The sequence below is a fragment of the Humulus lupulus genome, chromosome 8 (assembly GCF_963169125.1).
Source record: "Humulus lupulus chromosome 8, drHumLupu1.1, whole genome shotgun sequence".
Classification (NCBI taxonomy): domain Eukaryota; kingdom Viridiplantae; phylum Streptophyta; class Magnoliopsida; order Rosales; family Cannabaceae; genus Humulus; species Humulus lupulus.
The window spans coordinates 161,712,821-161,784,909 of NC_084800.1; the positions used below are offsets into that span (position 1 = coordinate 161,712,821).

Below are 72,089 nucleotides of genomic sequence, written 5' to 3' on the forward strand. Positions count from 1 at the left end.
GTGTCAGACCTGCTAATCAGGTCATTTGGCTTAAAGCATGCAACTAAGGTTAATGAAAAGGGTTAGGGTTAACAATTTTGGTCAAAGAACCATTGAATTTTATTCCAAAAATGTTATATAACACGGGATCCAAAAATATTACAACTCAACTGTTAAAAAGGATAGACACATATCAAAAGTTACATCAGCCGGCCTAAGCGGCAAAACAAGGCTAAAACCTGTTGGGGTTTTATGCCCTAATTAAAACTCAAATTCTTTGTAATCTCATTTTATTATCAATAAAAGAATAGAAATCATTTTTTGACTTGGTCAATCACTTTGCTCGCATGTTTTATTTTCATGATTATTTGTTTAATATAAACTTCAATTAAATCCCGAGCATATAGTTAATCTTATTTATAGTGACGTAATCACAGTGGAATATAAATATGATTATATGTTCAAAATAAGTTAGTCCTAAGATTAGTCAGTGCACCGGATTTACACTGACTTGCCAATCTACGATATGATCTACTTACACATTACAGTGTTATGTTCTTTCCAGAACATTAGCAAAGTAGATAAGATCGGACGTATTTGTTACATCGAACAGGACCGATATTGACAGTTGATAAGATAAGTAAATAAACCGTTATAATCTATTCTAGTCATATCATATAGTTGACCATAGGTCAATTCAATCTCAATTCTGAGTGGTTAGTATTCTAACTGATTGTATTATTTGAGTTCTTTGACTTGTTCGTTACCAGCTTACCCTACGGACTAGCCCATACTTACATCTTGGGAACTCGGTAGTATAATTGAGTGGGAGTGTTAATCATAGATATGAACATCTATAGCTTCTGATGAAGAAGTGAAACGATGGTTTCCTTTTAGTTTGGTTCAAGGTGTTAAATGATAGAGATCTCATTTCAGTAATTAAATTAGTTTATTGAAATATCATTTACAAGGACCTAAGTGTTTTAAGGATAAAATACAATGAGGGGTAAAACGGTATTTTAGTCCTATCTCATTGTAGACCGTCTATAGAGGATTGAGTGACAATTATGGTTGTAACAATGGATAATTAATAGCGTATCTATATATGTTATAGAGCGTTCTATGAATTCAAGAGTGCAATTCCAAGTCTATAGTGGAGTCACGAGGAATTAATAAGTTAGTAAATTTATTTGTTAGATTTATGATAACTTATTGGAGCTTGATTTCATAGGCCCATGGTCCCCATTGTACCTTGGATAAAATCATCTAGATAGTCTCAATTAATTGATTTAATTATCAATTAGAATTATCAAAGTTGACTAGGTCAATTTTGGATAGTTTCACAGAGTTGTGTAATTTTGAGAAGAAAAGAGAAATTATGACAGATTTATTAATTAAGATAAATTGGTATCTAAATTAATAAATAAATTTAAATCAAGGTTCAAATTATAAATAATTAATTTGATAAAGGATTTAAATAATTATTTAATTAATTAAATCAATAGAAAATAATACATGCCTTGATTTTAAGTCCAATGGACTTATAATCAAATGGGAAATTTCACGGGCCTATAGCCCATGATAATTTCGATCTAGGGCTTCAAAATAGCTGTTATTTTATTGATTTTTTAATTAAATTAAATGGCATAATTGAGTCTATAAAAGGAGTGCTTAGAGAGAAGTCATAAGTAAAGATTTCTTATAAGTTTGATAAGTCACAAGTCAGATTTTCTGATAGTTTTAGATTCTCTCTAAACACAAGTCCTTTTCTAAGCCTCTTTGTTATTTTCTCTTCTTCTCTCTATATCTATCTCATGTGTTGAGAATTGCCCACACTAGTCTAGGTGGTTCTAAGGATACATTGGAAGATCGTGAAGAAAATAGAAGATCGGTTCAGTTTCTTGATAATACTCTGCGACAGAGAGGATACAAGAGTTAGAGAAACTGAAGGAAGGACTCTTTAATTCCGCTGCGTATACTGTAAGTATTATATTTTTTGTTTCTCTTTGAATTCAATTTTAGAAACATGTTTTAGGCTATCTCGTACTAATTTGTTTAATATTAGATATACATGAAAATAAATAAAGATCCTGTATAAGCTTTTTCCAAAAAAACCCTAGTTCCTCTGAGATACCCCCGGCTGTGATGGTCGAGCAGCCGCATATGTACACGCCACCACCAAAGCTCTCCAACTCATGGCTGGTCAAGCTTTCCCTTCCTCTTACCTACACCACAAAGCACTCGTGAGCCGAGCTCAGCAAGAAAACAGAACTTGCAACAACAGAAAGTATAACTTTAAAATAACCATTCAATAAAACTCCGAAACATTAATTCATAGCCAATATCAGTTAAGTTCAATCACATGATCATTTGATCAACCTGGGGCTGCTGCCCTATTCAGTTGCCTTTTAAGCCAACTCCCCGGGCTTATGCCCTAGCTACGTGACCATAGAGTCATCTGGGGCCTTGCCCTTAGCTCTGTCTCACTAGCCATAGAGCTAGCCCAACCCCCGTAGTTCACCGTCGACCTTAGAGTCGATCAACGTAATAATACTTTGCTGGTTCAGGCTAATTCCTCTCGACCAGCGCACATCGCGCTTTTGCCATCCTTGACTCATAAGTCAAGCCCTGATCCAGGATTACATATCTTACTTATAAGAAACAGATGTGGATAGGCACATCCCGACAAATTAAGCACATATTCATGCTAATCATATAATCCCACAGAATAACCATTTTCATAATACTAACATATTCATATAACAGGGCCACATGCCCTAATCATAGAATTCATGTAACGAATATAAGCACTTAAGCATTTATCGACAAGCATTTAGAACAATAGCCTAACATAACCAATCCTGGGGCCCAAGCCCTAATCATATTAATATACAACAAACAGGCCAAGCCCTAATCACATGCAACATGTTCTGGGTGTAGTTTTCTTACATTAGGTCCAAGCAAGCGCAAATAAGAACGACCCTCGAGCATGATCCCGGTTCTGAGCCCCTAGCGATACCCTAAGTCACTACCATAAAATAGGATTCTATTAATATCGAGCGATCAAAGGCTTCCGGACCAAGTCCTAGCCTTCGGGGCATCGGGTTCCACCAAACTGGGTAGTGGAAACAATCCCGAGCCCCTAAGGTTGAGTTCCCGTGCTCAAAATCTTCTTGGGGTCCAAAAACCCCCTAAGAGTTGCGGCCCCATGCCCTTATGCCGCGAACCGCCTCCAACTAGAGGCTCAGCCTCCCCAACCAGCAGACACACGTCGCAGCCTAGCCATGGTTGCGTCGTGGCCCACCCTTGCAGCAGAGACCACCTTGGCTCCCAATAGTTCTAGAGGGCCGCGACACACCAAGAACAGAGCCGTGGCCCGACCCCTTCGAACCCAGAAAAACCTCCATTTTTCAGCAGCCAAATCCCATCCAATTTAACCCAAAATCATCCCAATAACATAATTAAATCAATACAACAACTCTAATATGTTCCCAGTAGGAAAACCCAACAAAAAACTAGTCCCAAAGCTCATTAAATCCTTACTTCAATCTTTGAACTTCAAAGGCTCAAAACACTTAAAAACCAGCTAGCAAATTCCAGAATCAAATGGCCAAAATTCACAATTCAAAGCTTACCTCACTAAAGATTGAATTCCCCAAATGCTACTGAATTAATCTTCAAGACTTTAGCTTCAATCCTTGTGTTTCTAGCCCAATTCCTCCTTAGCTTCAATGGCTAACTAGGAAAGTGTTCTTGAGAGAAAAGAGAGAGTGAATAGAGAGAGAGAGTCGTTCTAGCTCCAAATCTTCTAAGTGTTTCTATTTTTTTGTCTTTTATTTTCTAAGTTAAGTCACTTAAGTTTATCCCAAGGCTCGGGTACCAAAAACGTCCCCGAGGGAAAAATGGTAAATTTCTCCAATATTCCCTCCTAAACACTCTAACTCCAAATATATCTCCAAATATTTATTTCCATAACCCGATAACTTAATTAAATGACTATTACCCAAAATACTCCTTGACTCGCCCTGAGTCAGGTATTGGGTCCCGTTGTGACTTTCCCGCTTGCTTGCTCCCTAGGATCGCCTTGTGCCGAGTAGCCTAAATAAACCCACATAATAATGTGGTCTCTCACATATATCACATATATGCACATAAATATACAATTATGCCCGCAACGGGCCAAATTACCAAAGTCGCCCTTCTAATAAGAAGCGGGCCCACGTGCATATTTAATACCCCTAAATATGCGCATCTAGTCATATTATCACGCAATTCACATAGTTACAGTTAACATAGCAATTAAACACATATTTTCACATATTTCCATCCCGGTCCCCTAATCAAGGCTCTAAGCCTTATTAGGTAATTTTGGGACGTTACAACTATCCCCTCCTTACAAAAATTTCGTCCTCAAAATTTTACATGAACAGCTCGGGAAACTGAGCTTGCATATCTACCTCCAGCTCCCAGGTCGCTTCCTCGATCCTGCTCTTCCTCCATAATACCATAACCAAAGGTATAGTCTTGTTCCTCAGGACCTTGTCCTTCCTGTCAAGAATCTAAACTGGTTGTTCTTCATAAGACAAGTCTGCCTCCAATTCCAAATCCTCATAACTTAGCACACGAGTTCCATCTGACACGTACTTCCTCAACATGGAAATATGGAATACATTAGGCACACTAGAGAGTGCAGGGGGTACGACCAACCTATAGGCCCCTGCCCGATCCTCTCCAGGATCTCAAATGCTCCCACAACCCTAGGGCTCAACTTGCCCTTCTCCCCGAACCTCTTCACCCCTCTCAGAGGTGAAACCCTAAGGAATACATGGTCTCCCACCTAGAACTCTACGTTCCTCCATCTCAGGTCAGCATAGCTCTTCTGCCTACTCTGAGAAGCGAGCATCCGGGCTCTAATCTTCTCGATAGCCTCATTAGTCCTCTGGACTGCATTCAGACCTAGATATTTCCTCTCACCCATCTCATCCCAATGAATGGACGACCTGTACTTCCTACCATACAACATCTCATAAGGTGGCACCCTGATGGTAGACTGATAGATGTTGTTATAAGAAAATTCTATCAGAGGCAAATATTTACTCCAGGACCTTTCAAAGTCCCACACACATGCTCTCAGCATGTCCTCAAATATCTGGATAGTGCTCTCAGACTGACAATCGGTCTGAGGATGATAAGCTCTGCTAAACTTCAGCTGTGTACCCATTGCTCTCTACAAACTCCCCCAAAACTTGGAAGTAAAGATATGGTCCCTATCAGACACGATAGACCTCAGTGTCCCATGAAGACGAACTATCTCTCTCACATAGAGATCTGCATACTGGTCAACTGTGTGATTTGTCCTCACTGGTAGAAAATGAGTTGATTTCGTCTACCGATCCACAATGACCTAAATAGAATCATACTGGCCCACTGTCCTGGGCAAGCCTACCACGAAATCCATTGTGATATCTTCCCACGCCCACTCTGGGATATCCAGAGGCTGTAACAGTCTTGCCGGCCTTTGATGCTCAGCCTTGACCTGTTAACAGGTCAGGCACCTCGCTACATACTCTGTCACATCCCTCTTCATCCCAGGCTACCAATATAAAACTCTCAGGTCCTGGTACATCTTTGTGGTGCTTGGATGTAGAGAATACAGGGTGGTGTGAGACTCTTCCAAAATCTCTCGTCTGATCTCGGTGTCCATCGGAACAAAAATCCGACCCTTATACCTCAATAAACCCATAGTCGACACCAAATAGTCATTAGCTGCTCCAGCTAGGACGTCATCTCTGACTTGCCCTAACTGTGGATCATCTAACTATCTCTGCTTGATTCTTACCAAGAGAGTAGACTGCAAAGTGATATTGGCCAACTGGCCCACCACTAACTCTATCCCCGCTCGAGTCATCTCATCAGCCAACTTCCTCGATATCTGTCTGGCAATATATAACTGTCCCGACCCCTTCCGGCTCAAGGCATCTGCTACCACGTTGGCCTTCCCAGGGTGATAGAGGATCTCACAATCATAATCCTTTACCAGCTCCAACCAACGTCTCTACCTCATGTTCAGATCCTTCTAAGTGAAAAAAGTACTTTAGGCTCTTGTGATCAGTGTATATCTCACACTTCCCACCATACAAGTAATGCCGCAACACCTTCAGCGCAAAAACAACCGTTGCCAGCTCTAAATCATGTGTGGGATATCTCTGCTCATAATCCTTCAACTGATGTGATGCAAAGGTAATCATCTTCACAGTCTGCATAAGTACACAACCCAGAGCCTGCCTCGAAGTATCACAGTAAACAACAAACTTACCTTGGTCTGTAGGAAGGCTCAAAACTGGTGCGGTGATAAACCGCCCTACTTCCTTAGAGCCGTTACTAATTGAGTTTAAAATGTGCTTTTAACTCGCTAATCGAGGTTTTAAGACAGAAGTGTAAAAAAACCATAAACAGAGTCATAAACTTTGATAAAATAATTCCATTTACTGAAAGTCATAAAGCGTTAAACATTTGGGATCCCAAAATACTGTTTATTAATGTTTACAACTCCAAAGTATAACTAAACGAAAAAATCTGAGTTTAGTACAATCATCTCCCAAAACACCCCTGGCCGTGGCAGCCAGGAAGGCGAAACATGTACGCGTCGCTTCATGCTCTTCGTACTCATGGTTGGTCAACTTTCCCCTTGCCCTTACATGGACCACAGAGCACCCGTGAGCTGAAGCCCAGCAAGAAAACCCTCACAAGAAGATAACATATGCATATCAAACACTTAACATATATATAAGCCATCATCAGGCTAACCACATACGGGCATGCCGTCCCAGGCGCTTTACCAGGCCCTGGGTTCGCAGTCCACACCGTGAGGATATCCCAGGTATCGTATAGGGTCTCGCCCTGACAACTCGCACTCCGCGTGCTAAACGTTGCTCCCGGCTCCTTGCCGTTCTCGGCCTTGTCGATCTCGGTCATCGCCCTACCAGGCCTTCGCCGTTCCCAGCTCTTGCTGTTCATTCACATATATGCACACATAGCATAATTAAGCATATACTTAAACATGAATAAACTCAATTAAAGGGCTACGCCCTGCAACACAATCATATAGGGCAGTGCCCTGCAACACAATCATATAGGGTCGCGCCCTGCAACACAAGCTCTACGGGTACAGCAGTTTTCATACATGTGTTCTGAGCTTTCCAAGAACCGATGTCCCAAGCACAGTACCCTATTCCGAGCCTCGCGGAAACCCTAATCACAACGCACCAAAAATATCCATCCATCAAGTTCTAATCCATTAAATAACTTTGGGTCATAACTCTAGTCTCCGGGACCATGAATTCCATCAGTCCGGGTGATAAAATCCATCTCGATCCTTAACCTTTGAATTCCCATGCCTAAAACCCCTTGAAAGCCCAAAAATGCACTAAGAGTCGCGACCCCATGAGGCCATTCCGCAGCCCGCCCCCAACCAGAGAGCAACCCCAAAACAGGGCAGGCATGCCGCGACTCAAGCAAGGGCATGTCGCGGCCCGCCCTCCTTCCTGGCCATCAAAATGCTTCAGAGGACCGCGGCTCAGCAAGAACAATGCCGCGGCCCGACCCTTCGAACCCAGAAAAATTCTCCATTTTTGCCATGAAAACCCATCCAATTAACCCCAAAGTGAACCCAACAGCTCAAGCTAATCATCACAGAAGTTATACCATGAACTCAGTAACAAAACCTATCAATAATTCTAGCTCAAAACCTCATCAAACTGAAAGATGATTCCTCACCCAACACACATGCAATACTCTAAAATTTCAACATAAAACCAGCTGCAATTCAACACAACTTACCACATTTAAAAGCTTACCTTGAGCATAAATGAGTCCCTGAATGAGGTCCTTAAGCTCCGAGCTTCTAGCTCCCAAAATCCAAGCTCTAAATCCTTAATCTTTGGTTATTTCCACCAAAGCTCACTAAGCTTCCAATAGAGAAAAGAGAAACCGAGTAATGGAGAGAGAAATGGTCGGTTAAGAGAATTCTGAGTGTTTCCTTTGTTTTGTTTTATTTAACTTAGTCTTTAAGGTTACCTCAAGGGCTCGAGGTACAAAAAACGTCCCTGAGGGCAAAATGATAAATTTCCCCCATATTCCCTACTAAACATTATAACCTCAAATATATCTCTAAATATTTATTTCCATAACCCGATAACCCCATAAACATCTAATACCTAAAATACCCCCCGACTCTCCCCAAGTCGGATTTTCGACCCCGTTGTGACTTTCTGGCTAACAACTCCCTAGGACTGTCTCGGATCGTGCAACACAGATATATCACAAGTATATCACAATTATTATAATTATCACATTTATGCCCTCAACGGGCTAAAATTACAAACATGCCCCCTAATAACCAAACGGGGCCCACATGCATATTTAATTCACCTAAACATGCATTTCTAATCACATACTCACACAAATTCACACATTATAACAATAAATCACTTATTGCCCTCCAGGCACGCTAACAATTCCCTAAGCCTTATTAGCAAATTTGGGTCGTTACAACTATCCCCTCACAGAAATTTCATCCTCGAAATTACCTGAACAACTCGGGATACTGGTCCCGCGTCTCTGATTCAAGTTCCCATGTCGCCTCCTCAACCTTGCTGTTCCTCCACAGCACTTTCACCAAGGCGATGGTCTTGCTCCATAGGACTTTATCCTTCCGGTCAAAATTATAGTCTAGCTCAAAATTCTCATAACTCAGAACGCGTGTCGAATCTGATACATATTTTCGGAGAATGGATACGTGGAAAACATTATGAACCCCTGATAAGGCTAGAGGCATCGCCAACTTGTAAGCTACCTCCCCAACCCGCTCCAGAATCTCGAAGGGGCCAACAAACCTAGGGCTCAGCTTGCCTCGAACACCAAACCGTTTCACTCCCCTCAAAGGTGAAACCCTAAGAAACACATGGTCACCGACCTGAAGCTCTACACTTCTGTGCCTCAAGTCCGAGTAACTCTTCTGGTGACTTTGAGAGGCGAGCATTCACGCTCTAATCTTCTCAATCGCTTCATTGGTCCTCTGAACCGTCTCAGGAACCAAATAACTCCTCTCACCCGCCTTATCCCAATGGATAGGTGATCTGCACTTCCTCCCATAAAGCATCTCATACAGAGCCATTTCGATAGTCGCCTGAAAACTGTTATTGTACGAGAACTCAATCAGAGGGAGATACTTGCTCCAAGATCCCCCAAAATCTAGCACACAAGCTTGTAACATGTCCTCCATTATTTGAGTCGTCCTCTCAGACTATCCATCTGTCTGAGGATGATAAGTGGTACTAAAATGTAACTGTGTGCCCATAGCCTTCTGCAGACTCTCCCAAAACTTTGAGGTGAAGGTGGGATCCCTGTCGGATACTATCGACTTCAGAGCCCCATAAAGTCGAAAAATTTCCTTCACATATAACTCAACATACTGCTCCATAGTATAAGTCATCTTGACAGGTAAAAAGTGGGCAAACTTGGTATACCTATCCATAATCACCCACACCGAGTCATGCTATCCCACGGTCCTCGGCAAACCAACCACGAAGCCCATGGTGATATCTTCCCACTTCCATTCTGGAATCCCTAGAGGCTGCAGCAACCCTGCTGGCCTCTGATGTTTAGCCTTGACCTGCTGACAAATTAAGCACTTGGCCACATAATCCACCACATCCCTCTTCATGCCCGACCACCAATACAAAGCTCTCAATTCAAGGTACATCTTTGTCGTATTTGGATGTAAGGAATAGGGAGTGGTATGTGATTAATCTAAGATCTCCCACCGGATATCATAATCCATCGGAACACAGATCCAACCCCATCTCCGAGATAGAAAAGTCCTTAGCCGCTTCGACTAAGACGTTCTCTCTGTGACCTCTCAACTGGGAATCCTTCCCTTGCGCCTCCTTGATCCTCTCAAGGAGTGTAGACTGAAGAGTGATGTTGGCTAACCGGCCAACCACCAACTCGATACCCGCTCTAGTCATCTCCTCAGCTAGCTTATCGGATATCTATCTCGAACTGAACAACTGTCCTGGGCCTTTCCTGCTCAATGCATCAGCCACTACATTAGCCTTCCCAAGATGGTATAGAATATCACAATCATAATCCTTAACCAACTCCAGCCACCGTCTCTGGCGCATATTCAGATCCTTCTGAGTGAAGAAGTACTCCAAACTCTTATGGTCGGTGTATATCTCGCACTTCTCTCCATATAGATAATGTCTCCAAATCTTAAGTGCGAATACCACTGTTGGCAACTCCAAATCATGCATGGGAGATCTCTGCTCATACTCCTTTAACTGTCTCGATGCATAGGCTATCACCTTACCAGCTTGCATCAGCACACACCCTAAACCCTGCCTGGAAGCATCGCAATAAACCACAAACTTCTCATTATCTGTTAGCAAACTCAATACTGGCGCGTTGATCAGTTGCCGCTTCAACTCCTTGAAACTACTCTCATATCTATTTTTCCAAACATACTTTTTCTTATTCTTTGTCAATTCTGTCAATGGCGTAGCTATCATGGGAAACCCCTCAACACACTGCCGACAATACCCTGCCAATCCTAAAAAACTCCTCACTTCAGGTACATTGCTCGGTCTAGGCCAATCCTCACTGCCTCTATCTTACTTGGGTCAACCAGGATCCCCTCCTTACTAACGATATGACCCAGAAATGTTACTTGCGGTAACCAGAACTCGCACTTGCTGAACTTAGCATATAACTTGTGCTCCCTTAATCGTTGTAATACCAAACGTAGATGCTGCTCGTGCTCTGTCTCTGACTGTGAATACACCAGAATGTCGTCGATAAATACAATGACAAACCTATCCAGATAATCCTTGAAAACCCTATTCATTATATCCATAAAAGCTACTAGGGCATTGGTTAATCCAAAGGACATAACCATGAATTCATAGTGTCCATACCTCGTTCGGAAAGCACTCTTTGGTATGTCCTCCTCTTTAATCCTTAACTGGTGGTAACCTGATCGGAGATCAATCTTGGAAAACACTGTTCTTCCCTGTAGCTGGTTAAATAAATCATCGATCCTAGGCAGTGGATACTTGTTCTTAATGGTCAACTTATTCAGCTCTCTGTAGTCAATACACATCCTAAGAGATCCATCCTTCTTCTTGACAAACAACACCGGTGCACCCCATGGCAAGAAACTTTGTCTGATGAACCCCAAATCTAGTAACTCCTGCAACTGAATCTTCAACTCCTTCAACTTCGCCAGAGCCATTCTGTAGGGTGTCCTAGATACTGGCTCCACCCCCGGTGCCAACTCTATAACAAAATCAATTTCCCGCTGCGGCAGCAACCCTGGCAGATCCGCTGGGAACAAATCTGGAAACTCACATACCAATCTGGTCTCACCCGGTCCAACCGACATAACCCTAGAGGTATTGACAACATTCGCTAGGAATCCTATGCAACCTTCCTACATCAGGTCCCTAGCCTTCAGTGCTGAAATCATAGGTATTTGTAGTCCACCAACTGTCCCCACAAATACAAAGGGTACCTCCCCTTCTGGTTCAAAAGTCACCTTCCTGCGCTTGCAGTCAATCGTCGCCCCATACTTCGATAGCCAATCCATCCCTAGGATCATATCAAAGTCATCCATCGTGACCTCAATCAGATCAACAGACAACTCCCTACCATCTACCTTTAATGGTAAAGCTCTAATCCATCTCCTAGAGACTACTAGTTCCCTAGTTGGCAACAAAGTCTAAAAACCCCTAGCATACAAAACGCTAGGTCTACACAGCTGATTTATCACTCTAACAGACACAAACGAATGAGTAGCTCCCGAATCAAACAATGCAGTATAAGAAGAACCAGCACTAGAAATCTGACCTGTCACAACCGAGGGGCTAGCCTCCGCCTCAGTTTGAGTCAAAGTAAACACTTTGGTAGGAGCGAGACTGTCACCCTGCTTCAGCTCCTCTTTCCTGGCTTGTTGGCAGTCCTTCTTCAGATGATTGGCACTCCCACAGATAAAGCAGGACCTAATCCTGCACTCATCCTGGTGTCGTCATCTGCACCATGGACACACTGGAAAGCTCCTCCAGTTGTCACCTCCACCCTGACGACCACAAAAAGCACTCCGTGCCCTCCTATCCGAGCTAGGAGGAACAAAATAATCTGGGGCCTTCCTCTTTTGCTCACTGGAGCCACTACCCCTACTGGATCCAATAAAAGGAGGCACCGTCCTCCTGGCATTGCGCCTAACAACGCTCTCTCTCCAAATCTGGTCCTTGGCCCCCTCAGCTGTAAGGGACCTTGTTTACAACCTGAGCATAGGTAGTAGTCTCTGGATCCATGGTGATCTTCACATCATGGGCGATCATAACATTTAGTCCCCGTAAAAATCTTTCCCTTCTTGCTGCATCCGTCGCCACTAAATCTGGCACAAACTTCGCCAATCGGTCAAATCTCAAAGAGTACTCAGTAACTAACAACCAATTATGAGTCAGGTTGATGAACTCGACAACCTTTACAGCTCGGACTGGAACACTGTAGTATTTCTCATTGAAGATGTTTTTGAACTCTTCCGAGGTCATAACTGCCACATTCCTCCTCTAAACTACAACATCCCACCAGATGCAGGCATCCTCTCTGAACATGTAGCTAGCATAAGCTACCCTCTCGTTCCCCTTAACCCTCATAAAATCCAAAATAGAGGAAATCATATTCATCCACTACTCTGCCCGCAGTGGGTCTGATCCACCCTCGAAGGTGGGAGGATGCTGCTTCTTGAACCTCTCATATAAAGTTTCGCACCTGTTCTCCACAACAGGTTGAACCAGCACTGGCGCCACAACCTACTGAACCGGCAACTTAGTGACCTGTGGAGGGTCCTGCTGCCTCAACTGTTGAAGTTCTTCCTCTGTTCATTGCAGTCTTGCTTCCATTTCAGCAAACATCTGTTGCCAATTCTGTGGGGTAGGTGGAGGGTCCTAACCATGGTTGTCATCCTCGGCCCTACTGCCGCGGAGTCTAGATGATTGTCGAGGCATCTCAACAAATATGCCTGCAATCAACGACACCGCTCATCAAGCATGATAACAACATCCAAAACCACCTCCCAAATCAAACCAGTTAATCATAAACAACTGTCCACACAACATACAAATAACATATAACACTCAACAGGCCATGCCCTGGCATCATGCTTATGTTAACTCATTCATCATGCTCTATACAAAATAAGTAGGCAAGCAGGGCATTCAAGCATAATAGTTAATCATTACCAACCAACTCTGAGTCGAGCTTGTAACTGACAACGAGCGTACATGTTCGGTCAATCTCCAAAAACCATAAACCTTGGCTCGCTCTGATACCATTTGTAACGCCCCACGTCACTATGGCTACTTCCTGGAATGACGACTAGCCCTACAAACCAACACGAGTCTTTCCAGCGTGCTTTGTCCTCACTCGCACACTTCCTGGGAAAACTTCCCAAGAGGTCACCCAGTTATCCACTCTATTAAGAGGATCCCATCGAGAAATTTATTAATGAAATTTAAGAAGAACTTCCCCCTGGGTCTTTCTAAACCTAGAGGTTGAGATTACTCCAGGTCAAGCACGCTTAACTTTGGAGTTCTCAAGTGATGGACTACCGAAAAGAAGATGCATCTAGTTGATATAGGTAGTACCCATCAATCCATTTAAGCTCTTTTCAATTGTGTAGTCCCATACCTACACAGTCTTAGCATCATCACACTTGACCTTCCCCAGGCGGTGTGGGATTGCCCAACTTTTTACCCGGTCTTTCCCCCCATAGATCACGGGATTCTAACTGTCACAATCACCCCCCCTTACGGGCCCAACGTCCCCGTTGGCCACACTTCTGGCTGAGTCAAGGCTTTGATACCAAGTTGTAATGCCCTACTTCCTTAGAGCCGTTACTAAGTGAGTTTAAAATGTGCTTTTAACTCGCTAATTGAGGTTTTAAGACAGAAGTGTAAATAAACCATAAACAGAGTCATAAACTTTGATAAAATAATTCCATTTACTGAAAGTCATAAAGCGTTAAACATTTGGGATCCCAAAATACTGTTTATTAATGTTTACAACTCCAAAGTATAACTAAAGTTGGCTAAACAAAAAAATCTGAGTTTAGTACAATCATTTCTTCAAAACACCCCTGGCCGTGGCAGCCAGGAAGGCCAAACATGTACGCGTCGCTTCATGCTCTCCGTACTCATGGTTGGTCAACTTTCCCCTTGCCCGTACATGGACCACAGAGGACACGTGAGCTGAAGCCCAGCAAGAAAACCCTCACAAGCAGATAACATATGCATATCAAACACTTAACATATATATAAGCCATCATCAGACTAACCACATACGAGCATGCCGTCCCAGGCGCTTTACCAGGCCCTGGGTTCGCGGTCCACACCGTGAGGATATCCCAGGTATCGTATAGGGTCTCGCCCTGACAACTCGCACTCCGCGTGCTAAATGTTGCTCCCGGCCCCTTGCCGTTCTCGGCCTTGCCGCTCTCGGTCATCGCCGTTCCCGGCCTTCGCCGTTCCCGGCCTTCACCGTTCCCGGCCTTCGCCATTCCCGGCTCTTGTTGTTCATTCACATATATGCACACATAGCATAATTAAGCATATACTTAAACATGAATAAACTAAATTAAAGGGCTACACCCTGCAACACAATCATATAGGGCAGTGCCCTGCAACACAAGCTCTACGGGTACAGCAGTTTTCTTACATGTGTCCTGAGCTTTCCAAGAACCGATGTCCCAAGCACAGTACCCTATTCCGAGCCTCGCGGAAACCCTAATCACAACGCACCAAAAATATCCATCCATCAAGTTCTAATCCATTAAATAACTTTGGGTCATAACTCTAGTCTCCGGGACCATGAATTCCATCAGTCCGGGTGATAAAATCCATCTCGATCCTTAACCTTTGAATTCCCATGCCTAAAACCCCTTGAAAGCCCAAAAATGCACTAAGAGTCGCGACCCCATGAGGCCATTCCGCAGCCCGCCCCCAACCAGAGAGCAACCCCAAAACAGGGCAGGCATGCCGCGACTCAAGCAAGGGCATGTCGCGGCCCGCCCTCCTTCCTGGCCATCAAAATGCTTCAGAGGACCGCGGCTCAGCAAGAACAATGCCGCGGCCCGACCCTTCGAACCCAGAAAAATTCTCCATTTTTGCCATGAAAACCCATCCAATTAACCCCAAAGTGAACCCAACAGCTCAAGCTAATCATCACAGAAGTTATACCATGAACTCAGTAACAAAACCTATCAATAATTCTAGCTCAAAACCTCATCAAACTGAAAGATGATTCCTCACCCAACACACATGCAATACTCTAAAATTTCAACATAAAACCAGCTGCAATTCAACACAACTTACCACATTTAAAAGCTTACCTTGAGCATAAATGAGTCCCTGAATGAGGTCCTTAAGCTCCGAGCTTCTAGCTCCCAAAATCCAAGCTCTAAATCCTTAATCTTTGGTTATTTCCACCAAAGCTCACTAAGCTTCCAATAGAGAAAAGAGAAACCGAGTAATGGAGAGAGAAATGGTCGGTTAAGAGAATTCTGAGTGTTTCCTTTGTTTTGTTTTATTTAACTTAGTCTTTAAGGTTACCTCAAGGGCTCGAGGTACAAAAAACGTCCCTGAGGGCAAAATGATAAATTTCCCCCATATTCCCTACTAAACATTATAACCTCAAATATATCTCTAAATATTTATTTCCATAACCCGATAACCCCATAAACATCTAATACCTAAAATACCCCCCGACTCGCCCCAAGTCGGATTTTCGACCCCGTTGTGACTTTCTGGCTAACAACTCCCTAGGACTGTCTCGGATCGTGGAACACAGATATATCACAAGTATATCACAATTATTACAATTATCACATTTATGCCCTCAACAGGCTAAAATTACAAATATGCCCCCTAATAACCGAACATGGCCCACGTGCATATTTAATTCATCTAAACATACATTTCTAATCACATACTCACACAAATTCACACATTATAACAATAAATCATTTATTGCCCTCCAGGCACGCTAATCAAGGCCCTAAGCCTTATTAGCAAATTTGGGTCATTACAGGTGATCAAACTCTCCTTGAGCTTCTGGAAACTATCTTCACACTTGTCCGAGCAAACAAATTTCTGATTCTTGCATGTCAACTCTGTCAATGATGACGCAACCTTGGTGAACCCTTCCACAAAGCTCCTGTAGTAACCCGCCAAACCCAAGAAACTTTTGATCTCTGAAGTGTTCTTCGATCTTGGGCAATCTCTGATCACTTCAATCTTTGCTGGATCCACCTTAATACCATCTTTACTGACTATGTAACCCAAGAAAGTCACTTGTGGCAACCAAAACACACATTTGTTGAACTTCACATACAACCTGTGTTCTCTCAACCTTTGTAATATCAACCTGAGGTGATGCTCGTGCTTTTTCTTCGTCCGAGAGTATATCAATACATCGTCGATGAAGACAATCACAAACTGATCCAGGCAGTCCTTGGACACTCTGTTCATCAGATCCATAAATGCTGCCGAGGCATTAGTCAATCCAAATGACATCACCAAAAACTCATAATGCCCGTACCTGGTGCGAAAAGCTGTCTTCGGTACATCTTCCTCCTTGATCCTCATCTGGTGATAACCAGATCGAAGATCTATGTTACAGAATATTGTTCTTCCTAGTAACTGGTTAAACAGATCATCAATCCTCAGCAGAGGATATTTGTTCTTGATAGTCAACTTATTCAGTTCTCCATAATCGATGCACACCCTCAGAGAAACGTCCTTCTTCTTTACAAAGAGAACCAGTGCGCCCCATGGCGAGAAACTGGGCCTGGTAAAACCCAAGTCTAGTAACTCCTGTAATTTAGCCTTCAGTTCTGCTGGAGTCATTCTGTAAGGTGCCCTAGACATTGGTTCTATCCCTAGCGCCAATTCAATCACAAACTCAATCTCCCTATGCAAAGGTAACCCTGGCAAGTCCTCTGGAAACACATCCAGAAACTCACAGACTAACTGAGACTGTTCTGGTCCCACTAGCACAACCTGAGTGGTATCAACCACACTAGCTAGGAAACCTATGCATCCTCCCTGCAACATGTCTCTAGATCTAAGTACTGATATCATAGGTATACATGGTCCATGCATAGTGCCAACAAAAACAAAGGGGTCCTCACCCTCTGGCTCAAAAGTTACCATCTTATTCTTACAGTCTATCGATGCCCCATACTTCTCTAGCCAATCCATACCAAGAATTATGTCGAAATCAGTTATCTCTAACTCCACCAAGTAACCTGACAACTCCCTGCCATCCACTGTAACTAGAAGTGACCTAATCCATCTCCTGGATACCACCACTACAAGAAAAAATACTTTCAATAAGACCGAAAAAGTATTATCAAATGTATACCATAACACTTTTTGATGTATTAAGGAAAACAGTATTATAGTAGGTCGGAGCACTTTGCATAACACTTTTCCATAGTTATAGACATGTGTTATGGTATAGCCTACGATAACAATTTTGTTGTGTTATTTTAATAATTAGATAAATATTTCATTATGCTATTTATAAGTAGATTATATAACACTTTTTGTACTTATAAAGTAGTGTTATGATACACTTTATAATAACACACTTTCTGCATTATAGAAAATAGTTTGCATAACATAATTTTATGTTTATAAACCAGTGTTATTGTAAAAGATACAATAACACATTGTTTGTATTATTCTAATATTTGGATAAGCTTGAATTATTATTATATAAACCTGTACATTATAATTATTTTTTATTTCTTTAATTCAATCCCGCTTCATTTAATATACTTAAGACACCCTTAACATTGTACAAATATATTTTTGAGTACCAATTATACTGTTCATAACACATATAACTACATAATTGTGTCAAAATACATTCAAGATTATCTAAAAAACAATCCAAAAGTCTTAAGATATTCAAAACTGCCTAATTAACATAAACAAAACATTCTCATAATAGTCAACAAAATAGTCTTAAGCAGTTACATATTCAAAAGTAAAGGTAGGAATTCATGATTTTCCAAATGTCAGCACATCAAAGCCTTCCAAATAAGATTTTCTTTTGCACTTCACTGGTTGAATCTGGTAAATAAAACATGAAAGAAAAACTAATGAGGTCATGAAATATCATATCATTCATCTAAAACAGTCAATAATATCATGACACATAACCAAAATTACAATAATTGAGTTTGAATAATAAACAAGTTGTTATATTACACACATTACTACAACTATCTATACTCAAGTGACCTTAGAACTTTAATTAAATGGTGCATAATATTAATTCAAATTGGCCCCGTTATCATTTTGTCTTTCTCATCTTCCCTATCAAATCAATCAAATAATACTATCATAATCTTGGATTGCATATCGGTTAGTGTTGAACAAGCATTTATATAATCAAATAACCAAATAAATACCTCTTGGAATAACCTTTCGAGAAGGCCATGCAATTGGTGAACCAATAGCTTATCATATAGTAAGCATCGCATAGTTAGGACGAATTATCTATCACACCCCAGGCGAGATATCTATCGATATAATAAAACCAATTCAAGCAAACATAATTTATTTGTAAGAAGATAATACATAATTCTAGATAAAATCTGACATCATTTCCCATATAAAGGTTACTTAACCATCTATCAATACTAAGTAAAAAAATTCAAACAACACACAATAAGTTTTCTTCTTTATATCACCGCAACACTCAAACAAATTTTCCAGAACTTACTTCTCTAAGACACACAAATTTTCAACCTTCTGTTATCACCGCAGCACACAATTTTAATCTTAGAACCTACTGCTCTATGAATGAATGTTTAAGACATTCAAACTCCTCTAACATTTGTATGATATTAATAAAAGAGTTAAGAGAACATACTTCCGTACCTCTTGCAATTAATAATCAAGTTAATTAACTTTGCAATGCTCCTTGCCAATTCGATCCACAACCTAAAGAATATAATCAATACCTAAAAAATTAATACAAAATTAAAATTAAATGATACAATAAGTAAAAAAATTCTTTTATATATTAAATTTTGGGTATATATGGTTATCATATTATTAATTTTTCTCTCAATATATATTTTGTAAGAATATAGTCCATGGTCATATTCTGCATTGTTCATATATGGCTTATAAATATAAAAGCTGCTTAGTGGCCAGAGTTTAGAAACTTTTCCAAGCCAAACATTTATCAAAGTTAGAATTATATAACAAAAGACTTAACAAAGTTAACCTTGCTTGTCATAACAGAAATATCTAACGTAACTACTTTCTCTTACAATATAGCTTTATAAACATTTCTCGCTCTCTCTCTCTCGCTCTTCTTGTTTATAAGATCAATGGCTCAATGTTGCATATTAAAGATTGGAAAAGACAAAAAAAATATATGAGTAGTCTCGATCAGGGAGTACATTACAGCAGTAAAAGTAATAACATGGACTCAAATGTTGAAGAAATAATTCTTTAATAATTGATATGATCATGAGTAACCTCTGTCAAATTTTGAAGTTCTTGTTTCTGGAAGATAAATGCAAAATAAAATCGAAACTTAACAAAATAGAACAGAGTTTTTGTTTAATTTTTACTGCTCATTTGGATAAAACCATTGTGTAACTTAATATTTCCCATGGCTTTTTTTTTAAAAAAAAAAAAACTTTTTGTAAAAAACTATTGAAAATAATCTTCTTCTCAAAGAGATTTATGTACTAAAAATGATTTTGTAAACAGGTTTCAGCCCATAGATGCCAAATGAATTTTGATATTCTGGCATATAACAAACATATTGTTCAATAGAAGAAGATTAACAAGCAAAATGGACAAGTCAAAAAGGACATAATCACAGTTGACTTTCAAACCGGATAGTAATGCATCCATAATGTTAACTGAGGTAAGCCTATAAAAAATTATGAAACTTCCTTTTCTTACACTTTTGTAGAGATTGTGTGGTTGTATAAAATGATTAAATCTAGTATGTATGCATTTTATAGTGAAAGGGACAAAATAGTTAAAATTGTGGACCTACATCATTTATATATCCCATTGGAAGGGTTGTATTACATTTTCTCCACCGTGATACGGTACTAGTTTAACACAACATATGGGCATCAACCTAATTGACTTCAAATGGCTTAGCCTTAAACTTTAGTACCTTTTTTCTGATATAGGACAATGTCACTTTGATTTTAACTAACTATGGATATAGCTTGCATTGGTTATCAACAGCTAAAGTTAGCTTGAACAACTTTTCATAATCCTCCACTTGTAAACCATAATTTTGAGGCTCATCAACATATGGCTACAAAAGTTAAAATGAAATCTTCAATGATGTTATTTGACAGGATGAGATAATTAAAAAGGAAATGCATTATATGAAGAAGCAGTTTGGACTTGGGAGTAAGACTGCCTGAGCTCACAAAAATATTGGAGAGAAAAGTGAAAAGAAAAGAGAAAAATGAGTTGTTTGGTAGGAAGGAAAAGTGGAGGGAAAAGAAAAGTGAGGTGAAAAATATTGAGTAGGACCCACAGATTTTTTCCATTCCAAATTGGAAAGAAAAATGAAGAGATAAGTTTTACATAAACGAATAAAAGATATACTTTCATTTCTATCAGTCTACTTTTCTATCTCTGCTATATTTTCTCTCTCCCCTATTTTCTTTCCTCTGTACCAAACGTAATATACATGTCTACATGTACAGCGTGCACAAATCTTGTTTTCTCGCCAGTGGGCTCTACAAGATAGAACTGGCGCTCTAGCCCCAAACTGCAAGAGTGATGATAACTAAAGGACATAATAGACCATATATGTTGAAATATATTTTTTAAGGTTAATGAATGGCGAACTATAATTGTTTTTACATCATGAAACAAGGCACTATTAGAACCTAAAGATCCATCAACAAAAGATTTGACACCACCCAAGTATATCCATTTGCTTATGGACTTGCCAACTCTGTTAACAACATCTTGAGAGTGAAAATGACAACCTCATGTTTTTTACTGTCAAAACCATTACAGTCATTGAGGTTTATACATGACAGGAAAAAACATTAATTTACATGAGAATTTTTAATACATGCATGAAGTTAAATGTTACCTCGAGTCACAGTTCTCATAATTGTTCCGCCATCTGAATCTTTTGATGAATTATCAATCCCAACCAACTTTAGTGCCACTGAATTTGCCAAGCCCATATGACCATCAGTTCTTGGTAACCAAACCTGCACATTCAGTTCTTGAAACCATTTAAAGAAGCTCAGAACCAGATTTTCCAAGAATTCAAATATTTGCTGTGCAACAGATTACAATGTTGGAGACTCAGCTGGGTGGAACACTGGTGTTGATTACACTACTTGGGCTAAGGGCAAGACTTTCAAAGTTGGTGACACACTTGTGTTCAAGTATGTGGTTGGAGCTCACAATGTGATTGAAGTGAATAAGGGTGAGTTCAAAGGCTGCAAAGCGACTCAAGGCGTGCCTTTGACGAGTGGAAACGACAGTGTCGTTGAGGAGCTCTGGACCTAAATACTTTATTTGTGGTGTTGCTGGTCATTGTGATTTGGGTCAAAAACTCACTATTACTGTTTCTTAATTTACACAATATGTAACTGTAATTTTTTTGACATTAAGCATAATAATAATATGTGATTTTCTGTTTAAAAAAATGGCCGGGCTACCAATTATTTGATGTCATTGTCGAATCCAATGGTGCTTGTTCAACAATGACAATGGTTATGGAGGGACCTGTAGTGAGGGACTTCCTAAACTAAAGTGATAACTTAACACTGACTTAACTTAACTTACAAGGTCAAATCAGAGAACACAAACAAACAAAAAAAATCAATACATACTTACAGTAAAAAAAAAAAAAAAATAGAAACATAAGTAAGATAGTTGAGAACCACATTTTACAGTTATGTCATGTCTCATGTATTATTTATAGATACCTGACTAGATGAGCCAATTATAGTGATAGCTGAAGGTGTACTGTTGAGCTCATTTTCCAACCTCAATCTAATAATCAGTGGAACAATTTTTTCCACATACCAACATTTGTTATAGCAACATAATTTAAAACAAAATAAAATTAATAATTTGAGTAAATTAGTAAAAATATAAACAATGAAGCAGATCTTTCTTTTCTTTTTCCATTTTCTTTCTCTCCGCCAATTCTTTTGCATCCCTCTAATTTTTATCATGAAGCAATTTTACTAGAATTGCATTAATTGCAGAATATAAAAAGCAAAATACAAAAGACATATGACATTATATGACTAATACAATTTAAAGAAGTATACATATATACTAAAATGATCAGCTCCCATCATTTTTTATGACTTTGCAGTAAAAAATAAGCAGCTGAATTCAACTGGGGGTCAGAAACTCTGAACTTGGTAGATTAATTAGAGACCAAAATAAAACAAAACTATAGCTAGTGTGTTTTGCAAGTTAAGATTACTACAAATATGATGTTAGACAATGAAGCATAGTATAATAATAATCTTGGTTAATTATAAAATATCGTTGAAGATATGTTTATAAACTCAAATTTGTTACTAAAAGGGAAGCATCAATTCAGATATTTCAGGGACGAGCATCGAAAGAAAAAAGAAAAGGTTAAAAATACTATACTCCCCAAAATTTAGTTTGTAATCCAAAGTAAAATTATATATATATGCGCCTTTATTCATTAGTTATCAGCAACGGGCGAGCTGGTGAAGGAACCTTTGTTTGGGGATCAATTTGAATACTAAAAAGCTTGATGAAGTGCTATTTAATTAAAAGTGTTTTCTACCAGGAACAAATCACAAGTATATTCCCAAAATATATGATATTCAAATATATATATAAATAATGAAAATAGAATAAAAAAATATTTGGTTACCTCACTGGACCGAGAAGCAGAGATGGACTGAGCTGAGCGATGACGATGGAGGAAGAGAGTCATCAGATCTTCCCTGTTGAGAAACTCGATGGTGGACCAATCAACAGTCGTGCAGAAGCTGAGCTGGGTTTTTAACGAGCTTGCATTCCCAAGGACAATGGCAGAAAGAATTTGAAACCCAAAACAGCGACCCGGAAAGATTTATGGATCGGTAGGGGATCGAAAGAAATTGAAGAAACGATGAGCAGTTCTTTGTAGCAGATTCAAGAGATGCCCAGTTGAGTTAACGGGATGAGGTGAGAGAGATGGAAAGGGTTGATCTCTTGTAAAGTTAGACCTGCGAAAATAAAAGTTAGAAATAATCTCATTCCCAGAAATTAATTAGCGGGCTTTTAGTGTGTGTTTGCCGCCCATATTTTTAACTCAATTATAATAATTTTCATTAATATTGTATTCATGTATTATATAATATCATTTCCTCTCAACAATGGCCTAGATAGATTGCTGTAAATACGGGCCGGGCTTTTGAGCACGGCACGAAACCGGCACGAGCCTGGGAGGCACGAGCACGACACGGCACGAAAAAATATGGGCTTGGGCTAGGCATGGCACGAAAAAATATGGGCTTAGGCCAGGCACGGCACGGCACGACAAGCCCGAAAGCACGAACAAACTAGCCCGAAAGCACGACACGATAAAAAACCCGATATTTTGACATTAATAATCATAATAAATTTTTATTTGTCAATAATTAATAAATTAAAATTATAACATATGTCTTATTTTTTTCAATGTTTATATTTTTATAATTATATTAATTTATTTTAAGATTTGTTAGTTAAATTTTTAGCATTTATTAGTAGGTATTAAAATTCTAATAATTATCTTTGATATAATTTTGTGTAAAATATTGTTAAAAAGTATATAAAAATATCTAAAATTATAATTTAAACAAATAAATGTATTTGGTTTGGTGGAAAGTCCATTGTTGGTTAAAGAGGAGGTGGAGGGTTCAATTCTCCATCCTCACATTTTTTAGCACAAAAAAAGTGGGCCCAAATTTGGGCCCGAATATAGAAAGTGGGCCGGGCCGAATAAGGAAAGTGGGCTAGCCCGACAGGGCACGAGCACGGCACGACATGGGCGGGGGCCATGGGCCGTGCTGGGCCTACTCTTTCAAAAATGGGCCGACATGAGCACGGCACGAATTGAATATGGGCCGGGCCCGGCCCGGCCCGAATTTACCGGAGGCACGAAAAATGTGGACCGGGCCGGGCCGGGCGGCCCACATTTACAGCTCTAGATAGATACCATGCATGAATAAGCAACAAGTTTTGTTATTCTATTGATATGAATCATGATTTTTTAAATACCTTTTAGTAGAGGTTTATTATTGTATTAATATAATATATATACATACATATAGATATATGGTATGTCATTAAAAGAATTTTTTTAAATACCTTGGTGATGGTAGGCCGCCATTTTGTGAGTGACCTTATGCAAAGTGATGCAGCAAAGGCAAGTCTTTTCAGCTGAGTAGCATCATAGGCCACTCCCAGCTTTGGATCAATCAGTTTTCAATTTCTCCTTGTTTCAATATTAGTTTGGCCTGTTCAATTTATAATTAACAATTATTAAATTCAGTTCAATTACATATTCTAAAATATTTTGTTACCAAGACAAAGCAAAGTCTAACACCAAGAGAAAACTCTAATATTAGACATTTACCAAAACAATACGGCAAATTAGTAATAGAATAAATCAAGTGGAAACTTTTTTATTGTATAATCATTAGGAAAAAAAAAAGACTTTATTTCATTACCAGTGTGTAAGCTCTGGTGAGAATCATCAACTGGCTTCCTGCCTGAAATGATTTCTAATAGAAAAACTCCAAAGGCAAACACATCTGTTTTCTCATCCACAATTCCATGAATATAGTACTCAGGAGCTAAGTGCCTGTATAAACAATGTTAACATTTCATTTAATCCTTTAATTGTACCAAAAAAACAACTTTTAAAAAAATGTCAGATAAAGTGTTCTCTTTTGGTACCCAAATGTCCCTTCTATAAGAGCAATTGAATGATGAGTCCATTGAGATGGAAGCCAGTTTGCTAGTCCAAAATCAGACATTTGAAAATACATAGAAGATACAACAAAATTAACATAAGGGTGGGTATATATGATAATGATAATGAAATTGATAAGAAAGAAGAAGAAGAAGAAGAATATACAAAATTTACCAGTGGTTCAAACTCTGTAGTCGAAAGAATGTTGGATGACTTAATGTCTCTATGGATTATCCTTCTCTGACAGCCATTGTGCAAATAATGGAGGCCTCTGGCTGTACCAATGGCTATGTTATACCTTGTTTTCCAATCCATAGGTGTCAAATTCTCACCGAAACACAAAAAATTCCCCATTAAAATCTCAAAAGACTGACAAAAGAAAGAAAACCCAGAAAGATGAGAGAACCCAAAAAATCTAGTGTGTTAAGTTTTACCATGGAGAAGAGAAGCAACAGAGCCTATGGAAGAGAATTGGAAAATGAGGTAAAGACCACTGTCAATACAACAGCCAAGGAGTGATAACACGTTTCTATGGTGGACATGGCCAATGGTTCCAATCTCAGTCAAAAACTCTTTCTCTTTTCTCTCATCCGAAGCTGTTTTCGTGAGCCTTTTCATAGCTATTTCGTCTCCATTTCTCAAAACTCCTTTATATACCTATGCGTAGCCTCCTTTTCCGACCAAATTATCTGATACCCACATCACAAAACACCATTATAATCCAAAAGAACAGAAACAAAATGGCAAGAAGAAGAAGAAGAAAAAGAAGAAACTAACCTGAGTTGAAACCATCGGTGGCCTCGGAGATTTCTTCAAAAGAGAAGGATTTCCAAATGGGTCTCTGAAAAGACTCAGTTCCTACAACTCCAACACAGTCTTCTTCACCATTAGGGTTTGGAGATTTCTTCTCTACTGCTGCTTCTTCGCCACTGCCATGTTTGTTGAGCTCTACCTAATTAGAATCTAGATGTAAGAGAAAATGAACGTGATAAAGACGAGAAAAGCTATCAGAGGGAGAGTGATTTAGGCGAGATAGAGGAGAACACGAGAGAGAGAAGTAGAAAAAAAATAAAGATATATGTTTTCAATTTCCCTTTAAATAAATTCACTGACCTGCCAATTTTACACTATAGCGCATTTTATGTCCCTTTTTTTAACTAGCTTTTATAATACTTTTTCAATAGTCTTATAACCATGTGTTGTGAAAAGTGGTTTTTCTTGTAGTGCACTAACTCTCCAGTAGGCAATAACGTACTAAACCCCCCAGAAAACAAATCACAAGGTCTACACAACCCATCTACAATCCTACTAGCAACAATGGAGTGCGTAGCACCCGAATAAATAAGAACAGTGTAAAGGTTCTAGCACTAGAAAGTTGACCTATGACCAATGAGGGACTAGTCTCGTGTTAGGTTCATTTTAGGTTTGTTTTAGAGATTGTTTTATGTTATGTTTTTAGTTATTTAGGATTGTTTAGCGCATATTTATGCTTGTTTTCTTCTTGTGTTCAGGTTTTAATGGTCAAGTACATAATATGTAGTGAAATGAGAAGAAACATGTTAAATATGATAAATAAGATGGATTTTGTGTTGATTTTGGAGTTTCAAGACATTATGTGTGGAAAACACTACATTGAAGATGCTCAACACACGTCGTTTATGCTCTATAACGCAAGTTTGAGACTTGAAGCCGCATTTTGACCATGGTTTATTCACTTTCTGGAAACACTTCTATAAATAGAAGTTGTATATATTTCTCTTAGCTTTCCGTAGCGTTTTGAATCATTCAATTCGGAGTTATATCGAAGGCGTTATGATCAAAATATGATGAGCTGACGCTGCAGGCTGTTCGAAACGAGTTTCCGTTCTATTCTAGAAGTAGCGCCCCAACGCTATCAAGAACTGAAAGGTAGCACCCCAGTGCTATATAAAGGGCACTATAGCGCTAGTGAACAAAATTTTAGGCGTTTTGGCTCTAACTTTAGCGCTGCAATGCTCAAAACACAGCGATACAGTGCTGTATACGCGTTTTGCAGATTTTAAACCACTTTTTGAAGGGCAAAATGGTCTATTCACTTGGGAATCTTGGAAGACTATTTAAGGAACATTTTTCTGCAATTTTTGGAGGAGTCTCAGTTTTTAAAAACCCTAGATTAGAAGAGGCTGCTGTAATTAGTTTTCTGTTTTCATCTTAATTCTTTAGGTTGATTTTATGAACAATTATTTACAGTTTATTTCCATCATGTTATTTATGAACTAATTTCTTTTATCTAGGAATTAATATAGTCACTGGGATTTCTATTTAATTTTATTATGATTTTCTATTGATACTTCTTTTCTATTCTAATCTATATGATGTTTAATTAATGCTAGTAAATACTTGATCACTATTTACTTGATTTAATGGTTTTGATTCAAAATTCCAAAGAGGAGAATTGAATATGCTATCATTGTATAGACATAGGTTGCATATTGGACGAAAGTACCTGTATGACTTGTGTAGTAATTAGGTTTCCATGTTTAATGCCTTTTATATGTTCAAGTTTATCACAAAAATGTAAAAAACCTGCATATAGATTGAGATCTTATATCTTGAAAAAGAATAGGAATTGAGTATATTAACATGCTATTAGAATAGAAAGAAGAGATTTAGAATTGATTATTAAAATTAATAGAATGAACAGTTGATGAAATTAATTCCTAGGATTTTTATTATTGATTTTTAATTAGTTGATTCATTGTTTTGTTTCCAGTTCTTTAAATTTTGTTCATAGTTTATAGTATTCCTTTTACTTTTAATTATTCAATTAAGTTTTAATTCACCAAATAGAATTTGAAAATCAATTAGTGGTATTTGGAAATTAGTCCTCATGGGATCGACACTATTTATCATATATTACTTGATTCGACCACGTATACTTGCGTGTACAGATTTTTCAGATCACCACGGCCTCTGTCTGGGTCAAGGTGAACAACTAAGCTAGCGTCAGGCTGTCCACCTTCTTCGGCTCCTCCTTTCTGGCTATCGGGCAATCTTTCTTCAGGTGCCCCGTACTACCACAACCAAAACAAGACTTTGCCCGACATTCCCCAACATGGCGCCTCTTGCACCTAGGACACTCTGGGAATGCCCTCCATGTCTCATCGCCACCCTGGCGGCCCATTTGTATACCCCGTGGTCTCCTATCTGGCCCTGGAATTGAAAATGTGTCTGGGGTCTTCCTTTTCGGATCACTGGGGCCTCCGCCCCTACCAAAACCTGGAAATGGAGGTCCTGGCCTCCTAAGATCCCTTATGGCTACATTATCATGCCAGATCTTGTTCTCAGCGCTCTCAGCTGTAAGCCCCTTCTCCACAGCCTGTGCATAGGTAGTCATTCCCTGCACAATAGTAATGCGAACATCCCGAGCTATCATAGGTTGTAGCCCCTGTAGAAATCTCTCTCTTCTGGTCCCATCAGTGGGCACCATATCCCCATCAAACTTTGCCAGTTTGTCGAACTTTATAGCATAATCGGTCACTGACATATTACCCTGAAGTAACCTGCTGAACTCCTCAACCTTCGCAGCTTTAACTGCGTCATTGTAGTATTTCTTGTTGAACAAAGTTCTGAATTCTTCCCACTCCATTGTGGTAATTGCTCTAGTCTGGGATACCACTTCCCACCATATTCGACCATCCTCCCGAAATATATAAGTGGCACAGGCCACTCTCTCGTTTGCACCTACCCTCATAAAGTCCAGGATAGTGGTTATCATAGTCATCCATTGCTCAGCCTTCAGTGGATAAGAACTACCCTCGAAAACTGGAGGGTGTTGCTTCCTGAATCTCACATATAGGGGTTCCCACCTATCTACCCCTGTCTGGGGCTGTACAACTACCGATAACTCAGTTTGTACCACCGCTGGTACCGTGGCCTGTAATACTGCTAGTACTGCGGCCTGTAGGTTCCCTGTTGGAACCTGTTGCTGTCTCAGGAGGCGTAACTCTTCTTCCTGCCTCTCTAACCTGGCTTGCATGCCAGCAAGCACTTGTTGCAAGCTCTTAAGAGCTGGCAGTGGGGCCATGGCCCTGAACATTCCCTTCACTGGCTTGTAACTCTTGGCTAGCCAGCCTCTCTGACCTTCGTGGATTCATTCTGACACTTTATCCACCCTACAAAGATTAAATTGGCCATTAGGTAAGTCATAACTATACCACTTGCCACCTGACAGTCCAAGATCATCAGATAACATACATATGCAATGCTAATAAGCATTCCATCCCACAATAAATATATTCATTCATAGTGCTAATAAGCACCTCCTGATATCCATCAGCAAATAACAATACACATAGGCATATCCAAGTATTTTTCACAACTCCAACATAGCTAATAAGCACGTTCTTTTAATTCTTGCCAGTAATAACAACAATAATAAACATTTTCCCTTGGCCTATATACAATAATAGTGCAAATAAGCAGTTCCCTTGCATCCACAAGCATTAATGATGCTAATAAGCATGTTCCTTAACAATCATGCAACAGTCAAGGGCCAGGCCCTATCAGATAATCTCATGCTTCCTAGACAGTCATGCAGATAAGACATTCATATGATGTTTAAACATTTAAACATATAAACATATAACAGTTACCGAACCCTGAGTCGAGTTTGTCTTTAGTGGCGAGTGTACATGCTTGGCCAGTCTTCAGGAACCCTTAAACTAAGTTTTTGTTGGGGTTTTATGCCCTAATTAAAACCCAAATTCTTTGTAATCTCATTTTATTATCAATAAAAGAATAGAAATCATTTTTTTGACTTGGTCAATCACTTTGCTCACATGTTTTATTTCCATGATTATTTGTTTAATATAAACTTCTATTAAATCCCAAGCATATAGATAATCTTATTTATAGTGACGTTATCACAGTGGAATATAAATATGATTATATGTTCAAAATAAGTTAGTCCTAAGATTAGTTAGTGCACCAGATTTACACTGATTTGACAATCTACGATATGATCTACTTACACATTACAGTGTTATGTTCTTTCCAGAACATTAGCAAAGTAGATAAGATCGGATGTATTTGTTACAGTGGACATGAACGATATTGACAGTTGATAAGATAAGTAGACATACCATTATTATCTATTCTAGTCATATCATATAGTTGACCATAGGTCAATTCAATCTCAATTCTGAGTGGTTAGTATTCTAACTGATTGTATTATTTGAGTTATTTGACTTGTTCGTTACCAGCTTACCCTACGGACTAGCCCATACTTACATCTTGGGTACCTGATAGTATAATTGAGTGGGAGTGCTAATCATAGATATAAACATCTATAGTGTCTGATGAAGAAGTGAAATGATGGTTTCATTTTAGTTTGGTTCAAGGTGTTAAATGATAGAGATCTCATTTTAGTAATTAAATTAGTTTACTGAAATATCATTTACAAAGAACTAAGTGTTTTAAGGATAAAATACAATGAAGGGTAAAACGGTATTTTAGTCTTATCTCATTGTAGACCGTCTATAGAGGATTGAGTGACAATTATGGTTGTAACAATGGATAATTAATAGCGTATCTATATTTGTTATAGAACGTTCCATGAATTCAAGAGTGCAATTCCAAGTCTAAAGTGGAGTCACGAGGAATTAATAAGTTAGTAAATTTATTTGTTATATTTATGATAACTTATTGGAGCTTGATTTCATAGGACCATGGTCCCCATTGTACCTTGGATAAAATCATCTAGATAGTCTCAATTAATTGATTTAATTATCAATTAGAATTATCAAAGTTGATCAGGTCAATTTTGGATAGTTTCATAGAGTTATGTAATTTTGAGAAGTAAAGAAAAGTTATGGCAGATTTATTAATTAAGATAAATTGGTATCTAAATTAATAAATAATTTTAAATCAAGGTTCAAATTATAAATAATTAATTTGATAAAGGATTTAAATAATTATTTAATTAATTAAATCAATTGAAAATAATACATGCATTGATTTTAAGTCCAAAGGGCTTATAATCAAATGAGAAATTTCACGGGCCTAAAGCCCGTGATAATTTTCACCTAGGGCTTTGAAATGGCGATTATTTTATTGATTTTTTAATTAAATTAAATGACCTAATTGAGTCTATAAAAAGAGTGCTTAGAGAGAAGTCAAAACATAAGTTTAATCACTGGTTTTATGATAGTTTTAGATTCTCTCTAAACACAAGTCATTTTCTAAGCCTCTTTGTTATTTTCTCTTCTTCTCTCTATATCTATCTCATGTGTTGAGAATTTCCCACACTAGTCTAGATGATTCTAAGGATACATTGGCAGATTGTGAAGAAAATATAAGATCGATTCAGTTTCTTGATAATACTCTGCGACAGAGAGGATACAAGAGTTAGAGAAACTGAAGGAAGGACTCTTTCATTTCCCTGCGTATACTGTAAGTATTCTATTCTTTGTTTCTCTTTGAAATCAATTTTAGAAACATGTTTTAGGCTATCTCATATCAATTTGTTTAATATTAGATATACATGAAAATAAATAAAGATCCTGTATAAGTTTCCCAACAGTTCTAACGCCCTCCTAATCCAGGACCGTTACACTGTGTTCTTAAAATTGTGTCAAACCTGCTAATCAGGTCATTTGGCTTAAAGCATGTAACTAAGGCTAAAGACAAGGGTTAGGGTTAAAAATTTTGGTCAAAGAACCATTGACTTTTATTCCAAAAATGTTATATAAAATGGGATCCCAAAATATTACAACTCAACTGTTAAAAGGGATAGATACATTTGTACTATTTTGTCTCACGGGACCACCATGTATAAGGGGCCATTAGAGCCCAGCTATAAAAGGGGGTTTACCCCTCAGAATGAGGGGTTGGAAAATTCATTGTAAGGAGAGGCTATTGAGAAATATACCAGGACTTGCTCCATCATTTATCTGTGTTTACTTTTCCTTAAAGTTTATTCTCAGTTCTTACATAAACATCACCTGACTTACCTTTGAGCTTTCCGATCTAATTTCGTTGACGAGATTTCACCGTCAACAGTTTGGCGCCGTCTGTGGGAAGAACAAGCATCAAGCCAGTATTCTTCCATCATTTCCAACAAAGAAAGATGCTAAGACGTTCAAAACGCCTACGGCAAATACAAGAGGTTGAGGTTCGCCAACACGAAGTAGAGCGGGGGCCTTCCAAGAAAGACCCCCCTCTACCCGAGCATGGAGGTGGACTGGAAGAACCTCTTCCCCCAGAGGAGGAGAGGGAAGCATCGTCCCCAGCTACCCAGCCCGACGGAGGTCATTCAGAGCCACTAGTGTATCCACCTAACCGGCCCTGGTTGACCCCACGCTCAGGCCACCAGGACCCCGGCCCTTCGACGCACTGGCCAGGCAAGGGTCCCGGGGTACGCTCGGTAGGCTCCAGCTCAAGGACGCGCTTCTACAAGGATGAGATTCACGAGTTGCATAAAAAGACTAGGAGGCTGGAAACCATGATAGAGAACATGCAGATGGTTTTAAATGACCTACTACAAGGGAAGTCAAGCATACCCATCCCAGAGCGTAAAGGGAAGGAGCATGAAAAAGGGGAGAACACTGTCCCCATAGACGATGGGGGACCCCGACTTTCCGTCAGTAAAACCCCCCAGGCAAAGTACCATGGGGGACATAGGCCAACGAAATGTCCCCAGGAGCATAGGCAGAGAGAAGATGATGGTCATAAGAATAAGGCCGGAGCCCCCTCAAAAGGGGCACCCCCTGGCCTAAGAAAAGAGCTCCATGGGGAGAGGTCAGAAGTAAGAGACGTACCCCCCGTGGTTCCATCGAGGGACACAACCAAGGCAAGGGATCAGCCCGATAACCTGCAAAATTCCTTATGCAAAAAGAGGAGGGGACTAGACACCAAAATGCGGAGCCCTCGAGGCAAGATCACCCCTGCACTTGGGGGGCACATGGATGACGAAGAATTCGATCATGATTCACCCTTCACAAGGGAGATTCAGGCTGAACAAATGCCCACTGGCTTCAGAGAGCCTCGCATGACTCCGTACGAGGGTACTACAGACCCAAAATATCACTTAGACTCCTTCAATAACTTGATGAGGTTAAGGGGGGTCAACAGCAGAGAAAAATGTCATTGCTTCGTCGTTACTCTTAAAGGAGTGGCGTACAAGTGGTTCAGGAGGTTAAGGCCAGGAACAATCAAGTCGTGGCAGCAATTCTCTGATGAATTTCTTCAGCAACACCATGCAGCGTGTGACTACGTCATGCCAACTACCAGCCTTGCTAACATCAAACAAGGCGAGAATGAAAGTTTGAAGGACTACATCCATAGGTTCAGTATAGAAGCAACAAAGGTGGGAGATTTAACCAAAGCGGAGCTCAAGATGGCTATTACAGCCGGAGTTCGTCCAGGAAGCAAGTTATGGAGTAACATGCTCAAAAGAGAAGCTTCAGATTTGGACGACTTCTTCGAGAGAGCACAGAGGTACATACGTGTGGAAGAGGGCCATAAGAACTTCCATGTCGAAGAAAACGAACCTTCCTCTAGTGGCCATACTACCAATACGTCTGGAGATTCCATATAGAGGGGGACCTCGTGCTAGAGGGGTCGCGGACCATGTTTGAGATCCAACGAAGACCCTCTAGCCATGAAAGTCCCCACTCGAGGGGAAATCACCTCCAAAGCAGACGCCTCCAAAAAGGGCCTCCAAAGTAGACGCCTCCAAAAAGGGCCTCCAAAGTAGACGCCTCCAAAAAGGGTCTCCAAAGTAGACGCCACCAAAAGGGGTCTACAAAGTAGACACCTCCAAAAAGGGTCTCCAAAGTAGACACCTCCAAAAAGGGTCTCCAATGTAGACACCTCCAAAAAGGGTCTCCAAAGTAGACGCTTGCAAAAAGGGTCTCCAAAGTAGACGCTTGCAAAAAGGGTCTCAAAAGTAGACGCTATCCAAAAAGGTCTCAAAGTAGACGCTTCCGAAAAGGGTCTCAAAGAAGACGCTTGCAAAAAGGGTCTCAAAGAAGACGCTTGCAAAAATAGTACTATGCCTAATGACGAGAAGGACGCTTCTCGCAAGATATAATAAGCGCGCGCGAAGATATATAAAAGGATAACTAGAACCCAAGGGGTCAATATATCCTTACAGGTGCAACTAAGGCGCACCATAGAGAGGCCTACCGAACCCCCTTTTCGCGTGGGTTCCAAAGGACCTCGAACAAAAAAAAAAAAAAAAAAAAAAAAAGAAAAAGAAGAAAAAGAAGAATAAGAGAATAATAAAAAGGAACAGAAGAGTCTACAAGAACGCCTAAAGGCCTCCCTATAGACTGGGGGGCAAGTGTGGATGCCAAAAATCCACCAAATAAGAAAAACAAAAGAAGTTTCTAGTCCCTTAAAGAAGTAAGCAGCTAAGGGGCACCAAAGGCGCCAAGTACGCGATGAAGGCATAAGGTTATTATAGGCCATCAAAGTGTTAAACGCTCGCAGGGCCCTAGGCCTCACGAGGTCATTCCAGGCCCCCAAGCCGCATCACCTTGTTAGACGCCTTTGTCATGCACACATGGCCCTTATCCATGCCCCTCGAAGTTAAGGCCCCAGCCTCGCGAACACTACTCCAGCAGCACCCCGTTGCACCCCGCGCATGCCAACACCTCATGCGCCTAGCCTTGCCCCGAGGTGTCCCACACCAAGGACCTCACGCCAAGAAGACATTTCGCACCTAGGATGTATCCCATGTCTCACCAAGGCATGCGCCTCGCGCCCCGTGCGCACCATGCGCCTCGCGCCCTGCGCGCACCAGGGGCCTCGCGCCCCGCGCGCACATGGACCTCGCGCCCCGCGCGCACCAGGGGCCTCGCGCCCCGCGCGCACCAGGGGCCTCGCGTCCTGCGCGCACCAGGGGCCTCGCGCCCGCGCGCACCAGGGGCCTCGCGCCCGCGCGCCCATGCGACTCGCGCCCCGCGCGCACCAGGGGCCTCGCGCCCCGCGCGCACCAGGGGCCTCGCGCCCGCGCGCACATGCGCCTCGCGCCCCGCGCGCACCAGGGGCCTCGCGCCCGCGCGCACATGCGCCTCGCGCGCACCAGGGGCCTCGCGCCCCGCGCGCACCAGGGGCCTCGCGCCCGCGCGCACATGCGCCTCGCGCCCCGCGCGCACCAGGGGCCCCGCGCCCCGCGCGCCCCAGGGGCTCGCAGTGAGGTCACCTCACCTCGGCCCCAAAGGCTTCGCCCAAGTGTCACGCATGCCTAGTGGCCACGCCCTCAAAGGTCTTGCCCAAGGATCACGCGTGTATATAGCGGCCTCGTCCCCAAAGGCCTCGCCCAAGGGCCACGTGTGCCTCGCCTCGCTCACCAGCCACGTCAAAGGCCTCAAGAGACATAGCCTCCACTAAACACCCTTCGACCATATATCAAGAGCCTCGTAGTGTGGGGGCTGCAAAGTGATAGTTTCACAAGATAAGACCCTCATCTCATTTGTAGGCGTCATGCCTCATCACACACACAGCAGGCCCCGTTGAAGAAGCCTTATCTCTCTTCCTGAGCTTCCCTACACTTAGTAGGACGTGGAATAACCATTGGGTACATAGTACCCGTACGTGTACGGGTGCATGACGTACAAACATGGGGAGGACAGAAGCATGACCCTGACACCTGTACCACACAGGTAGTGGAGGTACGGATCAGTCCAGAGAGTGGAGGCACTATATGCACGCCTCTGACTATGTACCAGGCTGACACTATGATCCTCTGCTCCACCACTCTTCCCACACCACTGCCACCTGTGCTATTACCTTGACAGTGTACTTTTGTACTATTTTGTCTCACGGGACCACCATGTATAAAGGGCCATTAGAGCCCAGCTATAAAAGGGGGTTGACCCTTCAGAATGAGGGGTTGGAAAATTCATTGTAAGGAGAGGCTATTGAGAAATATACCAGGACTTGCTCCATCATTTATCTGTGTTTACTTTTCCTTAAAGTTTATTCTCAGTTCTTACATAAACATCACCTGACTTACCTTTGAGCTTTCCGATCTAATTTCGTTGACGAGATTTCACCGTCAACAGAAAGTATAACTTTAAAATAACCATTCAATAAAACTCAGAAACATTAATTCATAGCCAATACCAGTTAAGTTCAATCACATGATCATTTGATCAACCTGGGGCTGCTGCCCTATTCAATTGACTTTTAAGCCTATTCCTCGGGCCTATGCCCTAGCTACGTGACCATAGAGTCATCTGGGGCCTTGCCCTTAGCTCTATCTCACTAGCCATAGATATATCCCAACCCCCATGGTTCACTGTCGACCTTAGAGTCGATCAACGTAATAGTACTTTGCTGGTTCAGGCTAATGCCTCTCGACCAGCGCACATCGCGCTTTTGTTGTCCTTGACTCATAAGTCAAGCCCTGATCCAGGATTACATATCTTACTTATAAGAAACAGATGTGGATAGGCACATCCTGAAAAATTAAGCACATATTCATGCTAATCGTATAATCCCATAGAATAGCCATTTTCATAATACTAACCTATTCATGTAACGGGGCAACATGCCCTAATCATAGAATTAATGTAACGAATATAAGCACTTAAGCATTTATCGACAAGAATTTATAACAATAGCCTAACATAACCAATCCTAGGGCCTAAGCCCTAATCATATTAATATACAACAAATGGGCCAAGCCCTAATCACATACAACATGTTCTGGGTGCAGTTTTCTTACCTTAGGTCCAAGCAAGCACAAAGAAGAATGACCCTCGAGCACGATCCCGGTTCTGAGCCCCAAGCGCTACCCTAAGTCACAATTATAAAATAGGATTCTATTAATATCGAGCGATCAAAGGCTTCCGGAGCAAGTCCTAGCCACCGGGCCTCGGGTTCCACCAAACCGGGTAGTGGAAACAATCCTGAGGCCCTAACGTTGAGTTCCTATGTTCAAAATCTTCTTAGGGTCCAAAAACCCCTAAGAGCCGCGACCCCATGCCCTTATGTCGCGACTCGCCTCCAACCAGAGGCTCAGCCTCCCCAACCAGCAGAAACACGCCACGGCCCAACCATGGTGGCACCGCAGCCCACCTTTGCAGGAAAGCCCATCTTGGCTCCCAATAGTTCTAGAGGGCCGCGGTACACCAAGAACAGAGTCGCGGCTTGACCCCTTCGAACCCAGAAAAACCTCCATTGTCAGCTGCCAAATCCCATCCAATTTAACCCAAAATCATCCCAACAACATAATTAAATCAATACAACTGCTCTAATATGTTCCCAGCAACAAAACCCAACAAAAAACTAGTCCCAAAACTCATTAAATCCTTACTTCAATCTTTGAACTTCATAGGCTCAAAACACTTTAAAACCAGCTAGGAAATTCTAGAATCAAATGGCCGAAATTCATAATTCAAAGCTTACCTCACTAAAGATTGAATTCCCCAAATGCTACTGAATTAATCTCCAAGACTTTAGCTTAAATCCTTGTGTTTCTAGCCCAATTCCTCCTTAGCTTCAATGGTTAACTTGGAAAGTGTTCTTGAGAGAAAATAGAGAGTGAATAGAGAGAGAGAGTCGGTCTAGCCCCAAAGCTTCTAAGTGTTTCTATTTTTTTTGTCTTTTATTTTCTAACTTAAGTCACTTAAGTTAATCCCAAGGCTCTGGATACCAAAAACATCCCCGAGGGCAAAATGGTAAATTTCACCAATATTCCATCCTAAACACTATAACTCCACAAATATCTCCAAATATTTATTTCCATAACCCGATAACCCAATTAAATGACTATTACCCAAAATACTCCTTAACTCGCCCAGAGTCAGGTATTGGGTCCTGTTGTGACTTTCCCGCTTGCTTGCTCCCTAGGATCACCTTGTGCGGAGTAACCCAAATAAACCCACATAATAATGTGGTCTCTCACATATATGCACATAAATATACAATTATGCCCGCAACGGGCCAAATTACCAAAGTCGTCCTTCTAATAATAAGCGGACCCACATGCATATTTAATACCCCTAAATATGTGCATCTAGTCATATTATCACGAAATTCACATAGTTACAGTTAACATAGCAATTAAACACATATTTTCACATATTTCCATTCCGACCCCCTAATTAAGGCCATGGGCCTTATTAGGTAATTTTGGGACGTTATAGTTGGTTACTTGTACGATTTTTAAAACTATTTTTTTTTGTCCAGATTGCACAACATTTTTGAAAAAGCCATAGCTAGAGGAATACTACATATTTTTTGACGTTCTAGTACTCTAAGAGTATCTACTCTTCCTAAATAACATAATGGAACCAATAAAGTACTAGACACATATATTTGGAATTCAGTTGAGCCTTTGGAATTCAAGACTAAAACTTTGGCAGCATACAATCACAAAACGCGTAAAGGAATGTTGGATTCCTTTGCTAGCCACCATTCAAAATGTGCAGGCATGTATTGTTACACCCTAATTTAACTAGGTCATATTATTTGAATAAACATTTCAAATTCTAAAGAAAGGAAATTTCATAAATAATTTGGATCTGAGTTGTTATTAAGATAAATGATAAAACATGCAATTTAATAAAATATGTCCCAACATAAATATCATAAAACGTATGTCATAAAATAAAAAATGTTTTATGGTGTTCTTAGGATCATCTTCGTCCATGTGGTCCCCTCACAAAGTACATACACTTTCTTGGAACGGTTCCCAACCCACCATGCCATCAAATAATCAATTCTTGCTCGTGGAGAGTAAAAATGGAGCGAGCTAACTCCGAGTAAAGAGAAACAAACCAAAAAATAAACATAAAAACAACCTCATATAGCAAACCATTATCTCATATCATAACAAGACATAGAATCATCATACAGAAAACCTATGCTCACACTACGCATGTAAATGAGAGAGATACTACGAGGAAGCACTGTGGTCCGCACTATGACCACTATGGTCTAAATTGTGGCAACCTTTGTCCACATTTTACCTTCCCAAGTACATGCCTTGAAACATTTAGCATTCAACATGGATTCCATAAACATTAGAGATTAAGCAAACATGTTTAACCTCCTTATCTTGGTGCGTGTGTGGAGTCTTCGAGAAGAAGAAAGTTGTAATGCCCTAAAATCCCTATTGTGGTTTAATGGTCGGATTAGTAGGCTAGGAGGGCCATAATTGATTTATTATGCCATTAAACTATTACGTGCATGTTTATGTGAATTATATTATAATACGATGTTAAATGCATGCATGTGGGTCCACATTTCATCTTAGGGGTATTTTGGTAATTTGGCCCGTTGAGGGCATAATTGTATATATTTGTATGCATGTCGGTGAACTGTTGTTGAGACCACATTTAAATGTGGATTTGTTCAAGCTATTCGGCAATAGACGATCTTTGAATTCAAATTATCGGTTTGGTCATAACAGATTTAAGCTCGGGGTGAGTCTTGGGATGGTTTGATGATTAGAGCATTACCGGGAATAAAAGGGTAATGGGATATAATTTTATTGGTATTTGAGAATAGTGGGAACTAGAGAGTGTTAATTATGATTAACGAGATAGGTAAAAAAAGGACGGTTTTCCCTTGGGGTGTGTTAAGAGAGGAATTAAGCTTGGAGGGTATTATGGTCTTTTGACCTAGGCTATATAAGGTAAAGGTTGTAGAAAAAGAACCTAAAACAGAGCATTTGGTTTCTTTCCTCCCGTTCATCTCTTCTCTTCCTTTCTCCTTTGAATCGTGAAGTAAGTTTGGGGAATCAAGCTTGGAGTTCGAAGCTTGAGGTCTTAGACTAGTGTTCAGCCATTGAAGATGATTCAGATTAAGCGAAAGGTAAGGTTCTAGTTCCATTTTATAGTGCCTTGCCCTGTTTTTGTGTTGGTTTTAAGATTTGGAGTTTTGATCATTGAATGGGGAATTTGGTGAAGTTTTGATTAGTGTAAGGCTTAGGATTTGATGCTTGTATGGTGGAAAAGTTGTGGTAGTAGTTGGTGGTGTTGCTTGGTGGTATTGGGAGAGTTTTAATGAGGTTTTGAAATGAGTTTGAAGGGGAAAAACAGGGGTTTTTGGCTGAGTTTCAGGTGGGGCCGCGGCTCTGTTCTAGAGCGCCGCGGCCCAACCTCGAGGAAGAGGAAGGGAGAAGCTGCAGGGTTGTTGGGCCGCGACATGGAGATGGAGGGTCGCGACCCGTGTTGGGGAATTGAAAGGGGGCTACTTCTGGTTGAGGGGTGGGCCGCGGAATGGTGAGGGAGGGTTGCGACCCTTAGTGGCATTTTTGCCAAAAGTAGGTTTTTGGCTTGGGGATTCAAGCCTTAGGCCTTTTGATCGATCCTACTACCCGGTTTAGTAGGATTTGATGTCTTGGAGGCTAGGTTTTGGTTCGGGAACCTTTGTAATTCATTTTATTGATGGAATCCCATAATTGGTTATGACCAGGTGATCGTCAAGGAACAAAAAGGTTGATTGTTCTCAAGGGTCGTTCTTTTACTAATTCTCGCTCGAACTAGAGGTAAGAAAGCTACACCCTATGTATATGACATGCGTGGTTATTATCAAGGCATGTTAATTGATTAAATGTGGACATTGATTGCATTTTACATGCTTAGCAAATCTTTCTTACTTGTGTATGGAACTGACTAGTCAGAATCGGCATCAGTCGTGTGTTACTGACCTAAGAGTCAGAAACGACATAAGCGTCATGAATGCAGAGCTGATAAAAGATTAGATCTAATCGACATCGGCTTTGAATGACTCATATGGAGCATTAATGCCGGAGAGGGTGGTTGGTGAGTACTCTGATGGTGTGCGCCTGGAAATAGGGCCTTAGCTTCCGCGAAGCGATTAGCAAGCAGAGGGAGAGTTTCTCGATCATTGTATATCTGGACTCGGCGTCCAGTAACCTCTTGCTCACGTAATACACAGGGAGCTGGAGACGGCCGTCTTCCCGGACGAGAGCGGCACTTACGGCATGCTTTGTCACAGCTAAGTACAAGAACAACGCCTCTCCTTCGACAGGTTTGGACAGAATGGGAGCTCGAGTTAGATGTTCCTTGAGGTGTTGGAAGGCTGCTTTGCATTCGGGGGTCCACTCGAACCTCTTGTTTCCTCGCAACACATTGAAGAAAGGGACACATTTGTCAGTGGCCTTAGATACGAAGCGGCTGAGAGCAGCTATCCTTCCGGTAACGCTTTGGACATCCTTATGCTTTCGGGGAGAAGGCATATCTATGAACGCCTTAATTTTCTCAGGGTTGGCCTCCACTCCGCGGGAGCTGACAATGAAACCGAGGAACTTCCCAGACGAGACCCCGAAAGTACATTTCTTTGGATTCAGTTTCATTCCGTACTTTCGGATCACGGCGAAAGCTTCCTCAAGGTCATCACTGTGGTCCCCGGAGGTCTTGGATTTCACCAACATGTCGTCTACATACACCTCCATGTTCCTCCCCAGCTAGTCCTTGAACATCTTGTTTACTAGACGCTGGTATGTCGCCCCAGCATTCTTCAAACCGAAAGGCATGACCACGTAACAGTAGACACCCTTGTCCGTGAGGAAGCTGGTGTGCTCCTGGTCCGCGACATGCATCTTGATCTGGTTGTATCCGGAGTATGCATCCATGAAGGATAAGAGTTCATATCCGGAAGTAGCGTCTACCATCTAATCGATTCGCGGAAGAGGGAAACAGTCTTTTGGGCAGGCTTTGTTCAGGTCCGTGAAGTCAATACACATTCTCCAGGACCCATTGGGTTTCGGGACCAGAACCGGGTTGGCCAACCACACGGGATAGAGTGACTCCTAGAGAAAGCCTATGGACATCAGCTTGTCCACTTCAGCTTTGACTGCTTCGGCCCTCACTGGGTCCAACGACCTCCTCTTTTGGCGAACTAGAGTTGCAGATGGGTCTATGTTGAGTGCGTGGCACGCAACATTAGGATTAATCCCCGTCATATCAGCGTGGCACCATGCCAGGATATCCTGATTATTCTTCACAGTGGCCACGATCTTTTCTCGAATGGCCGATGGAAGGTTTTTCCCCACCTGAATGACTTTGGTGGGATCTCCCGAGTTGAGGATCACCTCTTCGACTTCCTCCATCGGGTCTATCGCCCTCTCGACCCCCACTCTAGGGTCGAGTTCGTCAACGTATGCCCCTTGGGCACCCCCAGTTTCTGGTAAATCCTCCGCCAAAGGTGCGGCAACAATCGCCTCCTGGACCGTGTAGACGGATCGGACGGAGACGTTATAACAGCTTCGTGCACTTCGTTGGTCTCCCCGGAGGGTGCCGATACGCCCGTTGTCGCATGGAAACTTCAAGCATAAGTGGCGTATCGAGGTTATGGCCCCAACATTGATTAGGACCGGTCGGCCTAGGATGGCATTATACGCCGTGGGTCAGTCGACCACCACGAATGTGCAGTGCTTGAAGGCACAAGCGTCGTGGTCTCCTCTGAGGGTGACTGGAAGTTGAATTTTGCCTAAGGGCATGAGTGCATCCCAATTGAACCCCTGAAGCTGGATGGGGCATGGGGTCAGATCTGTCTCGGTTAATCCGATCGCGTGAAAGGCAGCTTTGAAGAGGATGTTTACGGAGCTTCCATTATCGACTAGGATCCGTGACACCTTCTTATTGGTGATCTGGGCTTCCACGACGAGGGGATCATTGTGGGGGAAGTGCACATGTCGGGCGTCATCTTCCGTGAAGGTGATGGGAAGATCCATCATTCGGGGACGCTGAGCAGGTGACTGAACCAAGGCGCACATTTCCCCAGTGTGTTCTAACTCCCTCAAGTACCTTTTCTGGGAGTTGCGGGTGCTTCCGGCAAGGTGCGGTCCTCCGGAAATGGTGGCTACATGTCCGTCAACGGGTGGCGGAGCAAGGCCAGGCGGATATGGTTTTCCGGGTCCTGGAGTCAACATGGCAATGGGTGCCGGAGAGGTCGGAGCAGGAAGCGCTGGGAACTGAGATCCAGGAGCTTGGGGGTGACCGGCTCCAGGAGCGCTAGCGGTCCCCCTCTGTCCCGGAGAGTATGCAGCTCCGTGAACTACTCCCTGTCCGGGATAGATTATGGGTATCCTCACCCATTGATCGAGGTGTCCCGCTCTTTCCAGGGACTCGATCTCATCCTTCAGCTGAAGGCATTCGTTTGTGGTGTGCCCCACGTCTCCGTGGAACTCACACCTCTTATTGGAGTCTCGCTGACGCCTTCCTCCGTGAGACACTTTCGGGGGCTTCCTGTAGTTGACCATATTACAGGTCGCCCGATAGACATTCTCTCGTGAGTCTATCAAACTGGTGTACTCCGTGAACTTGGGCTCATAGTCCTTCCGGGGTTTCTTTGAATGATCCCCCCAGTTGGAGTTTCTTCCGCCTCGTTTATTCCGCGATTGGCTCAGATTTTGTTCTGAGCCTTTCGCTTGTGGTTGCGACGAGCCGGGAGCGATACTACATCCGGTTTGTACAGCTCCGTACCCAGAGAAATGGGTTTGACTCGGCGTCTGAGCAGACGCGGAAGGCCCATACACGCTTGGAGTGAACTGGGCTCCTGGAAGCGCGAGGGCTGGTGCGGGAGCTTGCGAAGCAAAGCTCGGCGTAGCTACGGAGGGCGTCGGAGCTGGGGGAACTCCAAAGGCCTGTTGGTAGGCATCCTCAAGGTTGATGATTCCCTGAGCTTTTGACATGAATTCGGACAGAGTTTCTGCCCGTCTCCTTTGCATTTCTCCCCATAGCAGGGAGCCGACGGTAAGCCCCGATTGAAGGGCGATCAGCTTCATGTCATCGCTGACCTTGGTCTTAGCAGCAGCTTCCATCATTCTTTGAATGAAAGCTTTGAGGCTCTCATTGGGTAGCTGCTTGATGTTGGTTAAGGAACCAACCTCCATGTCGTGGTCCCGGGCAGCAATGAACTGCCTCCTGAATGCGGACTGTAGCTCCTTCCAACTGTGGATGGATCCGGGAGCTAATCTTTTCCACCAGTCCTCCGCAGACTTGGTAAGGGTGAGTGAGAAGCACATGCATTTGGCATCCTCACTGACGCGCGCCACTTGCATCATCTTGTTGTATTTAGCTAGATGGGTGCGCGGGTCTGTCCTCCCCTCATATAATTCTATATGAGGCATTTTGAAGTTCTCCGGGAGGGGCGTTTCCGCGATCCTCCAAATACATGGTTCCGGGTCTTCCTCCTCAGAGTCTGACAGGGCCCCACTTTGCTTCCGGACCAGCTTGGTCAAGGCAGCGATCTGTTCCTCGAGCCTTTTTGTATCGCTCTCCGGGAGGTCACGTCCCTGGAGCTTGTCGTTGAGATGATTTCGCAGGTCATCTCCGCGAGGCCGGGCCTTTTCTCCTTTGGCCTTTTCATACTTGGCCTCCAACCTTCTTCTTAGGTCCACCGTGGACCAGCTATCTTCGGAGTGCGTGTCTGCAGCCCGACCGTCCTGGTTGACGGAATCACTGGGGCGGTTGTTCCTTCCCCTAGGCCTGGGTGCCTTAGCATCGGGCCCTTTAGGCACAGAGTGCCCCCTTGGGGCTGAAGGAAGTCTGGGCTTAGGAGCGCCAGAGACCTTCTGCGCGCTGGGGGGGCAGTCGGCCTGGTGATTCACGCCTTTATGAGGTGCAGGGGCGTTAGTGCGCACAGGCTCCCCAATTTTTTCTTTGCCCTTGTTAGGGGCGGCTTTGGATGGTCCAGCAGCGGCTGGATCCGGCATGGTGGCATCAGCACCACCTAAAACAGAGGCGTCCTCGTCCGAGTCGCCTAGATCTCCGAACTTGCTTTGGAGGCGCTCCATCATGCGCTGCATTTTTTCAGAGGCGCGCTCCTGCTCAGCAAGCTTGGCCTTAGTGGCCACCAGTTCTTCGGCTACTTGGACCAGTTTTGGATCCTTCTCGTAGTAGTAGCCGTCTTTGTAGTAACCGTCTCGGACATACTCTTCTTCGTTTTCTAAGTATGTCGTATCTTCAGTACGGACCCGATCCTGGCGGGATGTCGGGTCTTCACCTTGGTAGTCCGAGTCGTGGGTACTTTCTCCTTCGGTCTGGGCTGCCGAGGGTTCATTTTGTACCGCATCTTCCATCATAGTATCGGGGTTGACCCTAGCATTCTTGTCAACCGCGGATTTTCTCGTAGTCACCATCTTTTCAGTACGGAGTGAATACAAAAAACGTACACAGAAAAAGTGCTGACTAACAACTCCCTACAGCGCTCAACGAAAGCACCAAAATGTTTACCGAGTTTTTCGGAAATGAATACAAACAAAATAATAAAAAGATAAGAACTATAGAAGTGCAGAAATATAAATAGACAAACAGGTTTTTTACGTGGTTCAGGCGTTAACGAGCCCTAGTCCACGAGTCGATGTTATTATACTTGTAGAGAGTTACAGTAAAATGGCTGGTGTACAAGAACCTCACAAACTCACAATGTTTCTCTCGGGTTCTCTTGAAGAAGATGAAGCTAGAGAGATTTTGGCAGAGTTCTTGCTCTGTAACTTGTTGGCCTCTCCCCCTATCGTAAAATGAGGAGGTCTTTATAGCTAGGGTTTTGGATTAGGGTTTTACTTTACCCCCACGAGTCTTAATTACACCAGCCATAAATAGGGGATACAATTACCCTAGTAGCATGGCTACAAGGCTCTACGTAGGTATAATTACATGAAAATATGGGGAATGTCAAAAGGCAGCTGTCTTTTCCAGGCTGTCAGCGGAATAGTAGGCGAAAAGGCACTTTTAGGCGTGCTGGGATGTGTGCGGCCTTGACCTGTCAGGCGGGATCCTGTGTCAGGTGAGTATCATTCCAACTATGCCTCCTCCGTGACTCGACCGCTTGGTCTTCTTCCGTGCGAGGCACGGAACTGTATCCGCGAAGGTAACCTGAAGAGCTTCTCCTGGAAGGACCTTCCCCGAAGGATATCCCTTCGGGAGTCCGGGAGAATTGACGAGCTTCCGGGTCGCGGTTGCTTGAAAGAGTGTGCTAGACACTAAACGGGAGAGGCGAAGCCTTTCTGTCCATCCGCGAGCCCTGGTCACCCTTCGTGAAAGACTTTGATAATTCTGCTTCCCCGAGGCTATCCATCTAAACACTATCTGGAAATCTGGATAACAGAACCCATTGTGACTTTCTAAATAAACGGCTCCCTAGGACCGTCTCGGGTTGTGCTTCACAATTATATCACCACTCTCACGTGGTATCAATCACAGTATATACAAATATCACATTTATGCCCTCAACAGGCTAAAATTACAAATATGCCCCTAGTAACCAAATGGGACCACATGCATATTTCATATATTCATATAATCATTCAAGCATGCTAAACACGAAATTATGCATTAAACTACTTAATTAAATCATAAACCAATTGTGCCCTCCCGACACACTAATCAAGGCCCTTAAGCCTTATTAGTAATTTTGGGTCGTTACATTGAGCCTGAAGGTGAGGATCCTTTTGTGTTTGTTGGTACTGTGCATGGACCCTGCATACCTATGATTTCTGTTTTGAGGGCTAGAGATCTATTGCAAGGAGGTTGCATTGGATTTTTAGCCAGTGTGGTTGACACCACTCAAGTCATGTCAGTGAAACCAGAAGAGAACAGATTAGTTTGTGAATTCCTGGATGTGTTTCCAGAAGATGTACCGGGGTTGCCACCACACAGAGAGATAGAGTTCGTGATAGAACTGGCACCAGGGATGGAGCCAGTGTCTAGAGCACCTTATAGAAAGGCCCCATCTGAGTTGAAAGAATTAAAGGTACAGTTGCAAGAGCTGTTGGATTTGGGTTTTATCAGACCTAGTTTCTCACCTTGGGGAGCGCCAGTTCTGTTTGTGAAGAAGAAGGATGGTTCTCTGAGGATGTGCATTGATTACAGAGAACTAAATAAGTTAACAATCAAGAAAAAGTATCCTTTGCCAAGGATAGATGATCTATTTGATCAGTTCTAAGATAAAAAGGTATTTTCAAAGATCGACCTTCGTTCTGGTTATCATTAGTTGAGGGTCAAGGAGAGAGACATACCAAAGACTACTTTTCATACAAGGTATGGGCATTATGAGTTCTTAGTCATGTATTTTAGATTGACTAATGCCCCAGCTGCTTTTATGGATCTAATGAACAGAGTGTTCAAGGATTACCTGGACCAGTCTGTGATCATATTCATCGATGATATCCTGGTTTATTCTCAGTCAGAGACTGAGGGAACACAGATTGTTCGCAAAGTTCAAGAAATGTGAGTTCTGGTTATCTCAGGTATCCTTTCTTGGGCACATTGTCAGTAAGGAATGGATTAAAGTAGATCCAGCAAAGATCGAGGCCGTCGGAGATTGGCCAAGGCCAAAGAATACTTCTAAGGTAAGAAGTTTCCTTGGATTGGCAGGTTATTATAGGCGTTTCGTGGAAGGGTTCTCAAAGATTGCTACTTCATTGACTGAACTGACATGCAAGAATCAGAAATTTGTGTGGTCAGACAAGTGTGAGAACAGCTTCCAGGAACTGAAGCAGAGATTGATTACAGCTCCAGTTCTGAGTCTTTCAATAGATCAAGAGAAGTTTATGATTTATTGTGATGCTTCACATCAAGGTTGGGCCGTGTTTTGATGCAGTCAGGGAAAGTAATGGCTTATGCCTCACGTCAGCTGAAGGAGTATGAAAAGAGATATCCCACTCATGATTTGGAGTTTGCGGCTCTGGTCTTTGCTTTAAAGGTATGGAGGTATTCTCTTTATGGCGAGAAGTGTGAGATATATAGAGATGACAAGAGCCTAAAATACTTCTTCACACAGAAAGATTTGAATATGAGACAAAGGCGTTGGATGAAGTTAGTAAAAGATTATGATTGTGAGATTTTGTATCATCCAGGAAAGGCCAACGTGGTAGCTGATGCTTTAAGCCGAAAGGGTCCGGGACAGATTTATAGTGCGAGGCTGATAGCCAGAGAGTTAGTAGATGGTATGACCAGAGTTGGTATAGAGTTGCTGGTGGGCCAATTGGCCAATATTACGCTACAGTCTACACTGTTGGAGAGAATTAAGGAGGGTAAGTTGGGTGATCCACAGCTGATCAAGATCATAGAGGATGTTTTATTTAGAGCATCCAGAGATTATACAGTGTCTGATTTAGGCTTGCTGCAATACAAGGGGCGAGTACGTATTCCGTTAGACACTGCTATGAGGCGAGAGATTCTGGATGAATCTCATACTACACCTTACTCTTTGCATCTAGGCACCACGAAGATGTATCAGGATGTGAGATCGTTGTATTGGTGGCCGGGGATGAAGAGGGATGTAGTGAAATATGTGGCTAAGTACTTGACATGTCAACAGGTCAAGGCTAAGCATCAGAGGCCGGCAGGGTTATTGTAGCCTATGGATATCCCAGAGTGGAAATGGGAGGACATCACGATGGATTTCATGGTGGGATTACCCAGGACTATTGGTCAGCATGATTCTATTTGGGTTATTGTGGATCGCTATACCAAGTCAGCTCACTTCTTGCCAGTGAGGACTACATATATAGTTGACCAGTATGCAAATCTCTATGTGAGAGATCATACGCCTCCATGGAGCGCCGAGGTCGATCGGGTCAGATCGAGACCCCACTTTTACTTCCAAGTTCTGCAAAAGTTTACAGAAGGAAATGGGAACATAGTTGAAGTTCAGTACTGCTTATCATCCTTAGACAGATGGGCAATCTGAGAGGACGATCCAGATATTAGAAGACATGCTGCGAGCATGTGTGCTGGACTTTGTTGGATCTTGGAGTAAGTGTCTACCTTTGATAGAGTTTTCCTACAACAACAATTATTAGTATACCATTGGGGTTGCACCTTATGAGATGCTGTATGGTAGGGAGTGTAGATCTCCCATTCATTGGGATGAGACAGGTGAAAGGAGATACTTGGGTCCTGAGGTAGTTAAGAGGACCAGTGAGGCCATTGAGAAGATTAGAGCTCAGAGGCTTACTTCTCAGAGTAGACTAAAGATCTATGCAGATCCCAAGCGTAGGAACGTGGAGTTCCAAGTGGGAGACTATGTCTTCCTTAGAGTCTTGCCATGGAAAGGGGTGAGAAGGTTTGGGAAGAAGGGCAAGCTGAGTCCTAGATTTGTAGGTCCATTTGAGATCCTGGAGAGGGTTGGTCACGTGGCTTACATGTTGGCCTTGCCTCTGGCATTATCAGCCGTGCATAACGTGTTTCATGTGACTCATGTTTTGAGCTATGAAGATTTGGATCTTGAGGCAGATCTCTCGTATGAGGAACAACCGGTCCAGATACTTGAATGGAAGGACAAGATCTTCTGGAATAAGATGATACCTTTGGTTAAGGGTATGGACAAGATCATCAGTTGAGGGTCAAGGAAGGAGACATACTGAAGACTGCTTTTAGTACCAGGTATGGGCATTATGAGTTCCTAGTCATGTCTTTTGGATTGACTAATGCCCATGCTGCTTTTATGGATATGATGAACAGCGTGTTCAAGGATTTTCTGGACCAGTTTGTGATCGTCTTCATCGATGATATTCTGGTGTATTCTCAGTCAGAGTCAGAGCATGAGCAACATCTGAGGTTGGTTCTATAGAGACTGAGGGAACATAGATTGTTTGCCAAGTTCAAGAAATGTGAGTTCTGGTTATCTCAAGTATCCTTTCTTGGGCATATTTTTAGTAAGGAGGGGATTAAGGTAGATCCAGCAAAGATCGAAGCGGTCAGAGATTGGCCAAGGCCAAAGAATGCTTTTGAGGTTAGAAGTTTCCTTAGATTGGGAGGTTATTATAGGTGGTTCGTGGAAGGGTTCTCAAAGATTGCTACTGCATTGACTGAACTGACACGCAAGAGTCAGAAATTTGTGTGGTCAGATAAATGTGAGAACAACTTCCAGGAACTGAAGCAAAGATTGATTACAGCTCCGATTCTGAGTCTTCCGACAGATCAGGAGAAGTTTGTGATTTACTGTGATGCTTCTCATCAGGGTTTGGGCTGTGTTCTGATGCAGTCAGAGAAGGTAATTGCTTATGCTTTTCATCAGTTGAAGGAGTATGAAAAGAGATATCCCACTCATGATTTAGAGTTGGCGGCTGCGGTCTTTGCTTTAAAGATATGGAGGCATTATCTCTATGGAGAGAAGTGTGAGATCTATACAGACCACAAGAGCCTGAAATACTTCTTCACCCAGAAAGATCTGAATATGAGGCAAAGGCATTAGCTGGAGTTAGTAAAAGATTATGATTGTGAGATTTTGTATCATCCAGGAAAGGCCAACGTGGTAGCTGATGCTTTAAGCCAGAATGGTTCGGGACAGATTTATGGTATGAGGATGATAGCCAGAGAGTTAGCAGATGATATGACCAGAGCTGGTATAGAGCTGCTGGTGGGCCAGTTGGCTAATATTATGCTACAGTCTACACTGTTGGAGAGTATCAAGGAGGGTCAGCTGAGTGATCCACAGCTGATCAAGATCAGAGAGGTTGTTCTGGCTGGAGCATCCAGAGATTATACAATGTCTGAGTTAGGCTTGTTGAGATACAAGGGACGAATATGTGTTCCGTTAGACACTGTCTTGAGGCGAGAGATTCTGGACGAATCTCATACTACACCTTACACTTTGCATCCAGGCACCACGAAGATGTATCAAGATGTGAGATCGTTGTATTGGTGGCCAGGGATGAAGAGAGATGTAGTAGAGTATGTGGCTAAGTGCTTGACATGTCAACAGGTCAAGGCTGAGCATCAGAGGCTGGCAGGGTTATTGCAGCCTCTAGATATCCCAGAGTGGAAGTGAGAAGATATCACAATGGAGTTTGTGGTGGGCTTACCCAAGACTGTTGGTCAGCAAGATTCTATTTGGGTGATAGTAGATCGCTATACCAAGTCAGCTCACTTTCTGCCAGTGAGGACTACTTATACAGTTGACCAGTATGCAGATCTCTATGTGAGAGAGATTGTGCACCTCCATGGAGCGCCTAGGTCGATCGTGTCAGATCGGGACCCTACTTTTACTTCCAAGTTCTGGGGAATTTTGCAGAAGGCCATGGGGACACAGTTGAAGTTCAATACTGATTATCATCCTCAGGCAGATGGGTAATCTGAGAGGACGATCCAGATATTGGAAGACATGCTGCAGGCATGTGTGTTGGACTTTGGTGGATCTTCGAGTAAGTATCTGCCTTTGATAGAGTTCTCCTACAACAACAATTATCAGTTTACCATTGGATTTGCACCTTATGAGATGCTGTGTGGTAGGAAGTGCAGATCTCCCATTCATTGGGATGAGACAGGTGAAAGGAGATACTTAGGTCCTGAGGTAGTTCAGAGGACCAGTGAGGCCATTGAGAAGATTAGAGCTTGGATGCTCGCCTCTCAGAGTAGACAGAAGAGCTATGCAGATCCTAAACGTAGGAACGTGGAGTTCCAAGTGGGAGACTATGTCTTCCTTAGAGTCTCGCCATGGAAAATGGTGAGAAGGTTTGGAAAGATAGGCAAGCTAAGCCCTAGATTTGTAGGTCCATTTGAGATCTTGGAGAGGGTTTGTCAAGTGGCTAACAGATTGGCTTTGCCTCCGGCGTTGTCGGCCGTGCATAATGTGTTTAATGTTTCAGCTCTTCGAAGGTATGTATCTGATGTTAAATACATGCATGTGGGTCCACATTTCATCTCAGGGGTGTTTTGGTAATTTTGCCCGTTGAGGGCATAATTGTATATATTTGTATGCATGTCGGTGAACTGTTGTCGAGACCACATTTAAATGTGGATTTGTTCAAGCTATTCGGTAATAGGTGATCTTTGAATTCAAATTATCAGTTTGGTCATAACAGATTTAAGCTCGGGGCTCGGGGTGAGTCTCGGGATGGTTTGACAATTAGAGTATTACCGGGAATAAAAGGGTAATGGGATATAATTTTATTGGTATTTGAGAATAGTGGGAATTGGAGAGTGTTAATTATGATTAACGAGATAGGTGAAAAGGGACGGTTTTTCCCTTGGGGCGTGTTAAGAGAGGAATTAAGCTTGGAGGGTATTATGGTCTTTTGACCTAGGCTATATAAGGTAAAGGTTGTAGAAAAAGAACCTAAAACAAAGCATTTGGTTTCTTTCCTCCCGTTCATCTCTTCTCTTCCTTTCTCCTTTGAATCGTGAAGTAAGTTTGGGGAATCAAGCTTGGAGTTCGAAGCTTGAGGTCTTAGACTAGTGTTCAGCCATTGAAGATGATTCAGATTAAGCGAAAGGTAAGGTTCTAGTTCCATTTTATAGTGCCTTGCCCTGTTTTTGTGTTGGTTTTAAGATTTGGAGTTTTGATCATTGAATGGGGAATTTGGTGAAGTTTTGATTATTGTAAGGGTTAGGTTTTGATGCTTGTATGGTGGCCAAGTTGTGGTAGTTGTTGGTGGTGTTGCTTGGTGGTATTGGGAGAGTTTTAATGAGGTTTTGAAATGAGTTTGAAGGGGAAAAACAGGGGTTTTTGGCTGAGTTTCAGGTGGGGCTGCGACTCTGTTCTAGAGCGTCGTGGCCCAAGCTTGAGGAAGAGGAAGGGAGAAGCTGCAGGGTTATTGGGCCATGACCCATGCTGGGGAATTGAAAGGGGGCTTCTTCTGGTTGAGGGGTGGGCCACGACATGGTGAGGGAGGGCCGCGACCCTTTGTGTTATTTTGGCCAAAAGTAGGTTTTTGGCTTGGGGATTCAAGCCTTAGGCCTTGGGATCGATCCTATTACCCAGTTTAGTAGGATTCGATGTCTCGGAGGCTAGGTTTTGGTTCGGGAACCTTTGTTATTCATTTTGTTGATGGAATCCCATAATTGTTTATAACCAGGTGACCGTCAAGGGACTAAAAGGTTGATCGTTCTCAAGGGTCGTTCTTTTACTAATTCTCGCTTGAACCAGAGGTAAGAAAACTGCACCCTATGTATATGACATGTGTGGTTATTATCGAGGCATGTTGATTGATTAAATGTGGACATTGATTGCATTTTAAATGCTTAGGAAATCTTGCTTACTTGTGTATGGCACTGATTAGTCAGAATCAACACCGGTCGTGTGTTACTGACCTAAGAGTCCGAAACAGCATAAGCGTCATGAACGCATAGCCAATAAAAGATTAGATCTTATCGACATTGGCATTGAGTGACTCATATGGAGCATTAATGCTATATCGACCCTAAGTTCGATGAAAATTATAAGCGCTTGTCTAGTCTATGACTAGTTACTCAGAGCCAGGTCCAAAGGTCTAGGTGACTGTTTTGTCACATGGCTAAGGGAACATAATCCTATGTTAGTGACTCTATGGTCACTCGGTGGGTTTATGTTGGTGACTATCTCATCAGATACCTATCTTGTTTAAGCTAGTGATATGTCACTTATTTGTAAAGGGAATAGAACCCACCTTGACTTTTACAACTGTCACTCCTCTATTTTGGACTAAAAGTCTTGGATGGTTATTATGATCATTGTTTGATATTATATTCTTGCAGTATTGAGTTTTCTTGCTGGGCTTTGGCTCATGGGTGCTATGTGGTGCAGGTAAAGGGAAATAAAAGCTCACCCAGTCTTGAGTGGAGAGCTTAGGTGGTGATGTGTACATATGCGGCCGCTTGACCACCACGGCCAAGGAGTTCTTAGGGGAACTAGGGGGTTTACCCTATTTTTGCCGCTTAGTTCGACGGGCTGTAAATTTTATACTGTAATGACCATTTTGCATTGTAAATAACTTGTAAACGTTTTTATTGACCCATGAACAGTTTTATGTTTTAAATAAAATATATCCTTTCCTTTTGATTGGTTCTCCCCCTTAACCTATTAATAACCCCTAGAAGCACGTTTTTAACTAAAGAACTCGGTTGACGATTTAAGCACGGTTCAAAGTTCACCGTAACTGTCTTGGGATAACCAGAGCATTACAAAAGTGATCCCGCTTCAATGATCTAAACCTAAACATAAAATAAGAGCCTTATTGTAAGAACCAGCATCATGCCCAATAACCAAGCCACACATCCCACTATCTTTGCATGGGCCATGCACAACATGCATTAAATCCATGATCATAGTATCCATGCTCTTATAATCAAACTTAAACCTAAAACAAACCTTAAGTAAGCATAAAATTAAAAAAAAAATGATAATGATACCTTTGGAGATCGAAAGTCGAATCCTACCCTTCCTTGTATCCTTGGAATTCGAACACCTCTAAACCACACTCCAATATCCACCAAGAAGAAAAGAAGAAACTCATATACTAAATTCAAACCAACCATCGAGATCTTACCTTATCCTGTGTTCCCTTTCTTCACAAAAAATCCCAAGCCCTCTAGCTAGACCTCCACCCTCTCGGCCTCACCTTCTCTTTCTTTCTCTCACCCACCTCTCTTTCTTCTTCTTCTTCTTGTGTTGTGTGAAAATGAGAGCTAAGATTTCTCTTTATATAGGCTCTGAAAATTTCCATCAAAAAAACACAATTGATACTAATTGATTCCAATCACCATTGATTTTCTCATATCCTAATCACAATGGCATGAAACTAGTCCTAATTCTACCTATGCTCTTAAAACATAATCACCATCCATGATTTCCTAGAATCAATCACCATTAAACCCTCTTATTCTTCTATGAACCTAGCCTTATTCTTGCACTCTACACATGATTTGATCTTTTATCATCAAATCCCATGAATGTCGAAATTCCCAAGCTAGAAATAAGTGACAATCATCCATTCATATCACCAAATCAATTAAAACAAAAAAGCATGCTTGAGTTTTGAAAATGGCTATCTAAGGCAACTCTTGGTTCCACTCAATCAAGAAAAAAATCTTTCCATTCACATTGCCATCTTTTTTCCTTTGAATTTTTGAAAATTTCAGCTTGTATTTCCCTTTAAATTTTTGAAAATTCCACTTGTAGTGTGAACTAGAAATCCTCATTAATACTCCACAATATAATCCAGTCATTCAAGCATTAATCCACAAAGATCACTAAGATCCCACAACACTTGACTTTCATACACACCACACGCCCAAGGCTTTTGGGACGACTCCCCATGCCTCCCATTAACAGTCAAAACAATGAAGTACCACCTGCAAACAACAAAATACCACCTGAAAACAACGAAGAACAAAACCCTTGCCCACAGGTTATCGTTGAGCAACCTGTACCCCCAGTAGAGGTACCAAGAGCTACCCGAGCTAAACCTGTCTTAGAAAGGTTCGACAACTAGAATCCACCTACATTCGAGGGGACCATTGACCCATTAGTGGTAGAGGAATGGATTAGTATCTTGGAAAGGATCTTCGACTTCATTGGAACTACCAAGAGAGATAAGGTAGTTTGCACGACCTATATGCTAAGAAAAGATGCCCGCATCCAGTGGGACGCATCCAAGTAAGGGCATAATGTTTCAAAGATGAATTGGTAAGAGTTATTAACCTTGTTCAATACCAAGTACTTATGTATGGCTGTGATCGAGCACAAAGTGAATGAGTTCACAAATCGAATAGCTGTCGAGGTTTGCAAAGAACCAGGTGAACATAGAAGAGAACAAGATATGGGGTTTCATGAAGGGCTTACGCAAAGACATTTCCAAGTGTGTAGACACTGGTAGGACTGGTCAGGAAACGTATGCCAAAGCTGTGGAATGGGCTCTTTGCCAAGAGTCTTGGGCTGTGTCGGACAAGCCAGAACCACAGAAGAACGAAGACAGAAGGTACACTCCCAACAACCCCTGACAGTTTCAAGCCAATCATAATGGGCCAAGAGGAAAGTTAAACCCAAGGTTCAGCCAGAACTCGGGGATGACAAACAATCTAGGAGGCTCAAGGTTGAATCCTGGGGGAAATAACAAAAGAAAATAGGGACCTCCCAATCAAGAAATGGCTAGTTCCAACAAACAGCTGAGGCGTGAGTGTTAATAATGACCACTGTGCAACAAGTGTAAGCGATGCCTCGGGGCAAGTGTGGGGTATGTTATAATTGTGGAAAGCCGGGGAACTTTGCTAAAGAGTGCTGAATGCCAGCCAAGGGCAATAGAAATGACCAGTAGAAACAAATTGGAGCTTCGCCTCGAGTTTATGGGCTTACTCGAAGTGACAAAGAAACTGGACCATTTTATATGGTGTCAGGTCAAATTTCTATGGCCAAAACCTCGACATATGCATTAATGGATACTAGTACATCACATTCTTTTGTATCTGCATCCTTTGTGGAAAATTATATAGAATGCTTGAGCCTATGCCTGCTATTTGTGGCGTATCCTTGCCTTCGGGAGAGGATATGTTGGTGCGGACATGGGTTAGAGCCGTACCAGTTTGGGTAAAATATTGTGAGATGAAATTGGATCTGTTAGTCTTGGACCTACATGAATACGACATCATATTTGGGATGGATTGGTTAACCAAATATGGAGCCATTGTAAATTGCAAGCGCAGAAAAGTGGTCTTCACCACAGAGGGAGAAGAACCATTCGAGTTCAAGGGTACATCAAGAGAAAAGAAGTGCCCCATGATTTCTGCAATGAAGGCGAGAAAAATGTTGAGTGACCAATGAATCAGTTTTTTTGGCAAGCATAGTGGATAAGGATAAAGAAATGGGTCAACAACCTTCTAATGTACCAGTTGTGTGCAAGTTTCCTGACATATTTCCCAAAGATTTCCCAAGGATTCTTCCAGAACGAGAGACTGTATTTGAGATAAAGCTAATTTTGGGAATTGCGTCGATCTTAAAGACTCCCAACAAGATGGTGCAAGTTGAACTCAAGGAGTTGCAATTGCAACTACAAGAGTTACTGGACAAGAAGTTCATAAGGCCAAGCCAATCTCCGTGGGGAGTCCTGATCTTATTCGTGAATAAGAAAGATGACTCTATGATAATATGCATTGACTATCGGGAGCTGAAAAAAGTGACGATCAAGAACTAATATCCATTGCTCAGGATCGACAATCTTTTCAATCAACTGCAAGGAGCGTCGATATTCTCCAAAATAGACCCATGATTGGGCTACCATCAACTTAAGGTTAAGGAGACAGATATACCAAAGATAACCTTCAGAACGCGCAACAGTCACTACGATTTCTTAGTGTTGTCCTTTGGACTAACCAATGCGCCTGCAACATTCATGGATCTCATGAATCATGTATTTCATGAGTATTTGGATAAGTTCATCGCTGTGTTCATTGATGATATTCTAACATACTCGAAAAGCCAAGAAGAGCATGAAACACATCTGGAACTAGTCATCCAGCGTCTGCAAGATGAAAAACTTTACACAAAGTTTTTGAAGTGTGAATTCTAGCTAGAGAAAGTTAGTTTTCTCAGGCACATGGTGTCGGGAGAAGGAATTTTGATAGATCCCGCCAAGATAGAAGCTATTAAGCAGTGGAAACCTCTGAAAAATGGTCATGAGGTTAGAAGTTTTCTTGGGTTAGTGGGATATTACGAGTGATTTGTAGAAGAATTTTCCAAAATTGGCAGACCGATGACCGCCCTCACTCGCAAAAACATCAAGTATGAATGGAATGACAAGTACAAGGAGAGTTTTTAGGAGTTGAAAATGAGATTGATGACTGCCCCAATGTTGACAATCCTTAATAGGACAGAGGGATATACTATTTATAGCGATGCCTCAAGCCAAGGGTTAAGAGCAGTGCTGATGCAACGTGGAAAAGTAATTGCTTATCCTTCTTGATAGCTAAAGATTTACGAGAAGAACTATGCCACTCATGACCTTGAGCTGGTAGCGGTGTGTTTTGCACTGAAAATCTAGAGGCACTACCTGTACGAGATACACTACGACATCTACACTGATCACAAAAGCCTGAAGTATTTATTCACTCAGAAGGAATTGAATATGAGACAACGTCAATGGTTGGAGCTGTTCGATGACTACGACTGCGACATTCTGTACCACCAAGGAAAAGCAAACAAGGTGGCAGATGCATTGAGTTGATAGCCAAGGGCTTATGTGATGACAGTGAAAGAGATTCCGCAACAGTTACGTGTCAACCTTGCTACCTTTGATTTGGAGAAAGTAGTCAGTCAATTGGCTAACCTCTCAATCGAGCCTACCATTATGGAAGCTATTAAAGGGGGCAGTTAGTCGATCCTTGGGTATAAAGATTGATGTACGAAGTAAGGAAGGAGGTGTGACTAGGATTCCATATCTCTGATGACAGAATACTGGGGTTCAAGGGCAGAATATGTGTTTCGGACGATGACGAAATCAAGAAGCAGATATTTTTTGAGGGACATAATGCTCCTTATGCCATGCATCTCAGCACCACAAAAATGTACCAAGACTTGAAGAAGTACTTTTCGTGGCCTGGGATGAAAAATGAGATGCTAGAATATGTATTACACTGCTTGACTTGTCAGCAAACAAAGGTCGAGCATCAACAGCCAGCCGGATTGTTGCAACCCTTAGAAATTTCGAAATGGAAGTGGGAGATGGTCACTATGGACTTTGTCCAAGGTCTACCAACCACTACCAAGGGTCATGATGCCATTTGGGTTATCGTATATAGGCTTACTAAGTCTGCCCATTTCTTTCAAATCAAGGTAACTTATGGGGCACATAAGTTGGCAGAAATTTACATTGCAGAAATAGTGAGACTACATGGTGTACCCAATTCCATCGTATCTGATCGCGACAGATGTTTCACCTCGACATTCTGGGATAGAATCCAAAAGAGGTTGGGTACTAAACTGAAGTTCAACACGTCTTTCCAACCGCAAATAGACAGCCAAAGCGAACAAACAATTCAGACCCTGGAAGATATGCTAAGAGCCTGCGTGCTCAACTTTTAAGGGTCATGGAATGAGAAGCTTCCATTGATAGAGTTCGCTTACAACAACAACTATCGTGATTCCATCACGATGTCTCCTTATGAGGCTTTGTACGGAAGGAAATGTCGATCACTGATTCATTGGCATGAGGTTGGTGAAACAAAGTTTCTCAGATCGGATGACGTTGATCAGGTTACCGAGGACATCCGACAGATAAGGAAACACTTGTAACCTTTGATAGATTGAAAACAAAAATATGTCGACCAACGCAGGAGACCCCTGACATTTGGGGTTGGTGATAATGTTCTGCTAAAGGTAGCTTCGCTATGAGGGGCTATGCAGTTCGGGAAGAAAGGAAAGCTTAGCCCAAGGTTCGTTGGACCTTTTAAAATCATAGAAAGGATCGGGGAAGCAGCTTATCGTTTAGCCCTTTCGCCTGCCTTGTCTAAGGTGCATGACACGTTTCATGTATCCATGTTGAGAAAATACATGCCTGATCCCTCGTATGTACTCAGCTATGAGAAGCTTAAAGTTGATCCTAAACTCATCTATGAGGAGAAGCTGGTGATGATTCTAGACCAGAAGGAAAAAATGTTAAGGAACAAGACCATGCCATTAGTATAGGTGCAGTGGTGTAACCACGACATAGAAGAGGCAACCTGGGAAATAGAAAACAAGATGAGGGAGTTGTATCCTCATTTATGTTATGTTTCGAGGACAAAACCTTTATAAATTATATATATTGTAATGCCCTGTGTTCATGTACCTTTAAACGACTTGGGTCGAGATTGTTTTCCCCGAGTTAAGAATATTATTTTAAATAATGTTATATTATTTTGGAATTTATTCCATGAGTTATTGCTAGCCAAATTATGAATTGTGTGATTAAAAGTCAAGATAAGACTTTCGGTCTTGGACCGACACAAAAATCCTAATCGGGTAAAAATCTCAAAAAATAAAATAAGAAACTTTGGTAAATATATTTTAAGCATTAAATACATTCATAAAAATTAATGTTTGGTTAAAAATTAATAAACCTAAGAGGAAATGGAAATTTTAGGGCATTTTGTGTTAAATGCTTAAATTTTTGCCTAATTGTGGAATTTAAGCTTGTAATCACATCTAATTAATATTAATGATAGAATGTGACATAAAGTAAAAACACTCGAGTGATTTATAGAGTTGTCTATGCTCTTCCATCCTGCCAACTGACCCTCTCCTCTCTTCCCTCACTCTCATCTTGTTCAAAAAATTTCTCTCAAGTTTTCTCACCATTTTCAACTACTAAAAACACTAAGAAACCTTGGAAGCTTAAGCCTTGATCTTGGAAGAGTTTCCCTAAGGTAAAAGTTTCAAAAACTTGACTTTTATAAAGTTTTTAACTATAGATCAATCAATAACAAACTATATATGTTTTTGGGGGAGTTGGTTTAAGGCTTTTAAAGAGTTTTGAAGATTCTAAAGCTAGTAGAAACATCAAAACCTAATGCCAGAACAACAAGAGCCAAAAAGTTTACTTTTTATGGTTGTTTTTGTATGGTTTTTATTTTTAAGAATTATTTTGTGTATTTAATGCTTAAAGTTTCTTGTTGGTGATGTAATAAGACTATGGTAGTTGCTAGTTAATTTTTATGATGCTTGTATGTTGATTGTGAAAATAGGAACCCAAAATCCCAAAGGGTTTTGTTGGAAACCCTAGAACCAAAAAAAAAAAGAAGGTTTTAAGCCTTGAATTCCAAGGGGTCAAGCATCAACTATATAACTTATTTTATAAAACTAAATTGTACTTTGATGTTTTTGAGATGGAGTACATGAATTTGAGCTTTTGAAACACTAAAAAATGTTTAGAAATGAGTGAGTTATGCTACTTCAAAGTTTAGGTAAAAAACTGTTTTTTCGTATTCATAATTTATGGACCAAGTTTGGACAGCCACTGTATAGGGAAAATGATCTCCGTTTTTGCTACAATTTTTTGGAGATGTTCTCGGAATACTGTAGTATTCCTCTGTAAAATTTGGTAATAAAATAATGAACGGTTTGAGAGTTATTAAGTACCAAAGTTTGAAAAAAATAAGAACTTGAAAACAAGGTCATTTTTACCTCAATGTTTGAATTTTTTTTTTCACTAGCCAAAATGCTCCTTTTGACCTAAGATTATACACAGACTTAAATGGCATACCAAAGATTGAATTGGAAAATTTTGGTAATAATTGGGGTAAGTAAATGTCATGTTATGGCCAAGCAAAGTATGTACTTAGTGAGAATTATTTTTATTCTTTCTAAAAATAAAAGATTTAATTTATTAATAAATTAAAAAAGGGTTTAAAACCCTATATTTTGAGAAAATAATAAATTATTTTTAGTAAGTAAACATGATTAATTGACTTCAGAGAATTAACTAGTCAAGATAAATAATTATTAATGATTTTTCCTAATTAAGTTAAAATTAGACTATTTTCTTAAAATGGTGTTTAGAGATTAAAAACTTATGAAAAATAAAAGGAAAATTAAGAGAATATTTTCTTGAAAAATAATTGAGGAATTAAATTAGCATTTACTGGTGACGCCGTTTTTCGTCAACTTGAGAACATAAGAGCATGGATTCAAGAATAAAGATATGATAAAATAAATACACCATATTTTATAGTAGTTTGGCCCCAAAAAGATGACCTATGTCCACTTAGTCACTTTTATTAATATTTAAATTTGAAGAACCATAATTTCAAGCGAACCTGCATCGCCGGTTATAGTCCTCCTTTGCTTTACATTACATAATGACTGTTTTTACATGAATGGAGATTTGGCATTATCGATTGCCTCCCCTATTCTTTCCGATCTCTTATTTATAGTGAGGATTTTAGGGCTACAATTAGATCATGGGCCAAAGTTATTAGGCTTGGCCCGTACTAATAAAAATACAGTTCTATTTGATAAATGACAACTCTGTACTCCTTTGCTAACTCTGTTAGCATAAAATGTTGCGTGTTGAATGAGCAGGATCATCCTGTTAGTGTGTAATGGTTTTCCTTGTGTGAACAGAGATTGAAGAATGTGGCTACGCAACCCAATGTCTTCTATTAGAGCGGGGTAGCCTGCTTTGTACTCTGAGAATAGGAAGCCCTTTGTACTTTGTGAAAAAAGGAAGTGCCTTGTACTCTGTGAGAACAGGAAGTACTTTGTACTCTATTCATCACCCCTTTATAATTGCTATCAATTTTTAATGTCATAAATGGCCAAAAACGGGTATAACATTTCCCCCCAAGTCAGTTTTTGTGCTTTGCACAATTATGACTTTGTTATGCGAACAATGTCCCCATTATTTTTTTGTATAAGCATGTGACATTAATGCAAATAAGATATCTCGAACTCATATGCCCTTATATACATATCCTCCAACTCAATGTAGAAACTTGATTTGACATTTAGTCCCCTGTATGCAATCAAGTTCTTTATTGTAGAATAATAACGAACAAAGTCCCATGCTCTTTTGAGCATTATCCTTTATGTTTTGTTCGCCCCCTATAAAGTCACAAGGGGCGGTATGGTATGTGATGTACTCGAACAGGTTTAATCCTTACCATCAGTGTAGTCATAGGCGATCAGGTTCTTGAAATGATCCCTATTCACATTTTGTATTAGCCCAAAACCAAATAAACTGCATCTAATGCACATACGCAAACCAACCATCTACTAAACTGTTGTACCAATTGTCCATTCTCATTTTGGTTCGTATGTAATTTTCATACCAGTAGTAGCTTGAGAAATGAACACGAACTAGGAATATTATCCATGTAAGCGAGCATACATACCTTAACACTTGAATAGCTGGCCCATTTCACTGTAGGACCCTCAGGACCATTACTTTGAAAAACTATCCCATCACTTGGTTTTGTTCACTTACAAGCTTTCATGGTTGTGAGAGTGAGCTACCGCCATCCTTTTCTTGCTCTAAGAGGCTCGACGCCGAGAGAAGAGAAGAGCTGACCTGCTGCTCACCTCCGACGTCATCGAATGAGAAATGTTACTGTCTGCCTCTACTTGGAAACATACGACATCGAGAAAATGCATCCATCATGTTCGCCAACTTGTGTAAGTTTTCCCTCACTTTGTTGTTTCATGGCTGGGTAACGAATTGAGGGTGTTTGTTGTTTTTTTTAATCTCTGAAAAATCGAGTATATTCTATAAGGATTTCTCTGATTTCTGCTTGAATCGTGGCATTTAGTGTCACAAATTTAGCGTAAAACCTAGCATCGAATCCATGGGTATCTCGTTCTTAGATCCCATTTTGTTTACTCTTCTCAATTGTAGTTAAGGTTTTATCCCCCACTTTTGTTCGTTCCCAACATGCGATATACACATGTATTTGAGCGAACTGGTTGACTCTTGCTTATCATTCTATTTTGCTGGCATAGACAATCCGTAATCTCAGTTTAATGCTAATAGTGGTTGAAATTATTTGTGTTGATGGTGAGAACTCGTCAACGAAGTTAAGTTGGAAAAATTATCAAATCAAGATCGCTAATTTGAAAGCTGTAAAAACTTGAACAATAACTCAAGAACAATGATGTGACAATAATGGAGAAATCAATCTTTCATTCACACTTAAGGCTCTGCTACAGTAAAATTTCCAACCCCCCTTCAGGTGGCCTTGGAGTTCATTTTATAGTAGGCTCTAATGGCCTTAGGTACATAGTTGTCCAGGGGACCAAGTGGTACATACGTACTGTACTAGGGGAGTGGCTTCAGAGGTTGTGGTTGTACATCCCGTACAGGAGCAGGTGTCAGGAGGATGTCTCCACTACTTGTCTGTACCCATGTCTGATGCGTGGTGGCAGGCGTATTGGCGCAGGAGGTAGTGGTGTCGGCTCTGACCTATGGCCGTAGACGTACGGACCATGATCCTTACCCCAGCAATCTCACTGGCACTGGTATCCGTACTTAGTACTTGGTCATACAAATATATCTCATTCGACTCGTACTGGATCTCCTAAGCATAGGGATCTCGAAGTGTAAGGAATGGGACCCTTGGTGCCTGCACCGGCCGTGGCATTGAGTAAGAATCTTGGTCCTTAGCACGAGATGCCTGAAGCACCCTAGGGTCACCCACGGGTGCGGGCGATAAGCGCGTGGCCTCGCTCTTCGTCTTAGTGTGCAAGGCAAGATGCCTCCTCTGCAAACCTTCCCCTTCGTGTGACTTCCCCTACATGGCCCCTAATGGTGTGGTTTGGGCCCATACGTGTCAAGTGAGGGGGTGTCGGCCTCCTGAGAAGATGGCGGGCCGATGGACCTCCCGGGGCGCACGCGCGTGGGACCTTGCGTGGTCTCGCGCATGAGGCGCCATTGACGGCCTCGCAGCCTCCCTCGGCCTCGCGTGGTGGGGAGTGGCCCAAGGGCCTCGCAGCCTCCCTCGGCCTCGCGTGGTGGGAGTGGCCCAAGGGCCTCGCAGCCTCCCTCGGCCTCGCATGGTGGGAGTGGCCCAAGGGCCTCGCGAGACGGGGTGGCTTCGCCCATGCGAAGGCCTCGCGGAATGGTGGCCTCGCGAGATGGGGTGGCTTCGCCCATGGTTGGCCTCGCCCATGTGATGGTCTCGCGAGATGGTGGCCTCGCGAGATGGGGTGGCTTCGCCCCTGGTTGGCCTCGCCCATGTGATGGCCTCGCGAGATGGGGTGGCTTCGCCCATGTGATGGTCTCGCGAGATGGTGGCCTTGCGAGAGGGGGTGGCTTCGCCCATGGTTGGCCTCGCCCATGTGATGGCCTCGCGAGATGGTGGCCTCGCGAGATGGGGTGGCTTCGCCCATGTGACGGTCTCGCGGAATGGTGGCCTCGCGAGATGGGGTGGCTTCGCCCATGGTTGGCCTCGCCCATGTGGTGGCCTCGCGAGATGGGGTGGCTTCGCCCATGTGACGACCTCGCGGAATGGTGGCCTCGCGAGATGGGGTGGCATCGCCAATGGTTGGCCTCGCCCATGTGGTGGCCTCGCGAGATGGTGGCCTCGCGAGATGGGGTGGCTTCGCCCATGGTTGGCCTCGCCCATGCGGTGGCCTCGCGAGACGGGGTGGTGCGATGGCTTACCGAGACGACGGTGGCCTTAGGGCCTTGCCTTGGCCTTACATTTTCTCTTGATGAGATTATGAGCATCAATAATTTGCTTAGCACCAATAGATGAGCAGAGGCAAACATGACATTCTTGCTCTTTGTATACAAATGTGGTCAAAATCTCTTAGATTAATAAGACCCTTGTTATTGACTTGAGCATATTGATGAACCATTGTCCTCTTTGTTTGCTTCTTGTAAACTAACAGAAGTAATTTTTATCCTCTGAATGTAGCTACGCACAAACAGGACTCTATTGCATTCACCACTAGCGAACAGGGCCAACTACTAAAGTAGACAAACAGGTATCGTTTCTGGTCGCCCCCATTTACTGTCTCGTATGAGAATTCTAACTTTAGTTTCATAGAGCATGTATGGTTGGTCTTTTGATATAAGCACACACATAAACAGTTAGCTTTTGTTCGCTCCTTATTGTGTGCAAACAATTTCTATTCTGCAGTGTGAAAATGAATAGGTTTCCATATTCCTTCTTGCCTTGCCCATTTCCATGAATAGGAATAAAGATGATTAACCATCTCCCATTCATTCAAATATGTTTATGCCGTTAGAGTAGAGATTTCAAACTCTTGCTTGTTCCTAGGCACACAAATGAGCAGTTAGTCTCTGTTCGTTCTCCACATAAAAATTAAAATCTCATCTGGTATGTGTAGGTAGGCCTTGCGCGAACAGGATCCTAAGTAAATCCATGTTGCCTTATGTGAATAGGTTCTCATAACCCATATGATTCATTGCTTGTTCGCCCAATCATTGAATGATTTGAATAAAGTAATGAAAATGAACAAGACCTTATGATTCACAACCTTTACCTTTTATTCGCAACATTTATAGTATAGGCGAACATATAAGATTTTCCTTCAAAGCTATAGGTGAATAGGTTGCATCTTTGAATATGTGGACATCCCCATCTAAGTCTTGGTCCAATCCACTTTTTATGAATAAAAACAAGCAGGTACTCCTCTTGCCAATGAGTGTATGCACACACTTAGCAATTTAAACTCAACTTAAGGAAAAGACGTGTGGTATCTGTTCGCGTAAATGAGTAAAAATTTGTAAAAATTTTTGTTCACTCCTTGAACAAACACATGAACAAACACGATTTCCTTTGCTTACCTTTTATGAGAGAGTTCACTTGTTCTCCCCAAATATAGATTGTAACGCCCCACGTCACTTTGGCTGCTTCCTGGAATGACGACTGGCCCTGCAAACCAACACGAGTCTTTCCAGCGTGCTTTATCCTCACGCTTCCTGGGAAAACTTCCCAGGAGGTCACCCATAATAAGATTGCTCCAGGTCAAGCACGCTTAACTTTGGAGTTCTCAAGTGATGGACTATCGAAAAGAAAATGCATCTTGTTGGCATAGGTAGTACCCATCAATCCATTTAAGCCATCTTCAACTGTGTAGTCCCATACCTACACAGTCTTAGAATCATCACACATGACCTTCCCCAGGCAGTGTGGGATTGCACAACTTTTACTCGGTCTTTCCCTCTGCGAATCACGGGATTCTGACTGTCACAATCACCCTCCCTTAGGTGTCCGACGTCCCCGTCGGCCACACTTCCGGCTAGGTCAAGGCTCTGATACCATTTGTAACGCCCCACGTCACTATGGTTGCTTCCTGGAATAACGATTGGCCCTACAAACCAACACGAGTCTTTCCAGCGTGCTTTGTCCTCACTCGCACGCTTCCTGGGAAAAATTCCCAGGAGGTCACCCATAATAAGATTGCTCCAGGTCAAGCACGCTTAACTTTGGAGTTCTTAAGTGATGGACTACCGAAAAGAAAATGCATCTTGTTTGCATAGGCAGTACCCATCAATCCATTTAAGTCATCTTCAACTGTGTAGTCCCATACCTACATAGTCTTAGAATCATCACACATGACCTTCCCCAGGTGGTGTGGGATTACACAACTTTTACCCGGTCTTTCCCTCTGCGGAACATGGGATTCTGAGGTCACATAGATCCCTTTGTAAGCTATCTCAATTTATGCTCTAGTATCTTTTTGATTTTTTTTGCCCTAGCTATAAGATTAGAATCTTACTCTTTCCTTTAATTTTTAGGTACTTTGTTTGCTTGGTCTTTGAGGAGTCCAATTTCTTTTACAATCCGGTTAGGCCTCATTCTCCAAAGTGCATAGGGATATATTCGTCCCTTATGATCTGGGTTTGAGCCCATGCCTCCCAAGAAATCAAGAGCGTTACAGAAGAGGAAAAAGGTCGACTATACCGAAAAAGTGCTTGGAGAAATCTTTAGCTCAGATGGTTTTGTAACATCGAGATCCATCTTTTCTACAAGTGACTTGTCCCATTTAATTGATAAGTATGGACTTATTGGTGAACTCGGACTTAGAGTCCCTGTTAATGACAAGCAAGCAGGCTCCACACCAGATGGGTATAAAGCCTAGAGTCCCATGCATTGCCAAGCAGATGCCTTCCTGTCGCTTCATTCGTACTTTGTGGAAATATGTCACTATTTTGGAATAGCCCCATTCCAATTGATGCTGAACAGTTACATATTATTGGTACTTTTATATATTTTATATAGAATGTTAGATTGGCCTCCTCCTGATGCTTTGGATGTTCACTACATATTCAATATCAAGTCCAACTGTGTGTCAGGTTATGAAGGATTCTACCACTTGTGTAGCTATTCGGCTGGGGAAGTCCTTAGGAGTGGTGTTTCCAACCCTGATCGCTACTTTAGTCAATAGTTTGTACCAATGCCCTCTAGTCCGAGTATAGGTCATTCTGTGATATTGGTAAGTATCTGATCGTTTCCCTTTCAATAGTTGTCTATTCACTTCCTTCATGTTAAGCTCATTCTGCTCGCCTAACTTATTGTTTTAGGTCGATAAAGGCGACCGACTCCAACCAATGTGATGTGAGAGCATCTTTCTCAGTTACGTTGATTGGGTGGCAAGTATAGGAATGCATCTTTCCTTATCAATGATGACAATTTACGTTTGGTCTGCTTACTTGAACTACAAAAGTCATTGGATCATCTATTGCCGCCTCCGGAGTTTGACTACGTTCCCTTTTTTGAAGTTCGAAAGTCTATACATGAGAGGCGATCAGAAGAGGTTTTGTTGTTTTTGATGAGCTTGAGTCACTTCACTTCGAGGTTTCATCTGCTTGTTCTTCCCCAAGCAGTCTTTGTTCTAGGTTGCCCAATTGTTCAGAGTTTGACTTATCGCAAGTGCCTCTCCCTTCTGAAACTTTTAGTGACGTGGGAGGTCTTGGTCTATCCCTTAGGAATGAGGAACTATCCATCCCTCATTGGTTAAATGAATACTTTCAGAGGAAACTTTTACTAATAGTCCTTCTGGTACACTATTTTTTCTTAACTACATTATGACTGATATATATTTTTTGCATCTTATCTGACCATTTTTCTTTCGGCAAGAGACATGAATGCTCGAGCTTTGTTCGGTGGCCCTGAGGTTGTAGGTGCAAGGGCTAAAAAGAGGAGGAAGCAGTTAGCGAACAAAAATAAGGGGACCCTTGCAGAGTCTTCTTCTATTCATTCAGGCCAGAGTCGACCTCTAGCTTGGGTTACACCACCAGCCCCTGCAGCGACTGCAAGTGTGGTTCCCATGACCCGGTCCTTATCTCCTAAATTACCTTCTCGTGTTCAAATGGTGGTACCTAGATTTGAAGAGGTCATCCATAGTGACCAAATACGGGCAGAATGGTCTTTCTCCGGAGTTTACGTCCCTAGTGAGATTGTTCGCCATTCTATTGGCAACACTGAGATTGACCATCTTCAGAAGTCTCATGCTGTTGAGGTTGAGCAACTTAAATCTGATGCGGAAGCTGACCGCCTTCAAACCCTTGAAGAAGAAGGACAAGTCTTATATAACATGTTCTTTCAGGTCTGGAAACACAACCGCAGCATTGATTTAACATTTCTGAATGGTAGAGAGAATTCCCAACTAGAGGCTTGCGAACAGAGAATTATTGATGAAGAACACTCTTTTGTTCGTACCTCCTTTGTACAGTCGAGGGATGGGATGTTTCAAGGCCTGAAGATCTCCCTACCAGCACTTCTATTGACCCTTTAGCTGCCTCAGGTGACCAATCGCTTGAGCGAGAGTCCTGATAGCTTAGTCTTTAGCGCGCCTTATGTTAGAGTATTTTGTACTTGCATACTCTTGACTCTTTGTTTTCTTTTCCCGGGTGATAAAGGATCTCGCAGTCATAATCATTTACCAACTCTAGCCAACGTCTTTGTCTCATGTTTAGGTCCTTGTAGGTGAATAAATACTTCAAGCTCTTGTGATCGTTGTGTATTTCGTACTTTTCTCCATATAAATAGTGTCACCACACTTTTAGTGCAAATATAACTGGTGCTAATTCCAAATCATGAGTAGGGTACCAATGCTCATATTCCTTTAGTTGTCGCGATGCATAGGCAATAACCTTCCCACTTTGCATCAACACACATCCTAACCCCAGTCTTGATGTGTCGCAATACACTACAAACTTATCCTCATCTGAAGGAAGACTTAGTATCGGAGTAGTAATCAATCGCTTCTTCAGTTCCTGGAAAGTACTTTCACATCTGTCTGACCATGAGAACGTCGTATTCCTCTGCGTCAACACGATCAATGGTATGGCAATCTTTGAAAACCCTTCCACGAATCGCCTGTAATATCTTGCCAACTCAAGGAAACTCCTAACTTCCGAGGTGTTCCTTGGCCTTGGCCAATCTCTAACTGCTTCTACCTTGGCCGTGTCTACCTTAATCTCATATCCACTGAAAATATGACCAAGGAATGTCACCTCCAGTAGCCAAAACTCGCACTTCTTAAACTTAGCATGTAACCGGTGCTCCCTTAATCTTTGCAATACCAATTAGAAATGTTACTCATGCTCTGCTTCTGAGTGGGAGTAAACCAGGATGTCATCGATAAAGAGAATCATGAACCAATCTAAATAATCCTTGAAAACCCTCTTAACCAGGTCCATAAATGCTGCTGGGACATTGGTCAATCCAAATGACGTGACCAGGAACTCATAATGCCCATACCTCGTGCGAAAGGCTGTCTTCGGGATATACTTATCCTTGATCCTCAACTGGAGATAACTAGATCGAAGATCAATCTTTGAGAATATTTTCTTCCCTTGCAACTGATCAAACAGGTCATCTATCCTCGACAGTGGGTACTTGTTCTTGATAGTTAACTTGTTCAACTCCCAATAGTCTATGCACATCCTCAAGGTCCCATCCTACTTCTTCACAAATAGAACCGGAGCACCCCATGGTGAGAAGCTAGGTGTGATAAATCCTAGGTATAATAACTCCTATAATTGTACCTTAAACTCCTTTAGCTCTGCTAGAGCCATTCTGTATGGTGCCCTCGACACTGGTTCTGTACTTGGTGCTAATTCAATAACGAACTCAATCTTTTACAATCCTGGTAAGTCATCATGGAGTATATCCAAGAACTCATATACCAGTCTGTTCTCCCTTGGTCCCACTAGCATGACCGTAGTAGTATCGACCACATTGGCTAGAAACTCTATACAACCTCCTTGTAATAGGTCTTTAGCCCTCAATCCTGATATCATGGGAATGCGAGGTCTATTGTAAGGTCCTCCTAATTCGGGACCATTACACTGTGTACTTTAAATTGTGCCAGACTTGCTAATCAAGTACTTTGGTTATAAATGAGTTACTAAGGTTAATGACAAGGGTTAGGGTTAAATTTTTTTGGTCAAAAGGAAATGTTGACTTTTCATTCAAACATTTGCGTTCATACATGGGATCCCGAAATATCACAAACATAAGTTTAAAAGGGCTATTGTAGTTCAAAAGTTACAACTAGCCGCCCTAAGCGGCAAAATAGGGGATACAACCCTTGTTCCTCTAAGATACCATCGGATGTGGTGGTCGAGCAACCACATTTCTACACGCTGCCACCGAAGCTCTCCAACGCATAGTCGGTCTAGCTTTCCTTTTCCCTTACCTGCACCACATAGCACCCGTGAACCAAAACTCAGCAAGAAAACTTAAACATGTGCCATAATAGTGAATACAGATTCTAGATGCATAGCTAGCTAGCATGCCTAGTAGTAATAACCTAATCATGCGTTTATATAACTACAAATAAATGACTGCCATGTCATGATAGGGACCCGCTGCCCTAAATAGATAGTGGACAAGTCATACTGGGGCCCAACGCCTTAGGATCTGGGACTAATGAGTCACCCTGGGGGCCCGTGCCCTATCCTTTATATAACCATCATTAGAGTTGGCTCAACATACTTGGCGCTTTAATTTTCCAAGACCATTGGGTCAAACAAGCGTATAATGCACTCTTCGGTTAGGCCAAACCAAATTGAACAGCGCTCAGCGTGCTATTGCAGCCCTTGACTCACGAGCCAAGGCTTTTCGATCAGATAATTCAAACAAGTATACCTATTTTACAGTTATCCTAAAATAGAACATTCACACATGCTTAATCACTCAATCACAAACATATTACTAATCATGTTCATTCTTGAGGGCTCGAGCCTTATTCATAATCATACTTAACAACCAGAGAATAAAATACCAATAAGAATACTTCAGATAATACAAGTATGCATACATATTAATCATATATCTCAACCAATTAAACACAAACACATTAATGACCATGTTCCTTAATGGGGCCAAGCCCTAATAAAAGAGATAATCACACATAATCAAGCTCATTTACAGGGGCCCAAGCCCTAATTCGAGTGCAAAGTATAATAAGAACGACCCTCGAGCACGATCCTTGTTTCGAGCCCCTAGCGATAACCTAGTCACAGCCATAATATAGGATCCTGTCAATAGCGAGCAAATAAAGGCTTTCGAACAAATTCCTAGCCTCTGGGACGTCGAATTCTACTAAATCGGGTAGTAGGATCGATCCCGAGCCCTTAGGTTTGAGTTCCCATCACTAAAAACCTAAGGTGGTCAAACTTGCCCAGGCGGGCCGCAACTTGACCCTAAGGGTTGCGGCGCGGCTCCCAGATAGAAAGCCCCTCCTATTTGGAATCAACACACGGGTCGCGACTTGCCCCTAAAAGTCATGGCGCGCTTATGAAATAGAAGCCCCTCCTGGGCCTTGGGTTCACGTGGGTCACATCGTGACCCTACGAACCCAGAATTCCCCTATTTTCCTTGGCCAAAAACTCATCAAAATCCAATCCAAAC

At 41.9% G+C, this 72,089-nt stretch overlaps 1 protein-coding gene and 1 pseudogene across 10 annotated transcripts; both read right to left on the reverse strand.

Moving 5' to 3' along the window:
• Positions 1-17,912: 17,912 nt before the first annotated feature.
• LOC133798596 (protein LONG AFTER FAR-RED 3-like) lies at positions 17,913-23,398 on the reverse strand. Of its 10 annotated transcripts, none has more exons than XR_009875960.1 (6): positions 22,993-23,398; positions 22,055-22,121; positions 21,205-21,328; positions 18,993-19,075; positions 18,521-18,631; positions 17,913-18,179 (listed from the first exon to the last, which is right to left on the reverse strand). XR_009875960.1 is itself a non-coding variant. In XM_062236977.1 (3 exons), the coding sequence occupies exons 1-3, from the start codon at positions 23,053-23,055 to the stop codon at positions 18,133-18,135; spliced, it is 234 nt and encodes a 77-aa protein (XP_062092961.1). In that variant the 5' UTR covers positions 23,056-23,396; the 3' UTR covers positions 17,913-18,132. The 10 variants fall into 10 exon arrangements, 1 of the variants encoding a protein (XP_062092961.1); XR_009875957.1 differs by having other exon boundaries at positions 18,993-19,055; positions 22,993-23,395; XR_009875961.1 differs by lacking the exon at positions 18,521-18,631 and having other exon boundaries at positions 18,985-19,075; positions 22,993-23,397.
• A 949-nt stretch (positions 23,399-24,347) lies between these two features.
• On the reverse strand, positions 24,348-28,588 carry LOC133796213 (receptor-like cytosolic serine/threonine-protein kinase RBK2; annotated as a pseudogene).
• Between the last annotated feature and the right edge of the window lie 43,501 nt (positions 28,589-72,089).

Excerpts from the sequence above, each read along its gene's own strand:
- LOC133798596 (XM_062236977.1), bottom strand. The coding sequence starts at position 23,055 with ATGACTCTCTTCCTCCATCGTCATCGCTCAGCTCAGTCCATCTCTGCT. Across the intron at positions 21,329-22,992 it reads CTGCTTCTCGGTCCAGTGAG|GTTTGGTTACCAAGAACTGA; the intron begins GTAACCAAATAT and ends CTGAATGTGCAG. Across the intron at positions 18,180-21,204 it reads TATGAGAACTGTGACTCGAG|ATTCAACCAGTGAAGTGCAA; the intron begins GTAACATTTAAC and ends TTTATTTACCAG.